This window comes from Euphorbia lathyris, chromosome 1 (assembly GCF_963576675.1).
Source record: "Euphorbia lathyris chromosome 1, ddEupLath1.1, whole genome shotgun sequence".
Lineage (NCBI taxonomy): Eukaryota > Viridiplantae > Streptophyta > Magnoliopsida > Malpighiales > Euphorbiaceae > Euphorbia > Euphorbia lathyris.
The window spans coordinates 123,421,522-123,493,610 of record NC_088910.1 but is presented as its reverse complement, the minus strand read 5'-3'; the positions used below and the strand labels follow the sequence as shown (position 1 = coordinate 123,493,610).

General features: G+C 36.2%; 3 protein-coding genes across 9 annotated transcripts; 2 read left to right on the top strand and 1 right to left on the bottom strand.

The window, feature by feature from the left end:
* The first annotated feature begins 38,076 nt into the window (after positions 1–38,076).
* LOC136210868 (meiotic recombination protein SPO11-2) lies at positions 38,077–44,582 on the top strand. 5 transcript variants are annotated; one of them, XM_066002293.1, is made up of 14 exons: positions 38,077–38,195; positions 38,359–38,430; positions 40,189–40,378; positions 41,464–41,645; positions 41,738–41,821; positions 41,906–42,035; positions 42,119–42,256; positions 42,341–42,429; positions 42,544–42,672; positions 42,753–42,847; positions 42,940–43,002; positions 43,082–43,158; positions 43,568–43,695; positions 44,205–44,582. In XM_066002293.1, the coding sequence occupies exons 4-14, from the start codon at positions 41,565–41,567 to the stop codon at positions 44,337–44,339; spliced, it is 1,149 nt and encodes a 382-aa protein (XP_065858365.1). In that variant the 5' UTR covers positions 38,077–38,195; positions 38,359–38,430; positions 40,189–40,378; positions 41,464–41,564; the 3' UTR covers positions 44,340–44,582. The 5 variants fall into 5 exon arrangements, with proteins under 5 accessions (XP_065858365.1, XP_065858366.1, XP_065858362.1 ...); XM_066002294.1 differs by having other exon boundaries at positions 43,568–43,711; XM_066002290.1 differs by having other exon boundaries at positions 42,119–42,429.
* A 3,659-nt stretch (positions 44,583–48,241) lies between these two features.
* On the top strand, positions 48,242–52,276 carry LOC136210867 (protein DMR6-LIKE OXYGENASE 2-like). Of its 3 annotated transcripts, none has more exons than XM_066002287.1 (6): positions 48,242–48,459; positions 48,651–48,741; positions 49,196–49,252; positions 49,881–50,111; positions 50,279–50,526; positions 51,506–52,276. In XM_066002287.1, exons 4-6 carry the CDS (start codon positions 49,887–49,889, stop codon positions 52,071–52,073), a joined length of 1,041 nt encoding a protein of 346 aa, XP_065858359.1. In that variant the 5' UTR covers positions 48,242–48,459; positions 48,651–48,741; positions 49,196–49,252; positions 49,881–49,886; the 3' UTR covers positions 52,074–52,276. The 3 variants fall into 3 exon arrangements, with proteins under 3 accessions (XP_065858359.1, XP_065858358.1, XP_065858357.1); XM_066002286.1 differs by having other exon boundaries at positions 49,838–50,111; XM_066002285.1 differs by having other exon boundaries at positions 49,793–50,111.
* A 6,016-nt stretch (positions 52,277–58,292) lies between these two features.
* On the bottom strand, positions 58,293–62,879 carry LOC136210866 (G-patch domain-containing protein 1). The gene is made up of 11 exons (XM_066002284.1): positions 62,706–62,879; positions 62,508–62,592; positions 62,074–62,150; positions 61,931–61,955; positions 61,752–61,845; positions 61,551–61,617; positions 61,236–61,326; positions 60,504–60,682; positions 59,789–60,121; positions 59,600–59,716; positions 58,293–58,601 (listed from the first exon to the last, which is right to left on the bottom strand). Exons 1-11 carry the CDS (start codon positions 62,781–62,783, stop codon positions 58,539–58,541), a joined length of 1,209 nt encoding a protein of 402 aa, XP_065858356.1. The 5' UTR covers positions 62,784–62,879; the 3' UTR covers positions 58,293–58,538.
* Positions 62,880–72,089: the final 9,210 nt, after the last annotated feature.

The window sequence follows — 72,089 nt, the reverse complement described above, 5'->3', positions numbered from 1 at the left end:
CGGGCGAAAAAGGACATCAAGGATACTCGGCAAGAATCGAGCGCATTCCGAGCGAAAACGCTCGACGAGCAGGGCCCCGTGGGCCATTTCTGCTCGCCGAGCAGGCCCCTGGAGGCCTGCTCGCCGAGCAGGCCGCCAGGCGCCTGCTCGGCGAGCAGGGGGCTGCTCGTCGCGAGCAGCCCGCCCTGCTCGGCGAGCAGACCTGCGGGAATTGGTCAAAAAGACCAATTACGCCCCCACGAAGCCACGATGGATCCCACGTCTTCCTACACCAATAAGGACACGAAAATAGGTCAAAAAGAGGGCCGAGCCGCGTCTATAAATAGGGTTTTTCCAATGTAAATTAGATATCTTTCAATTTTGTAAATTATCTTAGCTTTCCCCTTGTAATTCCTCTCCATCTCCTCCATCTTCTTCGACTTCCATTGAAGCTCCTTCAAAGCTTTTTCTCGAGGAATTATCAAGGTCCATCTTTAAGATTAAGTCGCCGGCTGCAGAGTAAACAGGTTCCCTGAAAGGGATTTTTGTATCTCCTTTTATCTTTCCTCGTTTGTACTCTTTGATACAGTTGCCGAACTTAGCTTATTGTATCTTGTGACATTTATCTTCGCCTTTAATAATAATTTAGCTCTTGTTTTGTTCTATGATTATTTGTCTAATCTCTGTCTTACACTTTATTCAATTGGTTTAACTCATTCAAAAGCCCCAAAATCTAGTAGGCACATATTGCGAGCTGAATCTGACCTAGTTAGAGCCTATGAGATTGACGACCTCTTAGTTGATTAAACGCCAATTTACTGAGCCTTAGACCTAGTTTCGGCCTTAGGGAATCACGCGCTAGGAACCTCAGGAGGGTAAGTAGGGTTAATCGCCTTGAATACAAGTGACTCAGATTAGGTTTTTATTCAATAGACCTAATAATCTATCTTCATTATTATCGTTCATACCATGTTCCTTCGGATAATTGCATTAGTGAAAGATCAATTAGGAGTAGTTTAACTTAATTAGGGGTAGAGTAACTTAATTAGGCGTAGAATAACTTAGTTAGAATCAGATAACTTAGCTAGGATTAGTATAATTCAACCTAGGAGTAGATCAACTTAAACAAACCAACTCAAAACCCCCTAAGCCTAGATAACATCTGAAACCGAGTAGCTCGATACTTGCAGAAATAAATCCTGTGGACGATAACCTGGACTTAACCAGAAATTTATTACTTGATAACGACGGGGTACACTTATCCCTTAGTGAGTCTTCATCCCAACTTAGGCGAGGACGCATCACCGAGTCAACTCAAAAAGATAGGTTAAGTGAAATCTGTATTTCTACTCTTAAGCTATCACCTTGCAAGGGTTTAGAGTCAAGTCTTCCACAAGCGATCCTTGGATGTATCTCCCATTAATCGGGAGTGATAAAGGCTCAATCCAATGTATAAGTACCCTGAAATTACTTCCTGTGACACCCAACCTTTGCAGTTCACACCCCAGAGTCATCTCTGTTAAGGATCGTGGGACCACAGGATCAAAGTCTCACATTCAGTAATTCAGGATGACCAATTAACATTCCTTTGAGTCTGAGGATTAGTTATACCTATTAATACCAATGAGATGAACAGTTGACAAGGATGAATCTACCCATCCTGTTATCTCAAATCGGATCCCCAATCCTAATAAACAACGTTTCATCGGATCTATGTAACTGTCCTAGGGGTGGGCAGAAAAACCGATCAAACTGTTACCCGAACCGAAAACTGGAAAACCGAACCGAAAAAATAGGTTAACCGAACCGATGGTTACGGTTTAGGTTTATGTAAATTGAATTTTTCGGTTTTCGATTTCGGTTTCGGATTTGAATATACAAAAACCGACAGTTTTCGGTTAACCGAACCTTTTATATTATTATATTATAATATATAATTTTTTTGAAAAATAAATAGTTGAAACCCTGAAGTTGTATCTCTTCCTGCTTTCATTTTTCATAAACAGTCGCCCACCCCCATTTTTCTTTCTCTGCTTTCTTTCAACCATCCCTATTCCCCATTCATTTTCTCTTCCGCCACCCAGCAGACAACAGCCAGCACCGATGATTGGGTTTCAGGGATAGGAAAAACACTCTGATGCTGATAATTTCTTCTCAGTCAAACAGAAATCTCTCTCTTGATTTCAAAGTTTCCCAGTTTAAGAAGATCTGATAAAGCTATAAACATGGAGGAGAGAATTCGTATGGTGCCAGTTATTGATGATTAACGCATATATAGGCATAGCCGGTTTCATCTCCGCATCTTATGAGATTTTACCTTATATCTTAGTATTTTGAATTGATTTGCTACCTGTTTTGCATTTCTGGATCTTCAATTTTGTGGGTTCTTGTTATACTTTCTCTAAAGTCTCTCTTCTTTTCTTTTCTCACTACTTCTGCTTCAGTTTTTCCCTTATTTGTATTTAGATTTCAAAGATTTGGTATCTTTACTGATGTATCTTTAATTTTAGGATTGGGTTTTGGTATTTTAGATCATGTTTTTCAATTATATTCAGGGATTGTTATTCTACCATTTGTTTGACCACTTGTTTGAGAAAGCATTGAAGCACTTGCAGTATAAAACAGAAGTAGTGTTTAAGAGGTTAATTAATTTGGAACATCTTGAATTACTTATAAGCTATAATGAGTGTTTATGATATTAATTTTGTAAAGTGGCTTTGATAAAAAAAAATTAATGGATCGGTTTTGGTTAACCATGTTGGTAAAAATTATGGTTAACCGCTTGTTTTTAGCTAATTATATAAAAATGGTTAAAAACCGGTAACCGAAAAACCTAACCGAAAATATTGGTTAACCGTTGATATGGTTAACCGATATTAATGGATCGGTTTCGGTTTAAGTAATTTAAAATCCGATAGTTTCGGTTCGGTTAAAAAATTACCCTGATGGACCGGTTAACCGAACCGTGCCCACCCCTAAACTGTCCATATATCTGTATATATGAAGCTTGTGAGATCAGCTTTCTGTCGGACAGAAGACATTGTTACATACAAGTCTCAACAGTGATATATCAATCCTAAACATATCACTTGACTTGGGGTGGTTTTAAGTTTATTAGTTTATTATAAAGTTTTGTCTCACTTCATGCTTGTATGAACACTTTATAATCACTTTAAACAAACTTACAGATTTCCTTTTATTAGACTTTATTTAATGCTTAAAAGGGATTGCCTTTATATAGTTATAAAACATATATCTCATTAAAACAAATGATATAAAGAACAATTCATTTACAATAAGTTTGTATCCTGCAACAATTGACTATAGGACACAAAACCCCAACATACTCACACTTGGACTAAAGCCAATTGTTTCTAAAACTTATCCCAGTAGAAGTTAAATGACGATCATATACTTTCTGGGTTAAAGGCTTTGTCAACGGATCTGCAATGTTGTCCTCTGTAGGTACTCTTTCTATTCTCACATCTCCTCTAGCCACAATCTCTCTTATGATGTGGTATCGCTTTAGGTAGTGCTTGGATGCATTATGAGACCGTGGTTCCTTTGCTTGCGCAATGGCTCCATTGTTATCACAGTACAGAGTAATGGGATTGACAATGTCAGGCACCACACCTAGTTCTATAATGAACTTTCTAATCCAAACTGCTTCCTTTGCTGCTTCCGCATCAGCGATGTACTCTGACTCGGTCGTAGAGAAAGCTACGCTTCCCTGCTTGGAACTTTTCCAACTGACCGCGCCCCCATTTAGGATAAACAGGTATCCTGATTGGGATTTAAAATCATTCTCATCTGTGAGATGACTAGCGTCTGAAAATCCTTGTATTTTCAGATCTCCTTCTCCGTACACTAGAAACATATCTTTAGTTCTTCTCAAGTACTTAAGAATGTTTTTTACGGAAATCCAATGCTCGTCTCCCGGATTCCCTTGGTAACGACTCGTTACAGATAACGCGAACGCTACGTCGGGTCTAGTGCATAGCATAGCATACATAATCGAACCGATCGCACTGGCGTACGAGACTACAGCCATGTGTCGTTTGTCATCATCAGTTTTAGGACATTGATGATTGTTTAACTTTACTCCATGTACCATGGGTAAGTTACCTCGTTTCGATTCAAGCATGCTAAACCGATTTAGCACCTTTTCAATGTATGTAGCCTGTGAAAGACCAAGCAGTCTACGCGATCTATCTCTGTAGATCTTTATACCAAGTATATAGGCTGCTTCACCAAGGTCTTTCATTGAGAAGTTACCGGATAACCATATTTTCACTGACTGTAATAGAGCAATGTCATTTCCCATTAACAGTATATCGTCCACATATAGTATGAGAAATGCTATAGAGCTCCCACTTGCTTTCTTGTAAATGCAAGCTTCTTCGCAATTTTGTTCGAAACCAAATTGTTTTATGGTTTCGTCAAAACGCTTGTTCCAGCTTCTAGATGCTTGCTTGAGTCCATAAATGGATCTCTGAAGTTTGCAAACTTTATTTGCATCCTTTTATATGAAACCTTCAGGTTGCATCATGTATACATCCTCAAGCAGGTTTCCGTTTAGGAAAGCTATTTTCACATCCATTTGCCAAATCTCATAATGAAAATGAGCGGCAATAGCAAGCATGATTCTGATTGATTTGGACATAGCAACAGGAGAGAAGGTTTCGTCATAATCAACACCTTGTTTCTGACGATATCCTTTCGCTACCAGCCTAGCCTTGTAGGTGCTAACCTTTCCATCCATGTCAGTCTTCTTTTTGAAGATCCACCTGCACCCAATGGGAATTATCCCTTCGGGTGGATCAACCAAAGTCCACACTTGGTTAGTATACATGGAATCCATTTCAGAATCCATGGCCTCAAGCCATGCTTTAGAATCTGGACTAGTAAGAGCCTCTTCGTAGTTTTCGGGTTCGTCGTCTAACACGGGAACCTCGTTATCATCTCCCACTAGAAAACCATATCTAACTGGGAGTTCACGAACTCTTCGTGATCTACGAATAGGTGCCACTGGAGTCTCATCTAATGGGACTTCTTCGGGTACCTCAACCGCTTCTGTTGTTTCAGTCGATGTTTCTTCCTCTTGAACTTCGTCGAGTTCAATCACGCTTCCCTTTTGTGTTTCTTCGAGAAACTCTTTCTCTAAGAAGGTTGCGTGCTTGGATACTATTACTTTCTGATCATCTGGATGATAGAAGTAATACCCTATGGTTTCCCTGGGATATCCAATGAAGAAACATTTATCAGATTTAGAATCTAGTTTGTCGGACGCTATGCGTTTGACATATGCTGAACAACCCCATACTCTCATAAATGAGAACACGGGTTTCCTACCAACGAACAATTCATATGGTGTGGAACTAGCGGATTTAGTTGGTACTCGTCTCAGGGTGAAGAGGGCAGTTTCTAAGGCATAGCCCCAGAACGTCTTTGGAAGTAAGGCCATGCTCATCATGGATCGTACCATATCTAATAGGGTACGGTTTCTCCTCTCGGATACACCATTGTGTTGTGGTGTATAGGGAGGTGTCCATTGTGAGCATATCCCACATTCAGTTAGATAATTCAGAAAATCATCAGAAAGATATTCGCCACCTCGATCGGATCGAAGCGTCTTTATTTTCTTTCCTAATTGATTTTCCATTTCATTCTTGAAGCATTTGAACTTGTCAAAAGCTTCTGATTTGTGCCTCATTAAGTAGATGTAACCATATCGGGTATGGTCATCTATGAAGCTTATGAAGAATCTGAATTCTCCTCTTACTTGGACTGATATAGGACCGCATAGATCTGAATGAATAAGTCCTAGAGTGTCTGATACACGCTCACCTTTATTGCTAAAGGGTGTCTTTGTCATTTTACCTTTTAAACATGATTCGCATGTTTCCAATGATTCAGGATCAATTGGATCTATAAGCCCATCTGAATGTAGCTTTAGCATGCGTCTCTAGTTTATATGACAATGCCACAAGTAAGTTGAATTATCTGGCTTATGTCTTTTGGTATCAATTGCGAAAAACAGAAATCAACACATAAATCCCATTTTGTGATATTCCTGAGAAATAGAAAATCGAATCTCTATAAAAATTGCAATGTTTGTTCTTTATAGAACATACCATATGTTGGAGTACCGGCTTTTCCCTTCTGGAGGGTAGCTCGGTACAAAGAACAATTTCTCTTCCAATGCCCACGTCACCACAATAGTGGCACTTTCTTTTGGGCTTCTTCACTTCCTTTCCCTTAACTTTAGTGGGCATGGCTTTCTTACCTTTCTTGGGATGTATAGGATTGGGAGAATTCCCTTTCCTCTTCTTTGATCCCTCTATTACAAGAGCCGGTATAGCCTTGTCTTTCTGAATATTGGGCTCAACTGACTTGAGCATATTTGCAAGCTCTTCAAGAGAGGTTTGCAAGTCATTCATCTGATAGTTCATGATGAACTATGAATAACTCTTTGGGAGGGATTGGAGAATTAAGTCTACACTTAGTTCGTTATCCATCGCGAATCCAATACTAGAAAGTTTGGTAATGTAGCCAATCATCTTGACACAATGTGTCATTACAGATGTGCCCTCTTGCATCTTGCAACGATATAGCAACTTGGATATCTCGTAGCGTTCGCACCTGGTCTGTTTCCCAAACAGTTCCTTTAGGTGCACGATGATGGAACAGGCATAGTTGCCTTTTTAATTCCGATGTCATCGATGCAAGTATGATGCATCCGGCATGATCGTCATCAGCCTTGTGCTTCTGGTAAGCATCGATTTCCTCGATGGGAGCATCATCTTAGGGATAGGGGGTATCGATGTATCAAATACATACCCTATTTTATCGAACTTCAAAACAATTTTGAGGTTGCGATACCAGTCGGTGAAGTTTGAACTATTCAACTTGTTATCGGTAAATGTATTTTGCAGATTGGTGTTAGTCATGATTTTAAGAGTGTTTAATTAAACTGAGAGTGAGAAAGAGTAAACGTATGTCATTCATTTGCTTTAAAGTATAACAATCTAAAATTATAGGCCTTTTAATTTATTTCAGATTGCTCCCACTATTTTGCCAAATTAATAGCCCTCCATATTAATTCGAAGAATTTCACAAATCCTTTAGTGAGCTAGGATCCTAACTCCTGAGATTTCGCCTTGAGTTTACTCAACAAGCTAGTCTCATTCATTAGGTAGATTCATATGATCAATCACATCTCTAATGTGATTCCTAGGTTATTGGGTTACTAACCACATTAGTAACTAATATGCTATTCATATTAATTCCAACCGTTTTGCCCATTAGTTTATGACAACATGAGTTTACTCATCCAATTATCATAATCTAATTTAAGTATTACCCCATATTCATGAAAAATGATTTTCGATAATTCAGGTGTTACCATAAGACCCCGAGCTTGAGTTTACTCAACAACCCAAAGGCCCCCAGTACTGCCGGCTGAATTATAATATTAGGGAGGGGCAACCGATTTTAATAACTTACTTATTTACTTAACTTTTTAATGAGGGATTTTATTTAAGTCTCATAATCTAACTTAGTCTTGATTTGCTTTAGCATACATCAGACATACATACATTCACATACATTGGCGTTATGGACACATCATCTAAATTATTCCGTCGAGCCAGAGACGGAATAAAAGGCCAAACCTAAGGAAATACTAACTATTACATATTTCTCTTTAGGTCCTCCGTCTTCTCCATGGCGCCTTGAAATTACATATTAATTTCTATACTACTATAAGAAAACTTCAATTGAATTGAAGGGAATCAGATGAGAGGAGAAATTACAATAGATAGTAGAAAGACAGGACGCGCAGGCCCTATTTCAAAAATACCAAAAGACTAAAAGAGGGTCCAAATATGTCCATAACTCCAAACATGCATAGACTCAATTAAATAAATTTAATTGGTTGATTACATAACCGGCTTATGTAATATTTAGGTTAATCACATTAACTCGTCAAATTAACTTTCATCCAATTTTACTTCTAATCGTTTTGTATCTTTATATTAATCCTTAGATTAATATAACCATATAAAACGTTGATTATGCTCGTCCCATTTATTTTGATTTTAATTCATTTAACACTTTGATTTACATATTTGTAAAAACAAACATTTAAACGAATTATTCATTCGATAATCAAAACAGAAAACTATTAATTTCTGAAACATATATATACATTTAACATAAAACGATTTTAAACCTATTTTAAAATCAAGTGGGTATCGGGCCGGGCCCGAGGGCGGGCTGCTGCCGATTGGCAGCAGCCCTTAGGGCACGCGGGGCGCCGCCGCCTTGCGGCAGCGGCGCCCCTGCGCCGCACGCGGCTGCTGCCGCGAGGCAGCGGCCAGTCGCACCGTGAGGCGCGACTCGGGCTGCTGTCATATTTTTTTTATATTAAATATTTATATATATATTTATATATATATATATATATCAGTTCTAAAACAATTTTAAAACGGTTTTCAGAAATAGGATAATCTACAATAGATTTCCGTTTTATCATTTAGAATTAATAAAACTAATTTTATCAACCTAACTATAAAACTAATAGATTTTGTTATAATGATTATCAACCGAAATAATTAGGAACATAAGCATAATCAGTTTTAATTAACAATTAATCAAAACTTTATTTATCTTTAGAATTAATTAACCAAACAATTTGTTAATTAATCCTAACCATAAATATTTATTCAATCCTATTGAAAACTTCTATATTTTCATATATGAAATAACGGATTTAACGATGGCTCTGATACCACTGTAGGAAATTAGGGCTAAGGTATAGCAGCGGAAATATAAAAATTTTAGCCTATTTCCTTTTAACCATAGGATCCGTTAATCGTTATTTCATATAAAGAGGGATAAGAAGGAATACCTTTCGATGAACAATCTACCGTTGTTAAAGAAGCGCCCACAATTCTTCTCTGAGGTTCCAACCGCAAAGTAGAATACGGTGAGGTTAAGATAAAATCAACCCTTATGAGATGCAACCAAAATAGATTGCCTCTAATTAACCAACACAATATCAAGGAGAAAGAGGGATGAATAAGATTAATCAATTGATGGAATGCCGTATGAATTCTTGTCCACGAACTTGGGGAATAGAATTCTTTTCTCTCTCTCTCTAAGCAATTTCGAAAATCACAAGTGGGGAGGCATAGGGCTTGGTCGAAATTCACTATAGGGAGGGGTATATATATTAGCTTGTATCTAAACCCTAGTTAGATAGGAATAGGTTACTTAATAGGAATCCAATTCGGAAAAGGATTCCTAATTATTATCTCACTATATATCTAATATATTTAGGATAATAATAAATAACCTAATTGGATAATAATAGGAGAATATTAATCTAATTAAAACTCCTAATTAAATTATCTCTTAATTAATTTAATTCATAATCCTAATCAAATTAGGATTAATGGAATAAAATCAATCCCTTACTAATACATACAAATTTCGGCCCCCTCCTTGTATTTGGGCCTTACTGGGCTCAATTGGGCTTCCATCTATTAATCACATCCATCTCTCTTTTGGTTCCAAGTCTTATGTGTGATCCATTAGGTCCTTACTACTTCTGGCCGTATGCAACCTATTAAATTAATTTCTTCAAGAATTATATTTAATCCCTTGCATAACGGAATGATGTACAGAGTATGTTATTGGCAAGTCTGTAATCATTCTCCCAGAGTCCGTTAAGAAGACAGGTTGATTCTATCGTTAACCCTTCCGTATTAGTTACGGTATAATACGATCCTTTATCAACTACATCCTTGAACTGAATCTTATGACTATGGGTAATGTCAAGTCATATATAGCGAGACGTTTGTTTTACTTGTTATTGGTCGAGTCAACTCAAAAAGATAGGTTAAGTGAAATCTGTATTTCTACTCTTAAGCTATCACCTTGCAAGGGTTTAGAGTCAAGTCTTCCACAAGCGATCCTTGGATGTATCTCCCATTAATCGGGAGTGATAAATGCTCAATCCAATGTATAACTACCCTGAAATTACTTCCTGTGACAACCAACCTTTGCAGTTCACACCCCAGAGTCATCTCTGTTAAGGATCGTGGGACCACATGATCAAAGTCTCACATTCAGTAATTCAGGATGACCAATTAACATTCCTTTGAGTCTGAGGATTAGTTATACCTATTAATACCAATGAGATGAACAGTTGACAAGGATGAATCTACCCATCCTGTTATCTCAAATCGGATCCCCAATCCTAATGAACAACGTTTCATCGGATCTATGTAACTGTCCAGATATCTGTATATATGAAGCTTGTGAGATCAGCTTTCTGTTGGACAGAAGACATTGTTACATACAAGTCTCAACAGTGATATATCAATCCTAAACATATCACTTGACTTGGGGTGGTTTTAAGTTTATTAGTTTATTATAAAGTTTTGTCTCGCTTCATGCTTGTATGAACACTTTATAATCACTTTAAACAAACTTACGGATTTCCTTTTATTAGACTTTATTTAGTGCTTAAAAGGGATTGCATTTATATAGTTATAAAACATATATCTCATTAAAACAAATGATATAAAGAACAATTCATTTACAATAAGTTTGTATCCTGCAACAATTGACTATAGGACACAAAACCCCAACATTGGAGTCTGTTACGCAGAGCGATTGCTACCACGGCTTTGGGATCTTGGATTCCTTTGAAAACCGAACTGTATAGTACCATAAATTGACCAGTATCCGAGTGTAGAACAGCTACCATTCCTCTTGAGTTCCCTGATGTAAAAATGGCGCCATCAACGTTGCATTTTACGCACAGAGAACCTGGTTTCTATCGTCATGTTGCTTCTAACAACTGCTTCTGACTCGTTCCCAAGCCCTGTTTTCTACAAAAAAATTCCAGTCATCGAAGAATCTGAACGTTGCACAGACCGCTTCGCCTGGATGGACTTTGGTATCGTGCCAGACCGCATTGTTTCGCTGCTGCCAAATCGTGTGGAGGACTAGCACTGCCTGTTCTGTTGGAGTTTAGTGTCCTAATGATAATTGTTTAAGGATATAAATACTAATGAATAAATTATTTATTTAGTCATTTGTTTAATTAGATATATAGCATAAATATAACTATATATAAAAGGCATTAATCTTTCATAAAGAAAGTCATCCTAAGTTTATTTAAGTAGTTATAAAGTGTTCATACAAGCATGAAGTGAGACTATACTTTATAATAGACCAATAAACTTAAAATCAACCCAGGTCAAGTAATATGTTATAGGGGTTGGCATATTACTGTTGAGACTTGCATGTAACAGTGTTTTCTGTTGAGACAGAGAATTGATCTCACAAGCTTTAGATATGAAGACATCTAGACAGTTACATGGATCCGGTGAAGGAGTTCATTAGAATTGGGACCCGACTTGAGATAACAGTATGGATTGATTTATCTAAGTGTCAATTGTTCATCTCATTGGTATTAGTAGGTATAACTAATCCTCAGACTCAAACATTCATTAATTAGTGATTCTGGATTATAGAGTGTGATACTTTGATTATGTGCGAGTACGATCCACTACAGGGGAGGCCCTGGGTATGTGAGAGCAGGGTTGGATATCACATAAAGTAATTACAGAATAGTTAATGTTAGATTGAGCATTCGTCACTCCTGATAAATGGAAGATATATCCATATGGCCGTTTGTGGTGAATTGACTGAAATCCTTGCAAGGTGATACAGTTAAGAGTAGAAATAGAAATTACACTTAACTTATCTTTCAGAGTACACCCTGTACAAGTAAAACAGACTCTTCGTTATATGTAACCTTGACACGTTCCATGGTTATAAGGAATTGACTAAAAGATATAGTTGATCAAGGATCGTATTATACTGCACCTAATACGGAAAGGTTAACGTCAGTCATCAACTTGACTTCTTATTTGCTCTGGGGGAATATCATAGGTTCTGCTAGTAACAGCTCGCAACGATATTCCATTATATACGTGTTGAAATTAATCAGGATGAATTAAATTTCAAAGGCTATATACGACTAGTAGCAATAAGGACCTAATGGGTCGCACATGGGACTTGGAACCAGAGGACGAAAGAGTAATTTAGTGGGACTATATATGGGCCAAAATTTAGTATGTAAATAGGGATAATTTAATTTGATTAATAATTATAATTAGATTATAGTTGTGAATTAAATTAAAAGATTATCTGATAATATTAATTAGAGGTTTTAATGTGATTATAACTCTAATTAATTATCCCTAACATAAATTAAATAACTAATTAGATTAGTGATATTATCTAAATATATTAGTTATGATTTAGATAATAATAAGTATTTATTTAATTATCTAATTAGTAATTCTATTCTGAATTGAATTCTGATTAATTAATTAACTAATACAACTAGGGTTAGGGTTAGAGAAGTCTATAAATAGACTCATTCCCTTGTAAATTTCAGCTAACACAATAAGGGTGGCTAGAGGAACCGTTCCGAAATCATCCCGGCTTAATTACTATCTTTTTTACTCTCTCTTTGATCTCGTGTCGATTCATTTAGAGGCAGTCATTGTGATTGCTATTATTAAGGTTGATTACTTACAATTCTTCTTTTCTGTGTTAATCAAATCGTTCGTGGCTCACAGATTAAATCTAAGAAGTTGTGGGCACTTCGTTTGTAACTGTAGATAGTTCGTCAGACAAGGTATTTCATTCTATCCCTCTTTGTATGAAATAACAATTAACAGATCTTGGAAAAGGGAAATAGATAAAATAGATAAAATTTTATTATTCTGTTGCGCCTATGCTTGTCTATTTTTCTTCATGTTCCACCTCTATTGTACCTGCATTCATACAAAAATAAAATAGTCAGTCAACGACATAAGCAAACTGAGCTCCTGGGGATTGGATTCCCACAGCTAACCAGCAATCTCGTGCATATAATCACACCCAACAAACAGGTGCCAGCTATATCCATGATCATGTTTGCACATCACACATTCAATAGGAACTGCAACATGTCGGGCTCACAGTAGTGACCTCATTGGCAAACAACAAGAGCCAAATTTACAAAGGAATTCGGAGGTAGATTTAGCTTCCATAGAATCGACCACCCATAAGTAGGATTTCTAGCATGAAGAGAAATCTTAAGAAGCTCATACCCATATTTCGAGCTATATATTCCATCTTTGGCATGAGACCATATTGATTCATCTTAAAGATGGCTAAACTGTATGAACATATTACAAATCGACTCAATCTCGGGACCATCCAGTAACGAGAAAACCTTATTCCTGTCCCACATCTTCCTCTCCTACTCTCATAGATTAGCCACCACAAGATTAGCCATAGTAGTAGAATATGGAGAATGAATATAACCATTATCAGCCTTTGTGAATCATGGGTCATGCCATACATGAATAGATCGACCATCCCTGATCCTCCATCTTATACCAAGCTTAATCACGATTATCAATGTCCACACGCTTCGCTAAACAAAGGTAGGATTGTTACCTAATTTGGAGGAAAGGAAAGCCTCCGAAGGAAAATATTTGATTTTGAAGATTTTACCAACTAGAGCGTGCAAACTAGATAACGGTTTCCATCCCTGCTTGCCTAGAAGAGACAAATTAAAATTGTGAAGATCTTGATACCCTAGACGACCTTGAATCTTAGGACAACACAACTTGGCCTAGTCAAACCAATTTTGCCATTATCTTTTGTTCCCCACCTGAACAAATTCATCATCTTCTAGAGATCATCACATATGGACCGAGGTAAGGAAGGTGCTCATACAGAATCTCGGTAAGACCTGAGCTACAGACTTTAGAAGAACATCATTGCCAGTTGCAGACAAAAACCGAAAACCCCAACTCCCAAACCGATTCCTTAACCTATCGATGAGAAAAAAATGTTCCGTTTTGATTTTCCAATAAGTGAAGGAAGCCCCAAATATCGCTTTGTATCTAGTAGAGAATGAACCAGCAGCAAATTACTCACGGTCAGGCGTAATTCTGGTTTAACGTTGGAGCTAAAGTAAATGTCAAACTTACATGGAATAATAGTCTGCCCAAAACTTCTTCATACCGCTTTAAAATCTCAATCACAGCCTTCGTTTCAATCAATAGTGCTTCAAAAAAATAGAAAGCTATCATTTAAAAAAAACTCAAAAAGTGAGTTGATACCTAACTACTCCTCTTACTATAGGACGCTTATCTAGCCAGTATTTAGACCCGACTCTATCCAAAATTTTCTTGTTCACCCCAGTATTTCCTACTTGTCCGACTGTTGCTGAGTAATTTTAATGCGGACGATTTACCCTCTTTTGCAATCAGTTTCGCTACAGCAGGTGCAGCTCTAGCTAATTGTCCACCTTTTCTAAGTGTGATTTCTATATTATGTATGGTCGTGGCTAAAGACATATCGGTTGAAGTATATTCTTCTTTTTTATCAATCGTATTGTTTATGATATTAAAGATTATTTTGACTTAATTCATTTTTTGGTTATTGCATATATTAATTTTTTTTATATTAATTTTTTTTATTTATTTCTCTTTTTCCGTTTTTCTCTATTTTTCTTTTACCCCGTTTAATTTCCGTGTTTTTTTTTCATTTTATTTAATTTTTTTCATTATTTCCTTTTTTCCCGTTTCTCGAACTCTATGTATGATGAATTTTAATAGAAAAAATTCGAGGTCAAAAGGCCAAAACGAGTTAAGCAAAAATAATAAAAAAGAAAAGTGAGGCAAAAATGGCATACCAACTTGCAAGACTATGATGCACCAGCTCTTTCATCACAAGAATAAAATAATAATATTATAATTGATATTAATTACGTAAAAATTAGGGAACCTTAAATTAAATATTTTCATAAAAATGTAAATATATAGATGGGGACCATGCAACGCAATGCAAGTCGGCCACTCCCTTATTATGAATTATATGATCTCATCTTGTTACACATATCATATATATCTAAATAAACTAATAATTACTATATTTATATATAAAAATACACATTCCTCACCAAACTAGCTCTAATATTGGCAAAAAGCATCCTGAGGCCCCTGGTCTTTCATTGTTTGGTGCATTAAGCCATCGATCTTTTATTTAGACACATTGAGCCCCTGATCTTTCACTATTGGGTGCATTAAGCCCTTGATCTTTCATTTAGACACATTGAGCCCTTAATCTTTCATATATATGTGTATTAGGTCCTTCCATAAATCAATTAATATATAGGTTTATTAAGGGCATGTTTGGTGTGAATAAAAGGGTAAATAATTTATTAGTCCCCTGGTTTTTACCTAACACACTGTTTAGTCCTCCTATTTTGAAAAACACATTTTAAGGTCTCTATCTTTTGCCAATATTAACCCTTTGGTCATTTTATCTAATTTTTTTAGACTTATAACCGTTATATTTTAGCATAAATAGACATATATAAAATAAAAGAGTAACATGGTCAACTTGTATTGTACTATGGTTGTCCTAAAAGCTAAGATATGTTAGGTTAAAAATAAAAAAAAATAGATAAAAGGACCACAGGGTTAATATTGGTAAAAGATAGGGATCTTAAAATGTGTTTTTCAAAATAAGGGGACTAAACAGTGCGTTAGATAAAAACTAGGGGACTAATAAATTATTTACCCTTGATAAAATTACCCTTCTTATTTCCACAAAATGTGCTTCAATTTTAACATTATTTTTATTTTTAGAACATAATTATCGAAAAAGAAGGTTTTATTGTGTTCAATAAATTTTTTATTTTTTATTTAAATTATTTTTATTAATTTGTATAATATATTTTTTATTTTAGAATTTGTTATTTTTAGAACATCATTTGTTGTCACACCAAACATGCCCTTAATAAACCTATATATTAATTGATTTATGGAAGGACATAATACACCCATATATGAAAGATCAATGGCTCAATGTGTCTAAATGAAAGATCGAGGGCTTAATACACCAAATGGTGAAAGATCAGGGGCTCAATGTGTCTAAATAAAAGATCGAGGGCTTAATGCACCAAACAATGAAAGATCAGGGGCCTCAGGATGCTTTTTGCCTCTAATATTCTACCCACGACATATGCATGCATGTTTTATCCATTCCGTGTAGCTAGAGCCACTAACAATTCAGTCTTCGGTTGGATAAAAATTCGACCGCACGGTTCGATTTATTGAATTCAAGCTCAGGCTCGTCAAAAGCGTAAGTAGATCAAAACTCGGTTCGACTCGATTATAGTCCTAATTCTGTATATATAGACACATTAATTAAAAAATTTATTAAAATGTCTTAAATATAATATTATTATATTACTAAAATATTTTTTTAAAATTTGAAAGGAGAATGTCCAAATTTAACTTAACGTATGAAATGATATAAAATTAATCCTAAAGTTTCTAATCTAAGTAAGATAAATTTTATCGTAGGTTATATCTTTACTTATGCGGCCTTCTTGATTGCCTTTATAATAGGTAAATTTGGTTAATTCTTTTTGTGCTCTATCCGAGAATATATTTTTTTTCGATAGCGTAAGGTGATTCTTTCTATTTCTATATTTAGGATCCGACTTATTTCAGCGATGCTATTAGGAAGTGTAAAATTATGGTAAGAAAAAGTTTGATTCAACAGGAGAATAAGAGGTAAAAATTGGAGCAAAAATATCATTTGATTCGTCGATTCTAAAAAAAAAAGAAATAAGCAAAGTTCTGTCCTTGAGATGTGGATCATCCAAGGCACATTAGAATGTCGTACTTCTCATGTTCGAACCGGGGTTTAAAATCAAACTTCTCCTTAGGAGAATACATGGGGCGATTCAGGTGAGCTCCAACTTTCTATTCACCCGTAGGATCCGGGCGGTCCGGGGGGATCACCATGGCTCCTCTCATCTAGAGAATCCATAAATCCCTTATCAATGTATCTCGAGCACAGGTTTAGGTTCGGCTTTAATGGGAACATAAAATGGAGCACATAATAACGTATCTTCACAGACCAAGAACTACAAGATCGCCTCTTTCATTATGGGGCAACGGAGGGATCATACCATTCGAACCATTTTCTCATACTTTTTCCGGGGGTATGGAGAAAGCTGCAACCAATAGGATTTTCCTAAACATCCCTTCGCGAAAGGAAGGAGGTTAAATTCTTTTTCCTTTCCGCAGGGATCAGGATATTGGACCTAGCCGTAAGAAGAATGCTTAGTTGATAAATAAGTCACTTCTTGGTCTTCGACCCCCTCAGTCACTACGAGCGCCCCAAATCAGTGCAATGGGATGTGTCTATTTATATATCTCTTGACTCGGAATGAGAGCAAGTTTGAAAAAGGATCTTAGAGTGTCTAAGGTGGGGCTAGGAGGGTCTCTTAACGCCTTCTTCTTTCTTTTCATCGGAGTTATTTCAAAACGACTTGTCATGGTAAGAAAGAAGGGAAGAACAAACACATTTAGAGAGCGCAGTACAACGGGAAATTGTACGCCGCGTTCGGGAAGGATGAATAGCTCCGGAAAAGGAATCTATTGATTCTATCCCAATTGGTTGGACCGTAGATGTGATGATTTACTTCATAGGTGAGGTCTCTAGTTCAAGTCCAGGATGGTCCAGCTACGCCAAAGAAAAGAATATAAGAAGCATCTAACTCCATCGTGCATGCTCCACTTGACCCGGGGATATAGTTCAGTTGGTAGAGTTCCACTCCTGCAATTGGGTCATTGCGATTACGAGTTGAATGTCTAATTGTCCAAACCGTAATAATAGTATCTTGTATCTAAACCGGTGGCTCACTTTTTTTAAATAATGGGGAAGAGGACAGAAACATGCCACTAAAAGATTCTACTGAGACAAAGATTGACCGTCAAGAATGTAAAGGAGGTAAGATGGGCAATTGGTCAGATCGTATCGTGTGTGTGTGTGTATCAAGTTTGAAAGGATTGAAAGCAATTGATTTTGGATTTATGAAGTGTATATAAACCACGCGGAATGATAGAGATTTTCTACACTGGGAAGTAAATAACATTTTAAATAAATATTAATATATACAGATTTTCTATTTCAAAAACTGAAATATCATTTCTTAAAACTTGTCTTGATTTTTCAACATTTTAAAATACTTCAAATGCCCCTCTGAGATATTTCAAATTAATTAACACAAATATATAATCACATATTTCGTTTCTAATTTTCGGAAATATTAAGGTGAAGCGAATGTTTTAAGGGTAAATTACAAAAATAGATCAAATGGGTGACCTATTTACATATTTAACCCATTTACTCAACCTACTACATATCTAGACTGATTTTGTATGACTTTCCCATAATACCCCTAGCCTTCCAACTTCCTCCTTACGCGAACGTTCTCTCCCCTCTTCTCCTTGGGTGAGCGAAACGGTTGTTGGCTCCTCCACTAATGATTTCAAGACTTTTGATCTTCCTATCTTCCTTTAAATTGCACGAAATCTACACAATTTCTTCAAATCACAATGTATTTCTCTTTTTTCTCTCTTCATCTCTTGATTCTGCAACTTCCTAATCCTAGAAAACGAAGTCATGGTTCTTCATCTTCCTGTTCCTGCTCGTTACTTGGTTTCTTTCTTCTTGTTACCATCAAAGAAATGGTTATTCTACGTTATTTCCATCGTTTTTCCTAGTTTATCATATTGTTATTGTCGCTTTTAAGGGTGAAAGACGCGAAAAATGTAAGTATCTGCTGTTTTTTCTGCGTTTTTCCATGAAATCACTTCGCGTAGTCGATGATTTCGCGAAGATCTGTGAAGAGAAAGAGCCTGAAACGTGTCGATCTACTTCGCAAATCGATTAGTTCGTGAAGTCTGCAAGTAGAAAAGTTCATGATTTCACTCGCAGACTTCGCGAAAGCATGATATGCGACGTAGATCGTCACGTTTCAGACCTTGCATACCTCGCGAAAACATCGATTAGCGAAGTAAAATCATCTCTTTCCCTGCACATTTACATTCACATTCACATGTTTCGCTAATCCTCATTCCGCGAAGCCAAAATCGTCTTTTTTCCTGCCTAACACGATTAATTTTTCTTGAAGGTGGTTGATTACATAACATCCATTTCTAGAAGGCGGCGTCCTCGCATGCAGGGGAGATGACTTTCCTTCCTGTATAGGGAGAAATTTCCCTCAACATTGGCACATTCACTTTGAAATGACTGGTTTGGAGAGATTGTGCCAATCTTGGTGTGCACCGTGGGACACATCCATCCCAAAAGGTCTGGACTTCCATTTCTCATCTCAAAAGGTCTGGACTTCCTGTAGAGAGAGAAATTTTCGTTCAGATTAGTCGAGTTCACTTTGAAGTGATTTGTTAGGAGTTTATTGTGGCAATCTTGTTATAAATTTTGATAATGTTATGATTTTAATGTTGTTATTGTGGCAATCTTGTTGTAAATTTTGATAATGTTATGATTTTAATATTAGAATCCGTTGTTGTTTGGCATTTTTTGTTATATACCACTTCGCGAATTAGCTTCAAAACACATCCAAGCTTCGCATATGCTAATTAAATTCATCAACTACACCAAACATTAGCTTCGCAGGCTTCGCATTAGATCGAATCTGCGAAGTCAGACGGGAGGGAGACAGACGCGCGTAAATATTGATGGTATTATGGAAAAGTTACATAAAAACAGTCTAGATATGTAGTAGGCTGAGTAAATGGGTTAAATATGTAAATGAACCTCACATTTGACCTAGTTTTGTAATTTTCCTATGTTTTAAAGGTTCAACTCAGACTTTTTCTTTTTAATACAATAATTGGGGTTTCTAAATGTCAAAGGATCGTCTTCTTTACTTTAATTAATTCGCATTAATTAAGTTAATAACATCAAATTTTTTTAACTAACAAAAATTGATTTATTAAATCATTTAAAACAAATATATACATCTACAATCTTTAAATTTCTATTAAATTATTTAAAAGTGTCTGTGAGCCTTTTAATTATATTTATACGGACAATTAGTCTGATTATTCACTTCGACAATTGTTAGTCTTTTCAGGTGAGGTAGATGCTATGCTTACTTTGTTTTTGACAAAGTAAGCATTACTTTGTGTGTTTTCATCATTGGATTAATTTTACACTCCATCATCCAATTGTGAAAAACACCAAATAATGGTTACTTTGTAAAAAACAAAGTAACCATAGAAGATACCTTCAGGTGAATCTTCTCTAAATAATTTATTACCTACATTAGGTATTGAACTCGAGATCTTTGTCTTAAGCAATTTGAGACTTTTAATCACTTAAATTAACCTTAATTTATATATACGTCTATTTTTAATAATATAAATTGTAGACACCAATTAATATTGATTTGAGTACTTAGAGATATCGAGTTCGAATATTAGTGTAAACACAAAATTTTAATTGGAAAGTAATTAATCTAAAAGATGTTGACGAGTCCCGTACCAAATAATCGGATAAATTATTGAAAAGAAATAGAAATTGTAGACAATGAAAAATATTTTTCCTTACTTTAAGTTTATTAATTCTTTATTAGTTTCTCTAGCTCTCTTATGAGAATTCTGTAAGTTCTGTTAATTGGTAAAAGATTACAGGATGTCATTAAAAAAAACAAACAGTTGTGACAAAAGTCATAATTCGACCTAATACTTGTCGAAAACAGTAATAAATTTGCCTAATTTTTGGCACGTCGGTGACTAATAATCAAATTTTCGTACAAGAATAATCAAATAAATATCAGTTTTTTTATAAAAAAAGTTAACAATTATATTTTTGTGAGATAAGGTACAAGTTTAATTGGTTTATTGAGTAGCAATAGATTTGCCCCCATTTACAACATAGACCCCATTTACAATAAAGATCTCGTTTGGTACGCTGTAATGGACGTCGTAATGGAATGATCATTACAATGGAGGTTCATTACCATGTTTGGTTAGTAATATCATTTTTGTCGTAATGGAATCACCATTACATCATTCAATTTTTCTTCACAAATTTATGTAATGGGCATTACAACCAAAATAGTCATGAATCGTCATTACAATTAGCCCTTGTATTTTTATTACTAACGGCGAAATACGAAAAAAACATGAAAACATAAAAACCGAAAAAATGCGAAAATGTGAAAAAACCGAAAACGAGAAAAAAATGCAAAAAATGAAAAACATGAAAACGAGAAAAAATATGAAAAACACGGAAATGGTAAAACGAGAAAAAATGTGAAAAAACGAAAAAACGAGAAATAAAATGCAAAAAACGAAAAAACATGAAAACAAGAAAAAATATGAAAAACACGAAAATGGTAAAACGAGAAAAAACACGAAAAAATGTGAAATGAAAAAACGGAAAAAAATAAAAATGAGAAAAACAACGAAAAATAAAAAAAAATTGAAGAAAACATGAAAATCTGAAAAATGCAAAAAAAAAAATGAAAATTATATTTAATTAATATAAATATACATATTGTAATGATAATTGCATTTTATGGATTTTATTAAAATTTGCCAACCAAACATGGTAATGTAATCATGATTCCATTACATTACATTACACATTTAATTACATTACAACTTTGATTACATTATATTGCATTATAACGTACCAAACGGACCCATATAGTGTAATCTTAAATCTGACGTTTACTAGGCGGTGCCATTCAATTCTCGTTATTAAGATCAATTTTTTTTTCATGTGTAATTTCATGTTCTTACTAATCTCCGAAATTGCACACTTCTATTAATGTAAAACTCAATTTTCGTTAATGGGATATGAAATTGCATCGTCTGGTAAGTGTTAGGTTTAAAATTATATTGTTTTGGATGTATAGTCTAAATTTAATGTTCCTGAATAACTATATGACTAATTTAATTTGCAACTTATCCATATTATTGTTAAGAGAGAAGTTGTAAAATAAGCTTTCGAGGCAACATGTTGTGTTGTGTTATTGTTATTAATAGACGGTGATTATAATAAAAAAAAACAATGTGTGTTATTTTAAAAAAATAAAACGACCAAAGTCGGGATATGCGATTCTAATATTAGAGAAGAAAATATTTTATAGTTGAACAAGTTTTCTTTTTAAATATATTTTAGGGGTGTTTGTTTACCTACTTTTCACATTTGTCTTTTCTGATGAGGGCATCTTGCTCTACGTGGAGCATATCATAGAACACGCGGGGCGTGGATCCGTGGACCACCGATAAAAGGGGAAGACACGCGGAAGGGAGGTCACTAAGCACACCACGCAGAGCGTATTAGCCAGTGCGCGGAGCGTGGAGGATACTACTCCGGAGGACAGCTCAAGAGCTCATGCACGCGGGGCGTGCCTCTTCATACTCGGGGCGCAGATCAGGCATCCGGATAAGTTACACCCAGGAGGTCATAACACCAGGGACGCCACGCGTGAACTTCATCAACGAGATGCGTCAAGTCCAGGAGCTTGACTACGCGGGGCGTAGCAAGTCCCACGTGGGGCGTGTGGCGCTTGGAGTAAACTTCTTCACCAAGTTCTTCATGCTTGGGACCACTCCTTATTTATAATACTACCACTCCCTAATTACCACTCTACCACTCCTATATTTACACCTATGCCACCTCCTTATTATTATCCCATTTTACCCTTAACCTTACTCTTTAATTAATTAGGTTAATCTACCCTTTATGTAAATTGACAATTAGGTTTTGAGGTGATATAAATTCATCTCTTTCTCTTTGTAATAGTTAACTTTTTATCAATCAATATTATATCTTCTTCCTTGTGAAGTTTGTTAAGGTTTTCACCTTCAACAATGGGGATTTCACTATTCCTATGGATTTAGTCCATGAAACTTGGGATTCACTCCTTCTAGTTTAGCTAGAGAAGTTGGTATTCTTTGTAAGTTTATGATTAAAACTTTCAGATAAAACCGATCTGTATCAGTTGGTATCAGAGCCGATCGTTTTCCTTGAACGGAGACTTCTTTCGACTATGGTTCAACCAAGCTTATCCCAAAGAAATGAAGAAATCATCAAAACGTTGGAGAGACTCGACGCCCTCGTGAGAAGGCAACATGCGAGTTATAAGGAGGAGTTTCGGATGATAAACGAGATAACAAGGAAGTTTGTGGCATCTTTAGAGAGTCGCAAGCAAGGACACCGAAACGATTCCCAACCAATCCTAGAGGTCCCTCCTAAAGATCCATCACCAATCGTTTCTCCATCATACATTGTAAAGGTAAATCCTAAACTTCCAATCTCTAATGTTGAAGTTATGGATAGTCCTATTGCTAGGGAGGAATTGGATGTTGTTTATGATGTTGAAGTGGATTTAGATTCTCATTGTGGATTTGTTGATAATGTTGTTATGAATGGGAATGTGAGTTCATGTATGGATGAGGAGGAAGGAGTGTTGGTAGGTGAGGATGTTGGGGAAGCCCATGTAGCAAGTAATGCTCCCCAAGTGTTTGATAAAATGCCTCTTAAGCATACTCTTATTTGTAAGTTTGAGGAAAGTGAAGGCATTATTCTTGAGGAAGGGGAGAGTGACTATGGGCTTATTAATCTCTGTGAGGAGCATGATGAAATTAGTTTATGTGTAGAGGTTGATGGCTATGGTGATGGGAGAGATGTTGGTGGTTCAACCATGTTGGGTGATTGCATGTCTTTAGAGTCAAGCGGCTTAACACGTGGGTTAGTCGGCTTGAACGATAGAGAGAAGCCACTAGGAACGATAGGTCATGGGAGAGAACGGATCGAGGACGGAGAGGGAAGTGAAATTTTGTATGGTCAATAAGAAGATGAGCTACGAAAGGAGATTGATGGAGAAGGAAACTTCGAAATTGAGCTAGTTAACGAAGATGAACTTGACTATTATGAGCGAGAGTTCCGGAAGGGAATGGAGGAAAGTGGTGATGTGGGACCAATGTCCGAAGATGGGAAGTATGTGTCCTTCAACGGACAACCACGGGGCATTCTACCTTTGAAGAAGATACCACGTGGCATTGCATGGGATCCCGGAGGTCGCATGCTATGTCTTCCTCATAGTCGCTTGAGTTTCAAGGAAACGGATAAAGAGTACTTGGTGACGCCTCTAGGAAGAAATGAGATTCCTAGTGTTGAAACACCTTTCCACAGAATTTTGATTTGACAAAATTCATTAAGTGAAATTAAATATTCTACAACACACTAAGTTTAAATGCTTTGATTTATTGTTACTAATGTGTTTGTTCAATGTTGAGTTTATAATTGTTATAAGACATAAAGATCATAAGGCCCAAGCCCTATATGGAAGTCAAAGCCCAAGTCAAACAAGCCCAAGATCACTCAGCCCGCGTATGTCAAAACGCTGCCGTTGAGTATTGAAACGGAGCTCACTAATGAAGGATCGAGAAGATCCACGTAGACAACTTCGGTATGAAGCTGCTGAGCTGTCTCGACAAAACATACAAGACAGCCACTGACCACAAAGCAACTTCCAGACCAAGTATTTCCTCTGTTGGTAAAGAACAGAAGACGCAGGAAGCTGTCTGTTTGACATTACCCGATTTGGAGGAACATACTGCCACACTGACCGAAGAACAGAAGATGCTGGAATATGATTGGCTAAAAGAACTGCTGAACAGACTGAGTGAAAGCGACATGAAGCCGTTTCCCTCCAACGGTTATTTCGAACTTCGAAATAACCAAAAGCTCTCACAGCTCTCTATAAATAGAGCATTCAGAATCCACATTCAATAGAGAACTTTGAGCAAAAGCCGTTACGCTGACCAAACGTGTACAAAAAGTTCTCCATCAAAAGCAAAGAAAATTCTTACACCACAAGCTTATTCATTTGTGTAAAAGTCTAGAGTGATTGATCCTCAATCATCTAAGGTGTTCTAGCAATTGTTGTTTAGGACAAATCTTAATCATTTCTAGGAATAGAAAGGAGAGGCTGAGTACTCGGTTTTAAGTACTCAGCGGAGAGATTAGGATTGAGTAGAAGTATAGAGGAAGGTACTCTTGTCATACTCAATTGCTGATATTGTAAAAGGTTTGAGGCTCTACCTTTAAAGAGCTCAGTAGAGGATTTGAAATCTCGGAAGTGTTCCGGGGACAGGACGTAGGCTTGGAAGAAGCCGAACCTGGATAAATCTGCTGAGTGAAGTATTTCTAAACCTTAACTCCTTATTTATATTGCTTGCTTAAAACAAACTAAAACTGACCAAGTAAAAGAGGTCAAGCTGAGTTGTGCGCTGTCAACGAATTAGTTCAGGAATAGACTCCAAGTGCTATTTCCTGACCTAAACAACGAAACTGACCTAGTCACTAGTTGACTAAGCCAGTGTCTTGTCGATTGATCAGCGCCGCTGTCATATAATCTTTTCTTAAGAAAAAGAAATTTGCCCTAATCAATTAAAAAGGTCAAATAGTTCCTAACCCCCCCCCCCCCCCTTTGGAACTATATTTGCAACCTTACAAGGGACCAACAAGTGGTATCAGAGCTTAAAAGCTCATTACTAAAGGTCTAACAACCTTGAGTTGATCCATACCATGGGTGAAAACAGCACTCAGTTTCTCCCTGGAAACCAGACAACTCAAATATTACCTGAGGGGCTGTCCATTACTAGGCCTCCCCTATTCTTCGGGTCAAACTATACCTTTTGGAAGAATAGGATGAAGAACTTCATTCAAGCTACAAACATGAGTGCCTGGCTATTTATAGTCCAAGGCCCGTTTGTACCTGTGAAAGTTGTTGCTGGCTAGTCAGTTGTTAAAGCTAAGGTTGAATGGACAGAGGATGATCTCAAGAAGCTTCAAAACCATGCTTCGGCTATCAATATGCTTCACTGTGCGCTCGATGCTACAGAATATAACAAAATCTCAGGTTGTGAGTCGGCACAAGAGATCTGGAAGAAGCTGGAAGTCACCTACGAGGGAACAAACAAAGTAAAAGAATCCAAGGTGAATCAGCAGATGAGACTGTACGAGCTGTTCGAGATGAACAATGATGAGGGCATTTCAGACATGAACGCAAGGTTCACCAACATCATTAATGAGCTCAAGAGACTTGGGAAAATCTTCACTGAGGAAGAACAAGTCAAAAAGATACTCAGGAGTCTTCCAAAAGACTGGCAAGTAAAGAAGACAGCAGTTGAGGAAGCTCAGGATTTAACCACCTACAAATATGACGAACTCATCGGTTCATTGCTGACCCATGAGATATCCATGAAAAACTTTGAGGTGAAGGAAAAATCTGATGACAAGAAGCAGAAGTCACTTGTCATGAAGGCTGACTCCACTGACGGGAGTTCAACTGATGATGAGGAGATGGCCATGTTCACAAGAAAGATGAAGAGGCTGTTCAGGAAGAACGACAAATATTCTAAAAAGCCTTACAAAAAGTTTGATAAGTATAAGGCTGACTCAAGCGACATCAAATACAGAAAGGACAGCTCAAAGCCCATTACATGCTTTGAGTGCCATCAAGATGGCCATATTAAGTCAAACTGCCCCACGCTGAGGAAAGACAAGAAAAGTGGGAAGAAGGCAATGGTGGCTACTTGGAGTGACAGTGATGAATCTTCATCAACAGAAACTGAGGCCACCGAGTCAGCGAAGATATGCTTTATGGCTGACGAACTTGCTGAGCCATGCATTTCTAAGCATGCTGACCAATCTGATGAGTCAGATAATGAAGAGCAATCTAATGAGGTAATCTCACTCTCTCAACTCAGAAATGAAATGGGTAACGCCCTGAGTGATCTCTATACACTTGTTAAAAAGTGTAACAGGAAGATTAAAGCACTCAGTCGGCGCTATGATGAAGTAGAAGAGGTCAAACTGAGTGACCTCAGATATCTTCTTCAAGACAACTCAGTTTTGCATGAAAATATGAAAACCATTCATGAGTCTGTCTCTGAAGTCCAGTCAGTTTCAAAGAAACTGAGGAAGGATGTCACAACCATTCAGAACCAATTAAAGGTTCCAAACAAAAACAATTTTCCGCTGAGAACTCAGTATCAAGGTACACAGTACCAAGGTACTCAGCAGAGACGAAATCCCCAACGAAGAGTCCAATGTGACTTTTGTGGGAAGTTATGACACACTACTAAAGTGTGCTGGCACGCTCAGCACTGGGGTGCTGACAAGTCAGTAAAAAATCCTAAACAGAAGGTCAGTTGTGACTTCTGTGGAAAGAATGGCCATACTGTCCATGTATGTCGCCATAAAATAAAATATGATGCTATACCTGTTGCACCTAACAAGTCAGGACCCAAAAAGAATTGGGTACCTAAAAGTAACTAGTTACAATGCAGGTAAGCCTGAGATGTGCCGAGAAGTCAAAGATGTGGTATATTGACAGCGCATGCTCAAGGCATATGACGGGTGATGAAACTCAGTTCATCACGTTTGAACGTAAACGAGGAGGGAGTGTAAGTTTTGGAGACAATAAGAAGGGTAAGATAGTAGGCTCAGGAATCATCGGAGGTAACCCTACTATTGAATCTGTCTCCCTAGTCAGCGGACTCAAATATAACTTACTCAGCGTAGCTCAGCTATGTGACAATGGGAGAAAAGTTATATTTGATGCTACTGGATGTAAAATACATGAGGGAAAAACGAATAAGTTAATTTTAACTGCCCCTCAGATAGATAATGTCTTCATGCTGAACCTAGAAAAGAAGTTTTCTAAAACTGTATGCTTAGTCACAAAGGAATAAAATTCCTGGCTATGGCACAGGAGACTTGGTCATGTAAGCATGGACCTCCTGGCCAAATTAGCAAGAAAGCAATTGGTTGAGGGACTGCCTGAACTTAAATTTCAAAAAGACCAACTATGCCACGCTTGCCAAGCTGGAAAACAAACCAAACAATCTTTTCATAGTAAAAACATTGTCTCAACTAAACGTCCGTTAGAGTTACTACACTTGGATCTCTTTGGTCCAGTCCAGCCGCTGAGTCTGGGTGGAAGAAGATTTTCCTTGGTCATTGCAGATGACTTCTCTCGGTATACGTAGGTTATCTTGCTAACCAGCAAGGATGAGACCTTTGAGACATTTTCAAACTTGGTTAGAAAAATTGAAAATGAGAAAGACCTAAAATTAGCTCATATCCGTAGTGATAACGGTGGAGAATTCAAAAACCAAAAGTTTGTTGAATTCTGTGAAGCCAGCGGCATTGACCACAACTTCTCTGCTCCTAGAACGCCTCAGCAAAATGGGGTTGTTGAAAGGAAGAACAGAACTCTGGTTGAGATTGCCAGGACAATGCTGGATGAGCATAGGCTTCCAAAGTATTTTTGGGGAGAAGCTGTTAACACAGCATGCTATATTCTGAATAGGGCTCTAGTTAGACCTATACTTAAGAAAAACCCCTATGAACTTTGGAAAGGACGAAAGCCCAACATTGGATACTTTCGTGCCTTTGGCTGTAGATGTTTTATTTTAAATACCAAAGATAGCTTAGCCAAATTTGATTCAAAAGCTGATGAGGCTATCTTTCTAGGCTACTCAACAAACAGCAAAGCATACAGAGTTTTTAATAAGAGAACTCAAGTATTAGAAGAATCTATACATGTGCAATTCGATGAAACTGACCCTGCAGGAAGATACCAGCCGCTGATAGAAGATGAACCAAACTCAGCAACTACTGATCAAGAACCAGCTATTGAGTCCTTCACAAAACGGCTGACCAAGAGTAAGAGTGAACCTAAAATTACTTTCACTGACCAATCTACTTCTGCAGAGAATGTTGAAACACGAGTAGAACAAGACATGAATCTACCCAATGAGATAAGAGTCCCAAGAGGTCATTCAGAAAATGCAATTCTTGACTCAGCTGGAAATACGCTGATGACAAGGAATCAACTAAGGAAGTATCTCGGCAATGTAGCTTTCGTCTCAGTTCAGGAGCCGAAGAACTTTGCCGAAGCTGAGCATGGCGAATTCTGGATGAATGCCATGCAAGAGGAACTCGACCAATTCAGGAGGAATAATGTATGGGAGCTAGTGCCACATCCAAGAAGCCAAAAGACCATTGGAACAAGATGGGTCTTCAGGAACAAGCTGGATGAACAAGGAAACGTAGTCAGAAACAAGGCAAGACTTGTAGCTCAGGGCTACAGTCAGCAAGAAGGTATTGACTATGGTGAGACCTTTGCCCCAGTGGCAAGGCTAGAAGCAATTAGGATTTTATGTGCATATGCATCTTATATGAATTTTAAACTATTTCAAATGGATGTTAAAAGTGCATTTCTTAATGGAGTAATAAACGAGGAGGTCTATGTCAATCAGCCTTCAGGGTTTGAGGATTCTAAGTTCCCAAACCACGTTTACAAACTCAAAAAGGCTCTGTATGGTCTCAAGCAAGCACCACGTGCTTGGTATGAGAGGCTGACCAACTTCTTACTGACTAGAAATTATGTCAGAGGTCAAGCTGATACAACCTTATTCATTAAGAGAAAGGGTAAAGATACCCTGCTGGCACAAATATATGTAGATGACATCATATTTGGTGCTACTAATGAATCTATGTGCAAGGAATTTAGCAAGCAAATGCAGACTGAATTCGAAATGTCAATGATGGGAGAACTCAACTTTTTCCTTGGACTTCAAATTAAACAAGGAAAGAATGGCATATTCATCAGTCAAGCTAAATATGCCAAGGAGATATTGAAGAAATATGAACTAGAACATTGTAAGCCAATATCCACTCCTATGGGCACTGACATTGTCCTCTGTGCTGATGAGAATGGTAAGTCAGTAGACAGCAAGTTGTACCGAGGTATGATTGGCTCTTTACTTTACTTAACAGCAAGTAGGCCGGACATTCAGTTCTCAGTATGTTATTGTGCTAGATATCAGGCTAACCCTAAGGAATCCCATTACATAGCTGTAAAAAGGATCCTTAGATATTTGCAAAGCTCAGTAAATGCAGGTTTGTGGTATCCAAATACTCATGACTTTACACTCATTGGATACACTGACGCTGAGCTCGAAAGAAAAAGCACCTCTGGAGGATGCCATTTCCTAGGAAGCTGTCTTGTATCTTGGTTCAGCAAGAAGCAGGCGTCAGTAGCCCTGTCCACAACTGAAGCTGAGTACATTGCTGCTGGAAGTTGTGTTGCTCAAGTCCTATGGATTAAGCAACAGCTTGAAGATTATGGTGTTCAAACAAAGACAATTGAAGTTAAATGCGACAACAAAAGTGCAATTAACCTCTCAAAGAACCCAATCCAGCACAGCAGGATGAAGCATGTCAGCATAAGACATCACTTCATCAGAGATCATGTACTCAAGGAAGAAATCAAGCTGACTTATGTACCAACCGATGAGCAGCTCGCTGATATCTTTACAAAGCCTCTAGCACGAGAGCAATTCAGCATACTGAGAGAAGCCATTGGTATGTTTAATCCACTGTCTTAAATTCCTAAGTAAAAATGTGATATGATGCATGCTGAATGAATGTTAACATGCTGAGTGTTTTAAAGAGTATCTGTCAAAATCACATGCCCAGAAATAAATGCACACTGTGTGAGTTATCTCATGCCGAGTAACTAACCTCTATAACTATCCGTTGAACAAAACTGACTACTCAGAATATGAAATGTTTATATCAACAAACGCTGAGTGAAAGTAATTATTAGCATTCAATGCAAACGCACGCGTCATGACACCTGTACAACGTGCGCCGAATACGTCTTAAAAGTGTCATAAATGTCAGGGTTTCTGCCGATTGGACAACCCAAGGGCAAAATCGACCTAAATTCAAACGGAAACCTAAGTTAAAAAAAAATCTATAAATAGTGGGTATTTCCCCACTACCTTCTCTCTACGCGTACTGAACTTTAGAAAGCTTCAGAATTTCCTTAAGCACGTACGAACTTCAGAACCTCCCAAGATGACAAAACCCTCTTTCAACGTCTCCGGTGCTGTTCGTTCCAAGAACACCACCGATGAACCATCTAACAGTAATCCATCAACTCAGCCTTCACCATCCAAAGCTGTTGGTAAAGAACAAGCCACTCAACCTTAGGGAAAACCAGCTAAACCTAGGCAGTACATTCGAGTATTCGAGAATGTACGAGAATGGAAAGTAGAACCTTCACGATGGGTTTCTCAGACCTTCATCGACTCAGAACAACCGTTCTGTGATTGGATAAAGAACAACGGCTGGACCGAGCTATTCTCCCTGCGTTTTCCCACCTACCCTGACTTGGTTATGGAATTCTACCATAACCTCAAAGCTGACGTAAAAGACCATGACTACTTAGTCACCGAAGTCAGAGGAAAAACCATCTTCATCAACCCAACGTACTTGGGATCCCTACTCAGTCTCAAAACTGAAGGTGCTGAGTTAAGAAAAACTGGTGACCAGGAGGACATCTACTATGATGAAACCTTCTGTAAGCCTGCTGGGTACATTGGAGAAGTATCCAGTTCATCCATGGGTCAGCATTAGAAGATGGCCCACTTCCTGCTGGTTCAACTGATCTACCAGAAGATCCACTGCACCAGCTCAGCGTCTCACTTCGAGATGTGCTTTATCTGGCACATGCTGACCTACAAACCAATAAACATGCCAGTGTTTCTCATAGCTGGGTTTCTACGTAGTACCAACAATCTTCGACTCGGCTCATTGATCACTAAGATCCTAGTTGATCACCACGTTGACCTTCAAGGAGAAACTTGTGTTAAGGGATCGGAGATCACTGCCGCTTCACTACGTGCTCTCAAATTCAATCAGCCCTTAAAGAAGGGAAAGTTCGTTGAGCTGCCTGAAGATCAAGTCGAAGAAGAACTACCTGCTGAGGTGATTGTTCCAGCAAAAGGCAAAAGAACAAAAGCTCCTGCTATCAGAAAAAGGAAGCCTACTGGCACCCCATCTAAGGAAACTGAGCCTCAATCCAAAAAATCCAAATCTGCTGCTGAGTCAAACTTAGAGACTACTCAGTCAGCTGAAAAGCACTGCAAGCAAGATGAGCCTGCAACTGAGGGTACAGCTGGTGCTCCTCCGAAGAAGCAAACGACTTCTACCCTTTCACCCATTCATGCTCTTCCACTTGACTTCATTGTCACGTCGGACTCACATTATGCTCAGCATTGTGCTGAAGAAACTGAGCAACATGAAAATGAGGTGGACCTAGACGAACACTTCGTCGCTCAGCTGGAGGAAGAGCTTGAGAACGACGATACTGAGGATGAAGGGAATGCACAGGAGCAAGCGGAGGAAGCTGACTCTGAAAGGACAGCCGGTGAAAATGCTCCAGCTGATCAAGCTACTACTGAGTCAGTCGATGGAGTTGAACAACATCAAGAACAAACTGACCAGCAACCTGCCGATCAGAACATACAAGGCTCTCCATCTCAAGCTGATGAGAATCAAGCTAATCTTCCTCATGTACAAAAGCCCAGAAGAAGAAGACTGGTAAAGGCCAGCATCCTAGACCAACCAGTCAGCGCACCGGTACATAATCCTTCCAAGGTAAAGATGACCTTCTTTAGGAAGCCAGTTCCTTCTGCACCAACTCCTCAGCCTTCCCAGGCCTTAGAAAAACAAGCCTCTGTTTCTACACAGGAACATGCCGAACAACCTAACCCTGTAAATCCAACAATCCACACCGAGCAAACTCAAAAAGAAAACATATCACCCATCAGCTCTGAACCTATCCAACCTGACCATTCCACTGAAGCTGACCCTGCTCACCAAACATCTGGACAACAAACACTTGAGCAGAACCCAACACTAACTCCAGTCCCTGACCCAGCAACCTCTTCTTTACCTGGTCAAACTGATATCTCTCTGGCCACAACAAATGTCACTGAGTCCAGTCAAAGAATCATTGACTCAGTGCAGGCCCTGATTCACGACATTCAACACTCAACTCCTCCTGCTGCTGCCATTTCTCCAATTGAGTCTACTCAGCCTTCTCAAGTAACTCAACTTCTCAATGAAGTTAAGGAACTTAAAGATCTGCTAAGTCTTCTCCTATCTTCGCAAGCACAACATGCTAGGCAGGATTCGATAGCTAAACTGGCTGAGATCTAGCTGACCACTGTTCAATGCCTCACTACTTTATCTACCCAGATCCAGAACCTGTCAGCTGTGAATCCCAATCTCGCCACATCTTCTGAGTTAAAGATGTTGTTTGCTCAGCTTCACACTGAACAGAACAAGACAAATGCTCAGCTTGCCAACACATCTCAATGCTCAATGGAGCAACTAAGTGAAGCAGTTCGTCTACTCAACCTTCACAAAGAGGAAATGGACACCGCTCAGCTCAAACAGGATGCGCTCCTGACCACTTCCCAGAAATTTTTTGACCATGTCAGACATACGAATCTTCAGCGCGAGCACTACGACACTTCACTTCTCAAAACTTTCCATAACTCTTTTGCTGCGCTGACAGACATAATTACATGGCTGGGAAAAGGACAAGCCTATGTACTCAGTATGCTCAGTGCTGCTGACATCCGTATTAGTCCTGAGGTCCTAAGCAACGGTGCTCCTATTTTTGATGGGTTAGACGAAAGTGTTGATCGCTTGAAGACCTTCTCTGCTGAGCTATCTAGAGCTGTTCTTTTGGACTCCTTCAAGTTGCCTCCACCTGGTGCTGGCAAAACGGGGGAGAAGAAAGATCAGCGAAGAACTCAAGCTGAAGGCAGTCAGCAAAAGAAGAAGAAATAGATAGCGCATTTAAACATAGTCTATACTTAGTTATTTCCTTCTTCTTATGTATGCTGACTATTCTATGTTATCTAATATAATACTTGCATTATCAATCCAACTTGTGTTACTTATCCTACCATGCTAAGTATTATGAATGCATCTTCTAAGTACAAATTAAACTTAGTAAATGAGTAGAATACCTATTAAATGCATGCTGCGTAGAAATTAATGGTTGAACCTGTCTAAACTAAACCATTGAACAAAGAAATTACTCAGCGCTCTGTCATTACTTCCACTGAATACTGAGTAAAATAGAATATGTCCCATAAGCTGACCTATACCTGAAAACTGATCTTAGACTTATTCAATTAAACCTTAGAATGTTTAGAATAAAACTAAGTCAGTAGCTCAGCCCTGACGGGGGAGTTCACTTAATCAAAAAGGTCAACTATCATGGGGGAGCTCAATACTGAGTTCCTTGCTGATTAGTTTTGCCAACATCAAAATGGGGGATTTGTTGAAACACCTTTCCACAGAATTTTGATTTGACAAAATTCATTAAGTGAAATTAAATATTCTACAACACACTAAGTTTAAATGCTTTGATTTATTGTTACTAATGTGTTTGTTCAATGTTGAGTTTATAATTGTTATAAGACATAAAGGTCATAAGGCCCAAGCCCTATATGGAAGTCAAAGCCCAAGTCAAACAAGCCCAAGATCACTCAGCCCGCGTATGTCAAAACGCTGCCGTTGAGTATTGAAACGGAGCTCACCAATGAAGGATCGAGAAGATCCACGTAGACAACTTCGGTATGAAGCTGCTGAACTGTCTCGACAAAACGTACAAGACAGCCGCTAACCACAAAGCAACTTCCAGACCAAGTATTTCCTTTGTTGGTAAAGAACAGAAGATGCAGGAAGCTGTCTGTTTGACATTACCCGATTTGGAGGAACATACTGCCACACTGACCGAAGAACAGAAGATGCTGGAATCTGATTGGCTAAGAGAACTGCTAAACAGACTGAGTGAAAGCGACATGAAGCCATTTCCCTCCAACGGTTATTTTGAAATTCGAAATAACCAGAAGCTCTCACAGCTCTCTATAAATAGAGCATTCATAATCCACATTCAAAAATCCGTTACGCTGACCAAACGTGTACAAAAAGTTCTCCATCAAAAGCAAAGCAAATTCTTACACCACAAGCTTATTCATTTGTGTAAAAGTCTAGAGTGATTGATCTTCGGAGAGATTAGGATTGAGTAGAAGTATAGAGGAAGGTACTCTTGTCATACTCAATTGCTGATATTGTAAAAGGTTTGAGGCTCTACCTTTAAAGAGCTCAGTAGAGGATTTGAAATCTCGGAAGTGTTCCGGGGACAGGACATAGGCTTGGAAGAAGCCGAACCTGGATAAATCTGCTGAGTGAAGTATTTCTAAACCTTAACTCCTTATTTATATTGCTTGCTTAAAACAAACTAAAACTGACCAAGTAAAAGAGGTCAAGCTGAGTTGTGCGCTGTCAACGAATTAGTTCAGGAATAGACTCCAAGTGCTATTTCCTGACCTAAGCAACGAAACTGACCTAGTCACTAGTTGACTAAGCCAGTGTCTTGTCGATTGATCAGCGCCGCTGTCATATAATCTTTTCTTAAGAAAAAGAAATTTGCCCTAATCAATTAAAAAGGTCAAATAGTTCCTAACCCCCCCCCCCCCCCTTTGGAACTATATTTGCAACCTTACAAGGGACCAACACCTAGCACATGCACATTAGGAATGAACCAAGCCTCCCACTTGGTAAATTCGGAACTTGTTATTTTGCTCTTGATCGAGATGCATGTGTTGGGATATATCTTGTGTTTGTTGAGGGCACGTCAACCCTATGAGGAGTCAATGAGAAGTGATTCCATGGTGAAGAGAGTGAGCTTCATAGAGTATTTGGTGAATGGGAATGGTCGTCCGGGTGATGTAGAGAAAATGGGAGGAACTCAAGCATGGCGGGATAGTGACCAAGTTAGTGAAGAGGCGACTCAAGAAGCCGCGAGATTGTTAGCCCAAGACATAGAAGGAATCGATATGAGTGTTCTTGGGATCACTACGAAGTGGGTTGACAAGTGTCGTCGGGACATCCCATTTGATGTCGGCTATGAGCGGAATGAAGTTGCGATCAATGTTCCTGTTCGTGAAGTGGAGAAAAGGGGAATCCGAGGTTGGTCGGTTCGGCATGTCGTGGGAGTGTGGAGGAGCTTCCAAGACATTGTGGCGGATTGGTTTGATCAACTTCGTCGAGATATTCCATTCGATGTCTGTCGGATATTGAGGCGAGCATTACGAGGGATGAGCACCGGGGTCAAGACACAAGTTGAGGTGTGGGGAGAGTTCATAAAGAAAAGGAGAAACCAACAACATGTGGGGTGGATAGCACCTACCAAGCACCATTCTTATTCTATAGTTGAGTTGGGGACCAACTCTTTTGAAGAAGAGGAGTATGATGAGGGCATCTTGCTCTACGCGGAGCATAGCATAGAACACGCGGGGCGTGGATCTGGGGACCACCGAGAAAAGGGGAAGACACGCGGAAAGGAGGTCATTAAGCACTCCACGCGGAGCGTATTAGCCAGTGCGCGGAGCATGGAGGATACTACTCCGGAGGACAGCTCAAGAGCTCATGCACACGGGGCGTGCCTCTTCATACTCGGGGCGCAGATCAGGCATCCGGACAAGTTACACCCAGGAGGTCAATTACGCGGGGCGTAACACCAGGGATGCCACACGTGAACTTCATCAACGAGATGCGTCAAGTCCAGGAGCTTGACTACGCGGGGCGTAGCAAGTCCCACGCGGGGCGTGTGGCGCTTGGAGTAAACTTCTTCACCAAGTTCTTCATGCTTGGGACCACTCCTTATTTACAATACTGCTACTCCCTAATTACCACTCTACCACTCCTATATTTACACCTATGCCACCTCCTTATTATTATCCCATTTTACCCTTAACCTTACTCTTTAATTAATTAGGTTAATCTACCCTTCATGTAAATTGACAATTAGGTTTTGAGGTGATATAAAATTCATCTCTTTCTCTTTGTAATAGTTAACTTTTTATCAATCAATATTATATCTTCTTCCTTGTGAAGTTTGTTAAGGTTTTCACCTTCAACAATGGAGATTTCACTATTCCTATGGATTTAGTCCATGAAACTTGGGATTCACTCCTTCTAGTTTAGCTAGAGAAGTTGGTATTTTTTGTAAGTTTACGATTAAAACTTTCAGATAAAACCGATCTGTATCATTTTCACTTTAAAAGGCAACGTTTTAGGTGTTTGGTTAGATAGCTTTTGTTTGTCTTTTACTGCTGAAACATAGTTTTTTACAATTGGAAAAGAAGTCTTTTCCAAAGGCAATCAGCAAACAGGAACAACAAACAGTAAGTAATCAAATAGACCTTTAATCTATTTTGTGAATTATATAATAACATTCTAAGGCACGTGCAACATATTTTCTGCATTTATTTTACTTTTTTACAACTGAATGATTAATTGATTACATTTTATACAAGTTTAGGGGGTTAGTTGAATATTTTGTGCAAGTTTATGGACTATCAAAACACTTTGAAAGTTTAGGAGCAATCAAATTTTTTAGACAAATTCAGAAAACAAATGATGTATTAAGATTATTTTTAATATATAATTACTATTAAATTTATATATATATAATAATTATTAGCGACATAGTTTTAAATAATTGAAATTTTAATCATTATTATATTGTAATTTATAATAATTGAAATAAATTTGGATTGGTTTAATACGTTACCAGCTCCCTGAACTTGTCCAAAATAGTAGATTGGATCTCTAAACTTTGCAAGTGTCTCATCAACTTCCTAAACTTGCTTATTTCGTATCACCAGCTCTCTAAACTTTGCAAGTGTCTCACCAGCTCCCTATACATTATAGGCAAGAATACTAATTAATTGTATTATAATAAATAAGAAAATAGAGCTAAATAAAAAAATAACATATAAAGTTAATAGGAGAAGAATATAACATGGTTAATTTAATTGTGACGTATATTTGTAAACGTTAAGGTTAAATTCGTATTATTTTATAAACGTTAAGCCTATATTGCTGTTATTTTGTACGTGAGGCATAAATTGATGCTATATTGTAAACGTTAAGCCTAAATTGATATTATGTTGTAAACGTTAAGTCTATATTGGTGTTATTTTGAACGTTGAGCCTAAATTGGTACTTTTCCAAAAAACTTAGACCTATTTTGGTATCTTATCCTTAATTTTTTTTATTGATTTGAAGTAATATAAAACTTAAGAACTTTTATGTAAATAAATGAAATCTAAGGTATCATAATGCTAACAGTATTATAGTTCATGGACTATGAATATAAATTTTAACTAAAAATAGAATTCAAAAGTTCAATTGCTTATTAACATAATCAACAGTCAGTGAATCAGTGGACTTGCAACAACTCCCGCCTCTCCCCTTCACTTCAATTTCAATAATCGAATCGCGACTCCTCTCCATCTCTTCATCAGTTTCATGCTTTCAATTTCGATCCTGTAAGTTCGAATTCCTGTAAATGTTTATTTCGTTCCTCTTTGATTGTTGTTGATTAGTTCCAGTAGAGTTGATTATTTAGATCTTCATATATGTTAGCATTTTGTAATTTCTTGCTTGTATTGATTTCTAGGTTTTGCTAATTTCTAAATTTCAATGCTGCAGTCCCTCTCTCTGGTCCTCTCCGTCACTGCTCGGCTTCTCTCTCACTCTATCTCGGTTCCTTGCTGCTCACTGGTTTGTCTCCCTTCGTTAATTTGTAATAATTATTTAAATAATTAGATAACTAGACCTTGCTTGGAATATTTTATCGAAGTTTCATGAATATATGTTGATAAGTTAAGCAGTAGAATTTTTCATGATCCTTAGAAGAAATGCAAAGAATTTTGTCGCAGCACAGAACGCCAGTTCATTCATTTCCTGCGTTGCAGATGTTTGTACAGGGCTTTTTTTTATTGAGTGTTGGTTTTTTTTTGTCACTCTTCTAATGATAATAAACAATTGATTAGGGTGATACTTGCCCTTTTGTCAATCAAAAAATTCATTGATGAGTCTAACATGTGTTTATTTCTAAAATATTTTTGTTGAATTCTTCTGGAGGACACAAGTTAGGGCAAAACTAATTCAGTATACTTGCAACGCAATAGCTATTTAGCAGAAAATCAGTTGTAGCAGTACCAAGGATTCTGATATGCTAACACTTCTATTCTTCCCGGTCCTCTCATACAACGGAAAGGTCCTCTCAATGCCTGAAAGCCCACATGGGATATAGACCGATTCTCTTTAGGGACAACAAGTGCCATTTGTTATATAGTTATTAGCTCAAGTACTGTCAAAACAATGTTAAATTAAAAAACGGCACTCTGCTGCCTCTTTCCTAAATAAAATACTGATACCCTCTGCCTTTGTTGCATGAGTCCAATGGCATTATGATAGAAAATGGGACCTCAATTGAGGTAACTTGTCTCTTTTAGTGACAAGTTATTTTTGTGGCTTTCGTACAATCTCTTTGATTATGATCCATAGCTAAACACCATCATCATTGAATCTTGGAAGGAAAGGCGTTAGTTATATGTGGCAATGAATCGTGCTCGAGAGAAACTATTTACTTTGTATGTTACAGTGGATTCAAATTGGCAGGTTTAATTTCAATAATCATTTTTGTTAATTTTTTGTTTTACTGCCACTTTCAAGTAAAAAAAATGTCTTTTCAAATGCTTCAACCTTCGCGGTTTTTCAATGAGATTCCGAATCACCTTCGATGCATCGCTTGTTTTACACAATTACACTTGTATTGAACTTGCAACTTAGGGCTGATATGTCTAGTTTTACTATAGAATCTTACAGTTGTTATCATCATATGGAAAAATAAATTATTGTTATTACTATCTTCAATCTTGTTTTTAACAGAGGGGTTGATTATAGAAAATTCAGTATTAGGCTCATGGATGAAGTTGAACAAAGAAAAATTCCCAAATAATCTGAATAAAATGGTCAAATAAATTGGTAATCTTAGTAAATGCAACATTGGGACATTCACTTGTACCGGAGCAGCTTCTTTTAGAATTAACCATTTCAACAGACAGTGCTTAAGTACCTCCAATTCTTGTACAACTTCTGTGCATCCATGTTGTGGAAAAAAGAAACAAGGCAACGAAGCATCACTTTTTAATTATTTAGTTATTTAAATCAATTTATCATAAGTTTGGTTTTAGTAGATAGGATTTGATGGCTATAGTTCTTGTAGAACTCTGCCGCATTCTTCCAGTTGTTGGGATTTGGTGTTTTTAGATGATTGAGCAGCTGCTATTTTGGGTTTTCTTAGATATGTTAATTCCTCTGCTATATTCATATAGATATTCTCTGAACATACACATAAAGTAGTTACACAACTGAGTGATAATGATGTGGTTTCTTGCTCATTAGTGTTGTTCAAACTATATTTGTTGCATCAATTGCTGATTACTGTTGTGCAAACTCTATCCAAATAAGCAGATTACTTGCTTCTCAAAGAGAAATTTAACAACAACCTCCAGATTAGCATTTTTTGTTGGCCACAACTGAAAGTGAGCTTCAAATATTACCATTATGGAAGGCATGGTAGCTAATTTTGCCTCGTGTTAGGCTCAACTCTTGTTACCCTCATTGATCTTACATACCTTGTTTCGGTCTGTTTCTCCAAGAGGTATATGTTCTCTTCTACCCTTTTCTTTAGTACCAAATTTGATGGTTGCACGACCTGGGTCTTTCTCGAAGTAATTTCTTTTCTTTTCCAAGTATGGTAGATATAATTTAGTGCCAAATTATTGGGTTCGTGCATTGTTTAACATTTAATGTTTCAGTCCGGTGCATCAGATATTGAATGTTTGTTGTTTCCGGTAAGTGTCTGTGTCAATTTTATGAAATACTACGATTATGAACTGAGCTTGCTAGTCTTTAATTTGTTGTAATATCCTCTATTACATACAACCCCACTGACGTTAAGTTGGTTTGTTTATTTGTTCAAGTTATTGCTGCAATTGATAGCAAAATCTTTGTGCATAATTCCTTCCCTGCTTAGGCCTTCTATCGGCTTATTCACCTTTTTCCCTAGCCCTTTTTTCTTCTCTGGCTAATCTCCCCCTCCTTACTGAAAAGCCCCTTGATCTATCTTTATTGTTCGAATAGGATGTGTTAAGCACCAGCCAGCCTATTCTTTTCACCTCCAAGTCTTACCTCGGCTTCACATACTCTTTCTACTCGGTAGCACCCCTTTTATTAGGTGCATTTGCATGACATGGTTGGATTCAATGGTTATATTTCTGTTATATATATATATATATATATATATATATATATATATATATATATATATATATATATATATATCTTTTACTGTTTATGGTTTATATATACATAATTTATTTGTAAAAAAAAAGGCGGTCCGGTGCACTACACGTCCCCGCTAAGCGAAGGTCCGGGGAGGGGTCCCACCATAAGGGTGTACTGGGGCAAGCCTTCCCCTGCCAATTTATTTGGCAAGAGGCCGCTCCTAAGACTCGAACCCGTGACCTCTCGGTCACACGACAACAACGTTACCGTTGCGCCACCGGGGAGGGGTCCCACCATAAGGGTGTACTGGGGCAAGCCTTCCGAAATAGACACAGGAATGTAATGCATATTACATTGCTTAATAATTTTTTGGCATGCATCCAAACATGATAATGTAATGAGTATTACATTATATTACAATTTTGATTCCATTAGTTCATTGATTACATTGTATTACAGTACCAAACGCCACCAAAGGTTATAAGTATTCAAAATACAAAAGAAAATCCCTTGCATCCCTCTTCGAGTCGGTGAATGAATTCAAGAATCAAAAGTGAATAATGGAAGATCCCAGAACATCGTCGCTGAAATTCTTCTCCGATCAGCAGCTCTGCTATGCTGATATCCTCACTCCCATTGAGGTAACCTTTCCGAACTCTTCGTCATTTGCTCAAGTGAAATCACATGTACAAGCTCTTCATTCATGTGCTTTCCCTTTGGAATGATTCATAAGGTTCGAGCCAGAATCGAAGTTGCAGTGCTCAATTTTCTGCGGATCTTGACTTCTCCTGATCCAGCAATATCAGATCTTCCTCTGGTATCATTTACATCACATTTTTGGGGGTTTTTTTTCCCAAATCAAGCAGAATATTAGTTCAATTGAATGTGTGAAATGAAACAGATCAAAAGAAAGTCGAGTAACAGCAGAATAAGTCGAGGATTGTTGACCGATCTTTCCTGGGTATTTTTGTCTCACTCGTCCAGTACAAGGTCTCTAATGAAAACAAATGCAGCTAAAGCATTTGTTCGAGGTACTGATCAAAACTCTCTCTCTTGCATCTTGTTCTTCTTCCATTAACATGACCTGAAATCTAATTATTTTCTGTTGATGTAGTGTGGAAGGTAATGGAGGAGTGCTTTCAGAATCTGGTTCAAGAAAAGAGAGTTACGCAGAGGGAGCTCTTTTACAGACTGCTTTGTACTTCGCCGGAGTATTTCTCATCTCAGCTGCAGGTTAACCGGACAATCCAAGGTCTATTTCCTGTTTTCTCCCCTTGTTTGTTCATATTCTTTATTGATAGGATACAAAGTCACGGTGTCTTCATCTGGACCACAGATGTTGTATCCTTGCTTCGGTGCAGCCGCTATAGCCTTGGAATCATGGCATCTAGCAGAGGACTTCTTGCTGGGCGCTTGTTGCTTCAGGCACCTAATTTAACTTAATCAAGTTTAGCAATCATTTCAGAGGACTTGTCGATGCAATTTACCTCTGCATTGCCTCATTCCTGGTTTGATTTTACTGTGGAAAATGTGACACAGGAGCCAAACCAAGATGCCTTAGACTGTACTGAATGTGGATCTTCTGGTTATGCCATTTCTGGTGACTTGAATTTGCTAGACAAATTGCTTATGAAGACAGATGCACGGTACATCATTGTGGTAGAGAAGGTACTAGTCACATCTCCTTTCATGAACATAAATACGTCAATCCAATTTCCCAAATTACGGCATCCCTCTTGGCTTTGCAGCATGCCATATTCCAGCGGTTGGCGGAGGATCGTATTTTCAATCAGATCCCAAGTATTCTCATCACAGCTAAGGGGTATCCTGATATAGCCACAAGGTACATCATAAACATTTGATAGCTGCTAAGAATTTAGCTTGAGCTGCCCATTGATGGCTTTGATATATCTCTATATTTCTAATCCAACGTAGGTTTCTTCTTCACCGAATGAGCCGCTCATTCCCAGAATTACCAATTTTAGGACTGGTTGACTGGTATGATGACCTATTCTAGTCGGTCAACTAGCCATTTGTTAGCACAACACAAGTGAATGATCCCTTCTAAATTTTGAAGGAATCCAGCTGGGTTAGCTATACTATGCACCTTCAAGTTTGGAAGCATAGGGATGGGCCTGGAGGCATATAGATATGGTATTTTCTTGCCAGTGTCATTTTTGGATTTTGTCTCCTTGACTACAACTGAAAACATTTACTAACACTTTCTTTATTGGCTTAATATATGATTACACACTTCAACTTGGCACTTTTTACCGTTTTACACCCTGTACTTCAACTTGGACCTATCACACACAACTTAAGTTATCAATATTGGACCTCCAGCACCCTCTTATTTACTGACTCGGCAGACTCTAAAGGGGAGCAACTTCATGCCATGTCAATTTTGAAGTTTGCCAAATAGAAAATAAGGGTATCGGAAATCCAAAATTTGACAAGTTTAGGCGAGTAATAGCTCCAGGTAGAAGTGCAGAATGCCAAACAAAAGAAGTGTCAAATTTTGGTGTGAAATAATATATGAAGCCTTCTTTCTTTCTTTGTGCAGCATGCAATGTCAAATGGCTTGGAGTAAGAGGGGATGATCTACAGCTTATACCTGAAGAATCACTAGTACCCCTCAAGCCTCGGGACTTGCAGATTGCTAAAAGCTTGATGTCCTCAGAAATTATGCCGGTAGAGTTTCTGATGGGTAAATTGCAACGACGGTTATTGAAGTTTGAGGTCTATTTTATAAAAGTTATTGAACTTCATATTCTTTCGATTAAGTCACTGAACTTTCCTTTTTTATTTCAATAAAGTCACTTCAGTCAATTCAGACCGAAAAAGTCATGGAGTAATGATGTGATAGCCATGTGGCAGAAAAAAAAAATGCATATCATGTTTACTTAATCCAACTGCTTGAACTATTGTGGCAGCCAAAAAATGTAATTTTTTTTTGTTGTTGTTGTCATTTGGTTGTCATATCATAAGTAAAAACAAGTTTTCTCTAACGTGCCTCTCATGTCGTTATTCTAGTGACTTTTGATGTTTAAATTTATGGAATGACTTGATTGAAGTAAAAAGGAAAGTTCATTGGCTTCAGTGACCATCGACGCCGTTTACCCAATCTCTGATCTTAATCACAAATTTTCTATATTGGAAGAAAAACTGCATACTGAATGGCTAATACTTGTATTTGACAGGAGAGTCACAAGGATGAACTAGCTTTAATGGTTGAAAGTGGCAAAAGGGCAGAAATTGAGGCTTTGTTCTTCCATGGATATGATTATCTTGGAAAATACATAGCAAAGAAGATTGTGCAAGCTAGCTACATCTAACAGTTGCTGTACGTTATTGACATGTTATATATAGGACTCAGTTTAGTAAATAGAGGTTTGAGGTGAAATTATAGTTTTAGACTAATTGTAGAGTTTGAGTAGTCAAAACTTCTAGTAGTGTGTGAGATAGCATTTTGGACTCAAACAGCTAATTTAGAAAAAGTTTGTGTTAGAAGTTTTTCAGTTAGATAATTGAAACATTTATAATAAAACACTTGCTTGTTTCTAACTACTACCTTTAATTGTCTTGCCTATTAAATATGAAAATGAAAAATATTATCATTATCAATATTGTTGTTTGAAAATTTGATCAAATTGAAATCAATTGAATTGAGATTTAAAGAAGATGAGGTTGTTTTTGGACATTCTTGAGAGATTTAATTTTAATAGACTGTATCGGTTCATTAATATTTTATAGTCTTCATGTTACTAAATTTTAGAGTATTATTTTGTTCACTTGAATATAAATTAGTATTTATATTAAACTACTAATTTTTTTAACTTTTATATATTAATAAGGACCTTAGGATCTGATGACATATTAAATATTAATTTATTGTAAAAAAAATTGTTTATAATCATATTGATAAACATATAAATATTTATTCATTTCTACAAAATTATATTTGTCAATTAAAAAATCACTATTTAAATGTGAATTATTAAAAAAGAAAATAATAACTCTAAAAAAAATAGACAGAATAGAAATATATTTATATTTATTATTTCATACGGCTACTAAATTTTACGAAATATAGGTTATGCATTACCATACATGTTTACACAATGTAAATAAATACCTTGAAGATGAAGAGGATGAGGTTGAGAACCTTCCAAATGTTGTAAATGTTGTAATGACTTTAATCTTTTGCTATTATGAATTGTGGTTATTAAAAAGTTAATAATTTTTTTTATAGAAATTGGGACGAGACAGAACTTGAGCGAGGTGAGCACCCATGGTCCAAGAACTGTCAAACCCGTAATATATAAATAAACGAAAAAATGAATGTTTGAACAAGAGAAGATGAAGGAGAACAAACAAAAGAAGCGGGAAGGAGAAAAGATAGAAAAAGTCAAGAGAAACCTATTATATGTTAGCATTTATTTATGTAAAGATTATAGATATTAGGTAATTAGATGTGATTTACTAGTACTTAATTAGATATGATTTAGTACTTAATTATTTATCGTATTTTAGAAATATTAATTATTATTTTTTTTATGAGAATGTATATATCTTCATTAAATACGAAAAGAACAAGTACAACAAGAAACGGGAAAGGTATAAAACCTTACAAAATCCACAATGGGACGAAAATGACTACAAATAGCATAAAAAGCCATAAAATGTACAAAATTCACAAAAAAAACAATAAAACATATACTTCATCAAAATCCAAATCCGCAGAAAAAAATATTAATTATTATTATTATTATTATTATTATTATTATTTTAGTATGTCGTGTTGTTCAAGCACAATATATAGAACTTGCAAATACCTCATATTTTCTTTGTTTGATAATCTATCTAGCCACTTAAATTAAAATAATAAGCATTTATTTAATTCAAATATGTCCCACAAGTCATATTAATTAAGTTAAATTTACTTATTTTTATAAATCAAATAAACATTATTAGAAAATCATTTGACTTCCTTTCCTGTTTCTACAAAAAAAAAAAAAATCATTTGACATTTGTAAGATAAGATTAATGATTTTGATATATTAAGAATAAAATTACCAATATGGATTAAGAAATAAATATTACCGTTATATGGGACAGTTATATAACCAACCGGGGTTTTTTTTTTTTGTTTTTTTTTTTTTTGTAATTTAACACTATTTGACTTTGTCAATGTGTTCAACAAAGCCAAACATGTCACCATTAATCAAATTCTTTAATTTATTAATGGTGCAAAATCCTACTCTATTTTATAATAATAGTAATAAATAAAATACAAGTTCTTTTTACTATACGTGAAAAAGGCAAATTATTAGAAGCATCCGGTTCTTCATATCAAATGGAAAACTTTCCATACATATTTTGACACGTGTAATATGGACCCACATATATTATAAGCAGGGCCGGTCCTGGGCCTAGACCAGGAGTGCCGTGGCCTAGGGCCCAAGGCTGTAAGGGGGCCCAAAAAAATTATTAGTCTACGTTATGTATATAAAATGGTAAAAAATAATTTATAACAACTTGTATAAATGTCTTAGTGGTAAGACTTGCAACCTTCATCTTAAAGCTTCTGTGTTTGAATCCCCACAAAAGCATATTTTTTTTAGATATAATGTTGGAAAAGCAATTTTTTTTTTCAAAAACCAAAATTATACGAATTCATTTTTAAAACCTCATTTAAACTCATTTACAATTATATCAAATAATACTTTAAGTTATGTTATATATAATACTTTGAGTTATGTTAAACAAATAAAATCATTATTTTTAATATATTTTCAAGATTAAGGTTTATAAATTAAGAGTCTAAAATATATTTAGTAAAGTTTAGAATTTATGAATTGAAGTCTAAATTTTTTTTACTTAAAGTAAAAAATCATACTCTGTTTCTTATATAAGAAAAATAATGACATATTGAAAGTAATTTTGATGATATGATTTAATTGTGAAACATGCAATAAAAAAAATTATTGGCAAATTTTTTAACAAATAGGTTAGTTTTTTTTTTATCCAAAATGAGTTAAATGTCTCATATGAAAATACTCCAAGGGGCAAATATTATCAAATAATACCTTATTAGCCAAACGATAAATTTTGAATACTACATGGATCAAATAGGAGTTTAATACATAATTTAAAGAAATTATAAAACATTTTTTTTATTTTGGATAAACATTGTATTTAGTGAACGTAATAAAACATATCGTCTAATTACTAATAAAATACTTTTCTATTTATCATATATTGAAAGTGAACTCGTAAAATGTGATTTTCAGAAGATATATTTATTGATGACGATAGTAATAGTAGAATAGTGATTTAAATGGAAAAAAATTGTTATTTGAAAAACGATTTTTGAAATTTTTTGTTACGTACAATTTTTTTTCATAGGGGCCTTTATTCCTTAATTTGCCTAGGGTCCATGAATTGTCAGGACCGGCCCTGATTATAAGAGGCTCCACTATTTTAATTATTACGTGGAGTCACACTATACGTGTCCAAATATGAATTGAGGGTCCTCCGAGTGACATGGAAGACACAGTGCTTAATATAAGAACTCGTGAAAAAGACATAAATTAATTAGTTTTTTAAGTTCAAACATGTCACTATTAATCACATCCTAACACCAGAACTCTCCATGTGATAGATGTTACTAAAAGAAAAGTACGCTCTAACAACACTATTTTAGCTAGGGGTGTGCATCGGTACAAAACCGAACCGAAAAATCGAATACCGAAATGATCAAAATAATTAACACCGATACCGAACCGAATAATAGGTAAAACCGAACTGAAATATGCGGTTCGGTTCGGTTTAAACCGAACGAACCGAATTAAGTTAAAAATAACAAATAAAATCACTATATTTTCTCATCAAATTTACCTCAACAACAACAAAAATTGAAATATTTCCCAAAATATATCTATATTGAGTTATTATCTCAACAATAATAAACAAATTAAACTTGTATAATCAAATATATGTCAAACCAAACCGAACTGAATACCGAAATACACTTAAAATTAAAATCGATGCCGAACCAAAATGTTAAAAAACCGAACCAAAAAACTGAATTCACTTAGTTCAGTTCGGTATGCGGTTTAACCCAAACCGATGCACACCCTAATTTTAGCTGCACGTGTCTCGTGGGCTTAACAAAAAAACAAGCCCAACATAGAAAAGGAAAAAGAAAATACAGAGAAAGATTGTTCTCAACTCGCGTTGCTTCCCTCGTTCCAGGTCTAAGCTTGCGTCTCCTTTCTTTCCCCCTCTCTCGGTGCGCTCGTTCTATGTCTAGCCCTGCTTCTCCTTTCTTCCCTTTCTCTCCGTTCTATCGTCCAAAACAGGCTGGCCGTATGGAGTATATCGATGGGGAAATCAAATCCCAATTACAGATCCGATCCCGAGGTGATAATCACTCCGGGTCACTACGGCCAGGTAATCTTTTCATCTCTACCTCCTTTTTATATTTCGTTGCCTTGAGCTAATAGATGTGATTCAAGTGATTATTGTCTTCTGTCTGCTTGCTTGATGTCCTGCTAGAAATAGTTCTTAAGTTTCGATACCTTGTTTTTCTCCACTGTATGTGCACTTTATAAAATTTTAGTTTCTGAATCTACTATTAACAGGCTGGCCGTATGGAGTATATCGATGGTGAAATCAAATCCCAATTACAGATCCGATCCCGAGGTCACAATCACCCCGGGTCACTACGGCCAGGTAATCTTTTCATCTCTACCTCCTTTTTATATTTCGTTGCCTTGAGCTAATAGATGTGATTCAAGTGAAGATTGTCTTCTGTCTGCTTGCTTGATGTCCTGCTAGAAATAGTTCTTTAAGTTTCGATACCTTGTTTTTCTCCACTGTATGTGCACTTTATAAAATTTTAGTTTCTGAATCTACTATTAACAACCACTTTAAAACATCATTCGTCTTTCGTGCTTGAGGTCAAGTGCACTTTTGAGGGACGAGGAGATTTGTAATGTATATCAGAAAAGGTAGAACCTCAGCAGATTAGATTTGCTTTTGAATTTTGAGTTAGCTGCTCTGTTTTCAAATTTTCAATATGCTGAGGTTTTTTTTTCATGAAATCCTGTTCTTTGATATATCCGATGAATGAAGTGTTATGTATTTTTGATGATGATTCTTTTAATACAATTTTGTTGTACTGCAGATAGCAGACCAAAGCTAGTTCCTGGATCCCCTGAAGGATACTCTGGAGTCTTTCCTTGTGAGTTTGTAATGCATTGCTTTTGAGTAACTTAACTTTTGGACTGTCAGGCCACATTGATCCTAACTTAATCACCATTCTTTAAGTTTAAACATGTTACCATTAATCAAATTCCAACACCAGACTCTGGCATGTCACCATTAATCAAATGTCACCATACAGACCCTAGCATATCACAGGTGTTTAGGTTTACAACACCAGACTTTGGCATGTCACAGGTGTCCTAAGTTTACAACACCAGACTCTGGCATGTGTTTCTAGGTTTACAGGTGTCCAGGTTTATAACAGGTGTCCAGGTTTATAACACCAGGCTCTGGCATGTGTTTCTAGGTTTACAGGTGTCCAGGTTTATAATGCCAGATGTGTTTCTAGATTTATAGGTGTCCATTTGTATAACAGGTGTCCAGATTTATAACAGGTGTCCAGATTTATAACAGGTGTCTAGGTTTATAACACCAGACTCTGGCATGTGGAATACACCTGATGTCATCTTCTCTGTCTTAAATTGATATGTGACATGTGATTTCTTCTCTATCTTAGATCATCTTCTTAATATTTGCAATGAGTTTTTCTGCTATAAATTAGAAACGTATGATGAGGGGTTGAAGCAATCAATTGGTGAAAGCAGACTAAAATGGCTTCCAGCAAAAACCTCCTACTCGCCGACCTTGCTTCTTCTGGACTTAAACATGTTCCTTCCAACTACATCCGTCCTATCTCCGACCGTCCAAATCTCGACGACGTTCAACTATCCGACGACTCCATTTCATTGATTGATCTCCAACACTTTCACGGTCCTGATCACTGTCTTCTTGTTGACAGCATCGGCAAAGCTTGTCTGCATGATGGCTTCTTTCAGGTTTTCTCCGTTTCTTTATCAGTTCAGTTTTCTTCTGCACTTATGTGTAGTTCAATTGCAGCGAGATATGGTCATGAATTAAAATGAATGAGGCTTAGACTATATTTTTTATTTCAAATTGTGCATTGACAAGATAATGATATTAGTAGACTGATTTTGATTTTCAGGTGAAGAACCATGGAATATCGGAGGAAACGATTAATAGCATAATGAACACGGCAAGGAACTTCTTTAACCTGCCAGAAAGTGAGAGGTTGAAGAGTTATTCTGACGATCCAACTAAAACCACCAGACTTTCAACGAGTTTCAATGTCAAAACTGAAAAGGTCGCCAACTGGAGAGACTTCTTGCGACTCCATTGTTATCCTCTCGAGGATTACATTCATGAATGGCCTTCCAACCCTCCACAATTCAGGTACCTCAATAAAGCATTTCAGGCCCTTCAACTTTTTGGTTTTTACACGTTTAACCCATGAAATTTTTAATTCCACATATTAAGCCTGACTATTTGTAGTTCAATAAGAGAGGCAATTTTGGATTATTGTATGAAACATTGTTATGTTATATATATGTTGGAACATATGCATAAAATGATAATTCGTGTTATGTGTTATGTTAGTCAAGTTGTCCCTCTATATATTATTGTATTAGGGTTTGACTATTTCATTAGTACTTGTCAACGGTATATAAAGTTAGAATCAAATTACCAATTTGATCCTGCCTTATTCGGAAATATATAAGGAGATTCAGGAGTTCAATATCAAATGGAACTCTACATACACTTGTCAATAAGTTTACTGAGAGTTCCATTTGACATGAAATTCTATAAGGCGTCTTTTCTCTTTCTTTCACTTGTTACCCTCCCCAATTTGTAAAGATATGTAGACATTTCCAGTATCAAAAGCTTGTTCATAAAGGTCTAATCACTTCAAGTTTGATAACAACAAATTTGTAAAAGTGCTTAAAGTGACTTAATCAATTCATTTAAGTCCTAACTAGTAGAACAAATGAAAATTTAGGCAAGTGAAGCGTGAATGACTAAAGTTCAAGTTCTATTGATCACGGTTAAATAAGTTTAAAAGGCTAATAAGTCATCATTTGAAAGAGTTGTATACAAGTAGAGCCAATAAAAATGGTTGTGTCAATTTGGTAACCAGGTACTCAATCTTATCTTCAGTTCACAAACTAAAGCCACAATTAACCTAGGGTTTCATGTGATGATGGCACGTCAATCCAATTTAATAACGTGTCATTATCTCAGTGGTCCAAGACCAGTTGGTCCTGGACATAGGACTGAAGGGATTTTATGTGTAAAATTTGCAAAGTTGAAACAATTAGAATGATTTATTCCTTTTCATATACGTATTTTACATTTATGTATGGAAATGTGACAGGACAACCGTAGCTGAATACAGCACAAGGGTGAGAGAGCTGGTCCTTTGTTTGCTGGGACTTATATCAGAAAGCTTAGGCTTGGATAAAGATTATATAAACCAATCACTAAGCAAACATGGACAACATATGGCAATGAACTATTATCCACCATGTCCAGAGCCAGATCTTACTTTTGGACTGCCAGGCCACACTGATCCTAACTTAATCACTGTTCTTCTTCAAGACCATGTCCCCGGACTGCAAGTTCTCCGCAATCATAAATGGATTGCTGTTAATCCCATTCCTAACACCTTCATTGTCAACATTGGAGATCAAATGGAGGTAATTAGTAATGGAAAATACAAGAGTGTGCTTCATAGAGCAGTTGTGAATTCTCAAGAAGGAAGAATCTCAATTCCAACATTTTATTGCCCTTCTTCTGATGCTGTTATTCGACCTGCTCCGGCTTTGATCGACGATCATCATCCGGCGGTCTATAGAGATTTCACATATGCTGAATACTATCAGAAATTCTGGAACAAAGAACTTGCAGAAGGATGCCGCTTGGACCTTTTCAAGATTCCTTGATTGGGGAAAGATGAGTTTACGGTAGGGGAATGTGATGTTTTTCGTAGCAAAAGAGATTGTGTGTTTTTCTTAAACATAATCTCTTTTTGTGGGTTAGAAGAAAACTAGGAAAGTTCAGATCTTGGTAGGTGAAAGTATTCAAGAAGTTTGTTTCTTTTTTTGTATATACATGTTAAAGTAATAAAACGTCTGTTTCTTTAAAATACTTTGCAGTTTCTTTCATTATTTTTTTGACAAAATTGATTTTTCTTGCAATTATTTTAGATAGTTGTTAATATTGTCACTTTTTTTTTTCAAACAAGAGGAATTCATTAAAAACTGATATTTAAAAGGGAGAGGACGATCTATCCATTTTCTCCATAATCTGTGTAGAAATGACAATGTGATTTGCTATCTTCTGACAAAAGAAACTGAATACTTAACAATATCTTGAGTAAGGGAATTACTGTAACTAATAATAAAACCAAATAGGGAGCCGATGGCGCGATTCTTCTAGAGTGCTGGTAGAGAATATACTACAAACAAGGGGTAATATGGAAATCACACGAAATATGATTTGAGGCGAAATGTGATTTGAGGCACATTTAGAGTTAGTTATAGACAAGAGTGTTTTAGTTAATATATATATAGAGCGGAATATGAGTCTTATCCCTCAAATCTTATATCCAATAGGGTGGTGGTATAAAGAGGTGGGATAAGCTCGTGCTATTTTAATAGAATGGAAAATAGTAAAATGTATTATTTTATCCCTATTTATATTCTACATACCAAACATTAAATAATAATTCTCGACTATCATATTTTTATTTTTATCCCAACCATTTATCTTTATCATTATCCTTGTCCCAATAGAATACCAAACGTCGGGTTTTTGTTAAGTAGTTTAACCTTGTGTTTATACAATATTAATTCCAATAATGTTAAATTCTACATGTACCTTACTTTAGTTTCATAGATTATCGCTCATCCCGTCATTTTCCGTTCCATTTATTAGCTTTATCAAGTCTATTAACTATTTTTGTTTTTGTAGCTATTGCCAAAAATTCATATTCATCTAAAAAATCATTTTGTTTGATAACCTTATGCGTAAATTACTTTGCCTTATTTTCTTTAGCAAATGAGCATTTTAATCTGTTTTTACCCTTTCGAATTGTATCTCAGTTCTATACGTTATGCCCAGTGGCGAATCCAGGATTTGAGGGAGCGGAGGGCAAAATTCTACGTAAAAAAATGTAATATTATTCAATTTTTTGTGACGAAAAATACAAAATCATTCAATTGTCATGCATTATTTTCATGATTTTTTTTTGATAAAAAACGTAAATTATAATGTTTCCGACTCGTAATCATCCATTTCCGGGATTCTCGGGTTGTTACGCATCAAATATCCCTAACGTTTTGGGTCAGGTGCAATTTTACCCCTAACATCTAAAATGGTGCAATTTTACCTCTAATGTTTGTAGCCAATAGCAATTTTATCCCTAACGTTGCTAAATTGGATCAATTTCAGACACTATTATAAAATACAGTCATTTTTTTCTTTATTTTGCACCAATTTTACCTCTAACGTTGATAAATTGGATCAATTTCAAACACTATTATTCATGACCGAAAAGACAGTTTGATGAATTATTTCTCAAATTGACCCAATTTATCAACGTTAGGGGTAAAATTGCTCTTGGCTTCCAATATTAGGGATAAAATTGTATCATTTTAGACGTTAGGGATAAAATTGCTCCTGACCCAAAACATTAGGGGTATTTTTGCACTTTAACCCTTAATTTTGGATTTTAAAAAAAAAATTAATGGAATGAAGGGGGGCAAATGCCCCCTTTGACCCCCCTACATCCGCCCCTTGGTTATACCTAACATTTTCATTTTAAGCTTTGGTTTTGCCTTTTTAGTTATTCGAATTTGTTATTTTTTTTAGATAATTCAAATAATTTTAAGTGGTCAATTTTAGCGTCTTCTAATATAAAGTACATATATTTTTTTTTTCTTATTCTACACCAGTTGCACATATCTGTTAGTTCTAAAAAAGAGATTTCATATTTTTCTGTGATATAATAATAATATTGAAAATCAATATTTATAAATTCGGCGAAATATTTGAATTTTTTTTTTATCCTAACTCATACAATAGACTATTTTTTTTTTTTTTAAATTTCACGTCTAATTATATATTTGTGATCTGTTACTAATGATATAATACACATGTGAAGTGTAGATGACAATATTCATGACCAAGATGACACTTTGATGAATTATTTCTCAAATTGACCCAACTTGTTAATGTTAGGGGTAAAAGTGTTCTTGACAATATTGATGAGCAAGAGGACACAATGAATTATTTCTCAAATTGACCCAACTTATTAATATTAGGGGTAAAAATGCTTTTGACCCCAATATTAAAAGGTATAATTACACCATTTTAATATAGTCCATATCGATGGTGAAATCAAATCCCAATTACAGTCACTCTGGGAACAGCTAGGTAATTTTTTCATCTCTACCTCATTTTTATATTTCGTTGCCTTGAGCTAATATTGTGATAGCTCCAACACAACCATATACTGGATCTCTTACTCGATTTTCGACTTCGTAGGCTAGTGAATTCACTGCATCTTCTCTCAGTTATCAACTAATAATTTTATATTCAACGTTTATTTTTAGTATTTATCAAACAGTTATCAAATAAAGTTGACTTGACTGATAAAGGATCTCAAGTCGTTTAAGTTAAATATCGATGGCATATGCATAAAGCTTAATTGGAAAATGATGTATTTAAAGGGTGTCTGGCGAACCTTAAACCGAAAAATCGAACAAACTATATATAAAAAAAAGTATTTATCAAATCGTTACATTATTAAAACTTCCGGTAATATTCACCGTTTATTTAATTTTCAATTTTATTAAACAGAAAATTTGTTTGCCGTGACTGCGGAGCGGTGCTTATGGCAGCAAGTGATTCATCCAGTACACAGGAGAAAGCTTGATCAAACACCTACTTGGGACTGTTGCTAGTGTTTGTGTTTTTATGATTCTTATCCTATTCACTTGGAAAAGGGTATTCATAAACTTGGAACGTTATGTGCGCTTTTCTTTTCTTTTTTTTTTCAATATTTATGTTTTCAGTTTGAAGCTTTTGAAATCCTTCACTCCTTTATGCTGTAATTGTTCGTTAGTGCTGAAATTTTCAATTAAATGGAAAAGACTTGTCTTTATCTCAATTTAATCTTTGATAAATAAGAGATTAATTAGTACTCCAACGTAAATTCCCATTATATATAAATCATTTTAATAAATAATTCTTTTTCCAAAATATAAATCATTTTAGTTGTCCAAGAATTTGTAATCTGATTTTTTTATTCCTAACATTGAATTTTTGTCAAAAAATGTATTTTTTAAAATTTATTCAGCAACTATTACATGAGAGAGAATTTTTTTTAAGTTAACCAATATAAATTCATTAATTTAAATTTATAGCTTTACTTATATAATGGTACAGATAGAATACTATTTATTCTAATTTTCTCTATTCAGTTTGGTTTCAACATTATCTCAGTTTCAATTAGGATAGCTTACATCTAAAAGTTGTTCATGCAAAATATGTAACTGACATGTTAGAGATAAACAAACTCAACAGCAACCGCCCCAGATCATAGTTCAGAAGTTTCTGATAATGTTTTTTTTATCAATTTTGTTTGAAGATGAAGAATTTAGAATTTAGTTGGTTGAAGTGAAAACAGTGGGCTTGCGTGATTTTCAAATCAATTACATGTTTCAAAGGTTGTAAAAAACGTTAGATCCTAGTCAGACGGACAAAACCCTCAAAGATTAATCGGAAACTAATCAGAAATTAATCGAATTTTTATTTTTATATTTATTAATCAACAAATTGTTATATAAATTCAATTAAAATATGTATTATACTATCTAAAAATAATAATACAAAATTATTTAATATAGAAAAACACATATATTTGTAATATATATTTTTAAAAATTAGTAAATATTAATATTTCAACATCATTAAAACAACTCAAAAGTGAATTATAATATAGAAAAAAAATCATAATAAAAAATACTTTTGTTCAAGGGTGCCCAAGCGGCTAAAAATCGCTTAGGGACCACAAAAATGTCTAGAGGAACTAATCGGAAAAAATCGCGACAGATTCTCGATTTCGAACACCTAGGCGTGTTTCAGAGGCAGGTCTGGACAAAAATTGTCAATCAGCACCCTTCATTCAAGGCAATATTTTCCATATTGGATTCGAACAAGACCAGCTTTATTTAGTTCAAGATTCATTAAATTGTTTAGGTTAAGAATTTAGAGTTCAATGAGATATGTTGTTCTAGTTAAAATATTTAAGTGCTGGTAACAATGAATTCTTTAGTATGTAGAGTCTAATTCTTTAGTAATTCTCAAAATCAGCCATGTGTAGGGCAGAATGAGGTGCTTAAGGAGTTTGAGGTAGCAAGTATTTATAAATCAATTGAGACTGTGAAGTTCGTTTGGCACATTGGTGAAGATGCTCTGACCAATCGCTAGGTTTTTCTCGTCCAGTTCTGATGATTTGAAGTCGGCAGAAAGAATGCGAAATTGGAGGTTAGATTAGGAATTATATTGAGATTTATTTGCATTTTCCTGAAGAATATCCAAAATGGAAAACCCGGATGAAGCGAAAGTGTTCGCTGTGGGAAAGGGACTTGTGATGGCTAGAGAGAATAAGTTGATAGACTCTTGAAGTAGAATACACTTCTGTCTGCACTCTATCTCAAGATTCATCAACTTCCCTCTCTGCTTCATTCGAGTTTTCCACTTCGAATGCTTTCTTCATGAAACCACAAATAAACCTCCCGGCATTATTCCTAATCCAACCCCCATTTCTGCACCCAATCACTCACTCAGACGATGGGATCCGGAAGAGAAAAATCTAGCGATTAATCAGAGCATCCTCATCAATGTGCCAAAATTTACCAAACGAGCTCCATGCCTTGACTTAGCTGTTTGCTACTACCTCCTCAACTTTGTTGTTTACTTGAAGCTCCTTAAGCTACTCTTCTTCCCTACGCATGACTAATTTTGAAAATTACAAAAGAATTAAACTACGTACTATAGAATTCATTCCTACCAGCACTTAAATCGCTAAACTAGAACAATTTAATGAATCTCGAACTAATTCACAGAGAAATAAAACTAGCCTTTATCCAGGATGGAAGATATCACCTTGAATGAGCAGACACCGATTGACAATGTTTATCCAAACCTGCCCCTGAAACACGTAGTTACCAATTAAATTCCACCGTTTGAAGGTTGCATTATAAAATGAATTGATTTGAAAATCACATAAGCCCACAATTGTTCATCTCCGAAACTAGATTCTTCTTCCTCACCTCAAAAAATGGAGTTCTTTCTCAAATATTAGAAAATGATGTTTTAACCTTCTCCATAGTCCTAGCACTTGAAGTAGCAGTATCCATGATTTTGTTTTCATATTGATTCCTACTCTAATATGATAAGAAAATAGAAGATGATGTTTTAACCTTCTCCATAGACCTAGACTTGAGTAGCAGTATTGATGATATTTTTTCATGTTAACTCCTACTCTAATATGATAAAGCAATTTCTTAACTGTAGATATCGTCGAAATACCACTTTTTAACTTCAAAACCTTAAAAACTCATGCTCATAAAATTATGCCCAGGCACACCTCCAACAAGGCAGTAGACTCACAACTCACAAAGGCGTGCATCTCTTGAACAGAACCTGTCTTTTTGTTCTCGAGCAACAAGCCTAAAGGCTAGCACCTTTTACGTCTGAGGTGCGCTTTTGATAACTATTGGGTCAGATACAATAAAATAATCAACTATTGAGTTAATAGAGAAAAGGAATAAAGTATAAATTTAGCCCTAAGGTTATTAGAGAAGAGCGGATTTAACTTCTACATACGGTGCGATCTTAAGCCTGACATTTACTAGAAGATGTAATTTCAACCCGCATTAACGAAAAATATTTTTTTTTCTTTTACGATCTCATGTTGTGACCACCGTCCAACCTCCAGTGTTCACGCTCACCGAATAAGACTTAAAAGTGTACATTTTTATTAATGAAAAAAACTTATCTTTTGATAACAAGACTTGAAATTGCATGATCTAATAAATATTAGGCTTGAATATGCTCTAACCCAATAACCCATATCTTATCCCATAGAAAAATGATTTGAAGAATATTCCTCGTTATTCAAGCATCAACTCTTACAAAATTGTTATGGTGATAATGACCATCTGATACAAATCGTTTATACCCTCAATGAATTTTACAAAACCAAACAATACACATGTAGGCAGATTCAAAAAATAAAATAAAAAAACTACAACTAATACATGAACCACTAGATGCATGATGTAGATATGATTATAAAAAATCGTATGAGCAACTGAATCCTACCAAAATTTTCAGCCTCACCTCCTGCAATTGAGAGAGACTCTTTTTCCCTCAATACAGAACTTCTGACTACCTTCCAGCTGCAAACACAACAAAAAGAAAATGTCATCATACACATAAATAGGACTGTCAACAGCACAGAGATTCCCAGTGCCGCTGCGGATCCACCCTGACAGGAAATCCCTGAAAATGTTTTCCAGAGGACAGGGATGAGGAAATTTTTAAAACAAAAAAAAAAATTCCTGCATGGGGTCCTAGAGCCTTGGCGCAGGGCACGAAAGCGTGCCTAACGCATTAAAAAAAATCAAAATACAATAAATACTTAATCATAACAATATTATTAACCATAAATGCCAACATGCGATAAACCCCATATTCTAAAGTTCAATGTTCAACTAAATGGTAAATCCTAAGTTGACTGGTAGCTACTTCTCATCAAACATTCATCAATCATCAATCATCACTCTCCTCATCTCCAACATCATCAAATTCTTCTTCAAGGATCTGATCTTCTTCATCCTTAGCATACTCATCAACTACATCAGTTTCCCATTGTGAATCTATGTCTCTTCAAAGTCTTTTTTTTAGCCACAAGATGTGACTAATCCAATGTGGAGATTAAAACCCTAGAACAATCCTCAAAAAAGCCATATGACATATAGGCGTGCCTCTTATAACCACAACCAGGCACAAAGACACGCCTTGCCATCGACTTGGCAACAGCGCACGCCTTTGGGGGTGCTAAGGCACTCGGCCTGGTGCCTTATGCGTCTGGAGCCTTAGGCGCGCCTTTAACAACTATGCCCTGAAATATTAGGGGACAGGGACAAGGGAACCATTCCTTGTCCCCGACCAACCCTACACATAAAGGTCAGATAGTCCACAGATGAAGGGAGAGATGAGAGAGGATTGTGATTCGAAAATCTATGAATACTATCCATGCAATAGAGAGAAAATTACTTAACATGCCTAATGAATCGACAGCCCAAATTACTTGAAAATAACTAAGTCCTGGAATAAAGAAAGAGAAAATAAAAACATTTACAAAATGCTACCAATGGTAGCTGTATTTTCATACCTTTTGTTTCAAGAAAGCAATAGCATCTCTTTTCGAAGAGAAATTGGAAAAAACAGAAGAGGAATGTTCTTCAATAAGAACTTTCAGCTTTTTTAGCTTCATTGACTCTCCAGGGACCTGAAGTGATAATCAATTTATGTGAGAAAAACCATAATAGTTATACAAAGCTAGCAATGTGGTATGCCATACCTGACGTAGGAGCTGTCTACACAGCTTTTTTAACTTCAACTTTTGGTCATCAGATTTTTCAATTTCTGGAGAATCATCAAGTTTTCGTTTTCCCAAGGAACCCAAATCAGCAGTCTTCTTAGTATCAGCATTCTTTTCGACATTACTTGTTGCCGGAATGTCATCTTCTTCTTCCGATGAACCAAAATCACCAGTATCTGTATCACAGTCGGCGGAATCATCATCATCACCACTATCACTAAAAGATGTCTTTTTTCCCTGAAACCGAACACCAGCAATTTTTTTTGGTCGATCTTTAATACCCAATCCTTGCTTTCCAGCAGTGGCTTTATCCTGGAAAATATTGAAGCAGGAGAATAGTTTTAATAGATTATCAAATCCAGCAATTTCCACCTACCTCTATAACGCTATGCCTAACATGCACCGGTCAAAATGAATTCTTTTCGTGAAGCATGAATTGCAACAGATGAATACAATTTAAGGTTTCAGAGTAATCAGTCAGCATCATTTTGGAAATGTCAATGAAATTAACAGGAAAAATCAATAGAGAATGCAATAAGAGAATGGGAAACATCTCTCTTCGAATAATATTTGCAGAATTGACAGCATAAAAATAAAAAATTCAATTAAAAAAACATGGCAGAGTGGAGAAATGAGAGGGGAAGCATGTTTTTTAGAAGTCGGTTATGGGGAAAAGAGTTGGAAAGACACATACTTGCACAAGTTTGTACAGGTTCTCTTGATCTTCTTCATGGAATGCAGTCCTTTTATTAGGATTTTCAGCATTTCCGGTTCCGCTTGATTTCTTTTTCTTTCGTGATCCAAGGAAACCTCCAGAGACAAATCCAGATTTAAAACCCCACCAGTCTGGAGAAATATCTTTAGTTTTGCATCCTGTGACAAATAAATTGAAGCACTTCTTACGCAATGAACTTATATAATCTTCTCGAGTCCACAGAAAAAAGGAAACAGTAGATTGATAAGCCAAGGAAATCAAAAAGAATGTTTCTGGCAAACCTGGTTTGCCGAGAATAAATAATCGTAAGCATTTTATATAAACTGATTTGTTCAATCACCAAGACGAACTGAATAATTAACCTAAATATTTAAAAACTAAAGCCAACACCAAGTAGCAAAGAACACAGAAGTTCGTGCACAGCCAGTTCTCTTATTAATGTATCCAACACATGCCAAAAACAAAGACATCTTCGTCGTCTAAACAAGCAAGAAGGGTAATTTAGTCAAGCAAGAATAACCTCCTTCCATCAACAATACATTAGCATCAGGGCTTTTAAAGTCACAGGCAGTAAAAGTATAACAAGATTTAGACTTTAGAGCCAGAATATTACTTTTACTAGAAAAAGTTAAATTACTCGAGATGATTAACTGGATTGTTTCAAACGAGGTCACTAAATATATCAGCTGTGTCTTAAGACTTGAACTTTACCTCCAGAATAAATAACTTCAGTCTCAAATGCCTCTGCAGACTGGGGTTCACTTTCTACATCTGGTTGGGATGATGAGTCATCTCTTTTGACCTGCAGCAAAAATTAAGCAGTGGTGAAATCAAATAAATATAAATTCCATTTTAAATCCAAAAATTTCAACCTAACAAAAATAAATTTTGACAAGCATATTCAGAATTCAATTGGAAATGGATACTAAAATCCATACCTCATAGACTGCACTTCAGCTACTAAGTCATGTTTAGGACATAAGGAACACATAACACACGGGAATTCCCAAAAGTTTTAAAACTTACCAAAATTCCCTCAAGATCCTTTGAAGAATATGCTTGAACAAGCTTCCCTCTCTCTCTCCTTTTATATCTGATGAACATTTAGACATGAGATAATATGGCATTAAACAAACAATTGCACCAGAACAAGTGATCCACAACCATTAACTACAGAATTCTGAAACTGATAGATAGATGCAAAAAGACAGAGTTAACAGCACCGACCTTCCCTGTGGTCGAGTTGGCTTGGGAATGGACTCCTGGTGATCACTAGACGCGCCAATCTCTGTTTGATCTTGTGTAGTCTTCTTCTCAACAGCTATCATACAAAGAAACCATAGTTGTAAGACAAAATTTAATAAATTAAATATCTAACCTACTATTATCTATGGTCAGTGCCTTACCTTCATCAGTCGGTTGTGCTGCTTGCTGTCAATTGAACAAAAAAAATGGAGGCAGGAAGAGGTTAGAAGTCAAATTGCTCGATAAGACATTCAACATATTAGAGTTGCACAAATGAAAGTTGAATAACTAACAGGCAGCATACCACTCTCAATCTTTTAAGAATACTATCAAACTGAGTAGTATCAAATGCCCAATTGTTTGGCTTCTCCAAACCAACACCTGTTTGAAATTTCGGAAACATAAGAGATGAAAATTTAATAGTGATAAACAAAAAAGTGAAAAGTACATCATACACGAGTCCATATACCAATATATAAACATTTGCGTGTGCAAAATATATACTAGCTGGTGTACAAACTCTTCCCCAAACTTGTTCACTCAATAATCACATTCACTTCAACGCCTCATCACATTAACTAGAAACATATCAATGATATCATACAAAACTTGAAACTGAAACACATTTTCTACGGTTGGTGATTTTCTCATCAAACGAGTACATGATGATCTATAGATTAAAGAAATAGATACCGTAATAGAATATACAAGTTAAAAAAATAGCTAAAATTCAATTACCAATAGTGTCCTGTTTGTTCTTAACTTTAACGTGTCCCTTGATCCCCTGCTTGTCTTTCCCTAGCCCCTCCCCTTCCTCCCATCCCTACAGATAGAAAATCAACAACAAAAATCCTCATCAATAAAGGAAAAGGAGCTAGCTCTTGTTAGCAAATAGACGCACATCTATAACATATACGCTCAGATATATGTAATTACCATTTGTTTCATGAGACGGAAAGCAGCGGATGCTCTTGCGACGCCGACATAGCAAACAGGGGCTTCAGGTGCGGCCATGATCGCCGCTTTTGTTTCTTCCTCTGCTTATTTGTTTCGCCGGCGAATTATAGCTGTTTCTTTTCACAAAATGAAGGAATGGAGAAGAAAATTGTAATGGTGACTGCAAAAGAGGCTAAAAACCTAGAGGGGGAGGAGGAGGAAAGTTACGGTGCATTCTAAGGGTTTTTGCGTTCGCTGGGGATGCAGCTGATAAGCGGTTAGGATTTGATCTGGTGATTAAACTGCTTGAGATTTGCGGGTCACAACAATCTCATGTCAATTTTGCGGTTCAGATTCTTAACTGAAAGAAACGACTTAGTTTTAATACATAGAGAATGAAATCCGTTTTCATTAAATATGGGGATAAGGTTTACCCTTTAAATAGACATCGAAGAGCAATAATACTCTTAAGCTTTAAAATAGTACAATTAAGGTCCTATTATTAATATATTGGTTCAATTTTATCCATATTAACAGACTTTTATTCACACTGTTAAAATTTCTATTTAGATAGTCTACCATGCTATCCGTTCAAATCTATTAATCAATTCCTTCCATCCCTTTCTCTTCATCTCTAGATTTCACTTCGATTCTTTTTCTTTTTCATATAGTCCATCTCGATTTCATCCGAAAAGTCGACTTCCATTTGTGTTTCTAAAGGTGATTGTTGTGCTATGGAAATAGTTGGGTTTTATTATTTACCGTCCCTAAATTATTTATTACCGCCCTCATGGGACAATTTTGCTCTTGGCATAAATTTTTTTTCAAAATTGGAAAAAAAAATTGAGAGAAAATTCAAAATTTGGCCTAAACGGATGTGGTATGCCGCATCCATTTAGGCCAAATTTTGAAATATGCAAAATCGTAAAATTTTTAGTGAAGAAAAATATTAAATCATTCAATTTTTTGTGATGAAAAATGAAAAATTCTCCTATTTTTTGTGACGAAAAATGCAAAATCATCATGAAAAATATGTATTATTTTCATGAGTTCTTTGATAAAAAAAATGTAAATCTTAATGTTTCCGACTCGTAATCATCCATTTTCGGGGTTCAGATTGTCACACATCAATTATTCTCATAATTTCAATTATTGTTGTTCGAGTTTATGATTTTGGAGAGAAAATTTTCAATTTTTGATCAAAATTATGAGAAGGGCAAAAAAGTCCAAAAGAGACGGTGATAATTAATTTGGGAGGAGTATTTAGCAGTTCACAAATAGTTTGTCATTGGGGGTTTCAAGAGCATTAGTTTTGTTTTTTTATCTCTTTCAATGAGTTTTTTTATTGATATTCAGATTACTATGTAGATGATCTGATAGACTTGATAGGATCTTGTATTTTTTTCCCGAGAGACTTATAATCCACCATTTTTAATAGATCACCAGCGAATCAAAGTGAAATTAAACAAAAACGAAGTGAAATAAACTATTTTGCGGTTCTTGGATTTTTTCATTAAAATATTTGGGCGAGGATTTTAGATTTGGAAATTCATGATTTTACACTTGGTCACAGACTTATAGTAGTTGAATCTCCATGGAAGTATACAAGAAAGAAGAAGCAGGCCATAAAAGATGAAAGGGATGAGGATACAACTGTCATTTGATTAATTGAAATGAGTGAAACCTTATGAGTTGGCAGACGGAAATTAACTAGGTAAAAAAGGATCTATTAAAATGGGTAAAATTGAACCAATATATCAACCATAGGACCTTAATTATACCATTTTAAACCTTAGGGATATTATTGCTCTTCAATATCTACCTTAAGGGTATTTTTGAACCTTATCCCTTAAATATAAGATTAGTTATACTTATGTTGCTGAATTGATAACTACTCAACCTATCTATAAATTTCTTTAAATAAAAAAACATCTACCTATGAATTATAAACTTCAAATACCCACATTATTGATGGATTAATTTATCAAATTAGAATATAAATTATCTATGGCTATATCACAAGCATGGTGTTTGAAGTTTATAGTTGATATGTCATCATCTGAGATGAGCTTTCTCGAGTCTTTTCAATGCTTGACATAAGATTGAAAAAGGGATCAAGAAGGGGTTGGGACAAGTTGATTCCAAAAATCATTTTCTTCTATACATTTTGAAATGTTCTTACTCTCTTTTAAGCTTGCAAAGCATTCACGTACAAAAAGAAAAGTTTTTGGACAATTCTCATAAAAGTTCTCCAAGATCCATTCAATACTTGAGGACTACCTAGTGTCGATTCCCTCTTATAAAAAGTTTTGAACTATTCTAACTCCATTCAAAATGAATAGTTTGATCTATTTACAATGGTCCTCATATCTCGATCCAAACCTCATGTTATGGCTTTAATCACTTCCTCTAAGTTAAACATGACCATAATTATAATTTGATATCCAATTGTATTTTGGCATTTGTTTGTCTTTTGACATAGTCTATAACATACCTGGAATTTTATACCTATTTGTTTAAACCCGAAAGAACAAAATTATAATCTAGTATGACTTCTCCAAAAGAAACTAAGTAGTTTCTTTAACCATGTCTCGTGCTAGACCCAAAAATTTCTTATTTCTCGAAAGGGATTTCACCTCTTCTATTAACAAGGGAAAATGAAATGAAATCTAAAGTCGGGACGACTCTTGATTCAAAGAGATCATTTTGGCATCTTTTGTTCAAGTCATGTCATATTAAAAGTGAGCTTTCAATTTGCTATAATCTATGTCAAAAGAGTAGGGTTTCATGTCTTTTAGTATAATATGTACTATGCCCGAAGTCTCCATTTACTCAAAAGAGCTTTTACTTCTTAGTAATGGAGGTCAATGTTTGTACAACCTATATAAACGAAATGAGCATGCCATTTAAAGTAGCGGGAGTCATACTTGAAGCGAGAGAAAACCCTAGTAGAGATTTCAACTCGACCCTAAGGGTACTTTCAAATTAAATTTTAAAGGGCATCGACATGTCTAGGATGACCTGTATTATATCCAAGTTTTGAAAATCAGTATAGGGAGGCTTAAAACACCAAATGTTGAAATAGGTGAATTATAGAGGCTGGATTGGTATAGTTTATCCTAAACAAGACCCTAACTATTAAGATAGCTTATGTCATAACTTATGGTCCTATGTGACCTAAAAACTGATACGGTCTATCCTGAAGGCGAACTAAGGCCAATCTTGTATGATGATTGATTGGCATTGGTTTGAGAGTTATGCATGCCCTTCATTTCGCGCATCTTATGTTGATGCAAAACGAACCAAAACCAAAAATCCTAGGAAAGACTTTAACCGATATGTGTATGGGGAGGAATAAAGGTGGAAGAAAAAATGTTGTGATACATGTTATTTTTTTATTGTCACTAACAGTTTGTTTGTTTTGCTTTCTTTTATTTTAGCACACATCATTAAAGCATGCATTGTAAAACTCATTTCATGCATTATCTGTATACTAAACCTCAGTATTGTAACAAACATCCTCTAGACGAAACTTGTTTTAGACAAAATCCCAAAACTAATGGCACCTCAAAAGACTTGAATTACTTGATGATGAGTTTTGAATTCGCAGTAAAGAGAGAGAGAGAAGGAGATTGAAGAGAGTGAGTGATTGATGCAAAAAAAAAAAATCAACGTAGAAGCATTTGAAGGTGTTTCTTTTTTCAATTTATAGAATGAAACAAAGAGTTAAAGAGATTTTGAATGGAGAACCGTTAGATTGCAGTTATTATGGTGTTTGGGATTCACGTAACTGTGTTAGGCGGTGTTTAGAGTTGTACTTATTATGGCCTAGCTTCATTAGTCACTTCTAGTTATTCGTTCGAGTCTCTTCATCTGTCTCGAGAGTAAGTACGGCTTATTTCCTACCGCGTGTCATACTGTTCTGGTTTTGGAGGTCTGATATAGATATGCTAGTGTGTATGGATCAGAGGTCTCATGTATTTCACATAGGCATGCATATTACTTCAGAGGTCTGATATTTTTTACACATAGAGTATACACTTAGAAATTATTGAAGTGGATTACACATACCGATAGATTCTCTTAGAGCACAGAACTGTTCTCTTGCAAGAGGCTTTATGAGATGTCTGCCAGTTGATCTTCTGATGGTACATAAATCAACTTGATTTCTCATTTGAGAATATGATCTCTGATAAAATGATGTCTTATGCTGACATGTTTCATTCTGCTATGCTGGATGGGATTTTTGGAGAGATCTATAGCACTTTTATTATCACACATGACATCGATGGTCTTGGTTCTGACTCCAAAATCTTCCAGTTGTTGCTTTATCCAGAGGACTTGAGCAACACAGCTTCCAACATCAATGTATTCTGCTTCTATGGTGGACAAAGCCATTGATGATTGTTTCTTACTGAACCGTGAGGCAATGCACCTTCCAAGAAAATGACATCATTTGGAAGTGCTTTTTCATTCTAGTTTATCTCGTCCATAATCAACATCAGTGTATCCCAGTAGTGTGAAATCAGAGGTACTGGGATACCAGAGCCCTGCATTCACAGAACCTTGCAAATATCTAAGAATTCTTTTCACAACTATGTGATGAGATTCGTTAAGGTTAGACTGATATCTGGCACAATAACATACTGCAAATTTTATGTCAGGTCAGATAGAGTAGAGATCCAATCATACCTTTGTACAGTTTGTTGTCTATTGGCTTACCTGCCTCATTTGTCGAGAGTATAGTATTTGTGCTCATGGGAGTGGAAATTGATTTGCATTGTTCCATGTCATACTTCTTTAGTATCTCTTTCGCATACTTGGTTTGACTTATGAATATTCCATTTTTCCCTTGCTTGATTTGGAGTCCAAGAAAGAAACTGAGTTCTCCCATCATGGACATTTTAAACTCATCTTATATCTGTTTGCTAAATTCTACACATAGAGACTCATCAGTAGTACCGAAAATAATATCATCTACATAGACTTGTGCCAGTAGGATATTGTTATCTTTCTTCTAAATGAATAAGGTTGTATCAGACTTGCCTCTAACAAAGTTCTTAGTTAGTAGAAAGTTTGTTAGACGCTCATACCAAACACGTGGTGCCTGTTTTAAGCCATACAGAGCCTTCTTAAGTTTGTAAACATGATTTGGAAATTCAGAGTCTTCAAATCCAGGAGGCTGATTCACATACACTTCTTCATTTATTATTCCATTTAGAAAAGCACTTTTCACATCCATTTGAAATAATTTAAAGTTCATATAGCTAGCATATGCATAGAGGATACGTATAGCTTCTAACCTTGCTACTGGAGCAAATGTTTCTCCATAGTCGATACCTTCTTGTTGACTGTATCCTTGAGCTACAAGCCTTGCCTTATTTCTGATCACGTTTCCATTCTCATCTAGTTTGTTCCAAAAGACCCATCTGGTTCCGACAGTCTTTTTATTTTTCGGATGAGGGACCAGATCCCATACATCATTTCTTCTGAACTGATCCAGTTCTTCTTACATAGCTATCATCCAGTACTCGTCATTTTCAGCTTTCGGAAATGACTTAGTTTTAATCGTTGATACAAATGCAACATTGCTCAGTAGCTCCTCGGTTGACCTCTAGTTTTTACTGGGTTCTGAACGGAGTCTATAATACTTCCTTCAAAGTGTCCTCTGGGAATTCTCACTTATTTAGGGAGGGAATTCTCGTCAGTTGGATGTGTTTCAACAATTATTTCTACAGGTAGAGTATCGTCAACGAAGATAATTTCAGATTCAGTTTTACCTTCGGAGGCTCTGACTTAGAGTGATTCAGATGTTTGATGGTTTTCTGTTGATGTTGAGATTTTTTTTTCTTCTGGAACACTGCAAGACTTCTCTGCAGGGTTAGTTTTATCAAATTCAACATGTACAGATTCTTCCAATACATGAGTTCTTTTATTAGAAATTTTATATGCTTTGTTGTTTGTTGAATAGCCAAGAAAACGGCTTCATCAGTGATACGTCCCAAATATATAGTGTTTTCAATGTAGTTTAACCCCATTTTATATGCGTGTTTAGCCTCTATTGCTCAGTTTATGGTACGTTTTGGTACGTTTCATTTATTTATCGTTTAACGAGTGTTTTGAGTTGTTTCAGGGGTAAATGCACGAGAAACGAAGCAAAACAGAGACAATCGGGATATTCCACCACCTGCTCGGTGAGCAGGCAATGGGGTGCTCGGCGAGCACCTTGGGCAATCGCAATCTCACCTCGACAGGCACTCCTGCTCGGCGAGTAGTGACTCGAGATGCATTTGGGCCAGAACTCGTGGGCCGCCCGACCCGAATCAGCTTGTAACGCTCTAATTCGACCAGAATACCTAAAACGAACATGGAGGCAAAGTCGTGCAATATAAATAGGGACAAAAAACTGTATTGAAGAAATTATTCATTATTCAGGTAGTCCATTGAGTAGCTCAGTTTTAGATTAGGTTTAATATTGTTTTTCCAGCTTCTTAGATTAGGTTTAATTATGTAATTTCGTTTATCACAATTGACGAGAGAAGATCTTCATCTTCTAATTTATAATCGAAATCGACGGAATGGGTTTTGGATTTCTATCTCTTCCCCTATTTATCTTTTGCTTTTATAAATTGTCGTTGATGTTTTCCATTATTCATATATTCCTATTGCTTGGATTAGTTTGTCTATGAACTGATCCCCATCCAATCCGGGATGGGGATGGAATTGATTGTATGAATATGTATGATTAGGGAACTAGGGCCTTTGATTGATCAGATTATGCATGCTTAATGCCTAGATAATGTTAGGAATAGGATTTATGCTAGAATGAGAATCGATGATGATCAACTAGTCTGTTTAATGTAAATAAAGTGCTTAATGCCTATGAACCTGACTTAGCTAGGATTATAAATAGACGAGAACCTGACCACGAAATCGTCTATGCTGAACCTGTGTAGATCTGACCTCGCTAGAGACCACTAGGAGTGCGGCTTCGTGGCTGGGCTACGGCTTTAGCCTTAGTTGCTAAAGAACCTAATGCTTTGCATGACCTAGGGTATATGCCTAATCAAGCCGTCACCCGAATGCATGTGAATATGTTAGATAAATCCCGTACACATTTGTCTCTCTCATTAGCGTAATTACCGTCAATCACTGGTAATACATAAATCCGAATTCCTTGAACCCATACATAGGATTTAATCAAAGCATTCCTCATCTTAGATTGTGCCAACCATTGATTCACCTTCTGCCCTGTTAATTGTGCGCTTTACTTTACTATGTTTTAGCCTTCAATTCATTTAGTTAAGTATCGAAAACCCAAATCATTATTCAACCCTCTAAACAATTAGATCACTCTAGGTAGATTTACTAATTATAACAAATAGTCTTTGTGGTTCGATCTCGTGCTTAGCATAATATTACTTGTTGCGATATGATACACTTGTCCTATTAAATGCTATATATTTTACGAGCATCAATCAGCCTTTGGATCAAATTTAGCAAGATTGTCTTTAGTGTTTAGTATAAAACATTTACAACCAAAAGCTCTGAAATATCCTATCTTGGGTTTTCGACCTTTCCATAATTCATAGAGAGTTTTCTTCAGAATAGGTCTGACTGGAGCTCTATTAATGATATAGCAAACAGTGTTGACAGCTTCTCCCCAGAAGTACTTTGGAAGTTTGTTCTCGCTAAGCATTGTTTTGGCCATTTCTACCAGAGTTCTATTTTTCCTTTCAACTACCCCATTTTGTTGGGGAGTTCTAGGAGCAGAGAAGTTATGATCGATGCCTCTAGTTTCACATAATTCCCCAAACTGTTGATTTTGGAATTCTCCACTGTTATCACTTCTGATGTGAGCAATTTTTAGATCCTTCTCATTCTCGATTTTCTTACAGAGTCCTGAAAATAACTCAAAAGTTTCATCTTTGCTGGTGAGCAAGATGACCCAAGTATATCTAGAAAAATCATCTACAACTACTAATGAAAATCTTCGTCCTCCTAGACTCAGAGGTTGAACTGGTCCGAAGAGATCCAGATGTAGCAGTTCTAGAGGACGTTTGGTTGAAACTAGATTTTTGCTTTTAAAAGATTTTCTGGTTTGTTTCCCTGATTGACAAGCGTTGCATAAATGATCTTTTTCAAATTTGAGTGTCAACAAGTTGCTTTCTTGCTAATTTGGCTAGAAGGTCCATGCTTACATGACCAAGTCTTCTGTGCCATAGCTAGGAACTTTCTTCCTTTGTTACTAAGCATATATCCTTTGAAAACTTATTTTTTAGATTTAGCATGAAAACATTTTCTACTCTAGGAGAAGTAAGTATGAGAGCATTAGTCTTACTATCTAATATTTGACATCCAGAGGAGTCGAAAGTTACTCTTCTGCCTTTATCGCAGAGTTGAGCCACACTCAAAAGGTTGTACTTCAAACCTCTAACTAGAGAGACTTCTTCAATAATAGGATTGGTTCCGATGGATCCAGAGCCTACTATTATTCCTTTCATGTCATCTCCGAAACTTACAGTTTTGCCTCGTTTTCGTTTCAATGTGATGAATTGAGTTTCATCACCTGTCATGTGCCTAGAGCATGCGTTGTCAATGTACCACATTTTTTACTTCTGAGCACATTTCAGGCTTACCTGTAGGACAATTAATGATTTTTACGTACCCAAATCCTTTTAGGTCCTCTGGGGTTAGTTTTAACAAGTCTAATATATTCTTCCTCAAAATGATCATTCTTGTGCCAACAATCCTTGGTGAAGTGACCAAGTTTTCCACATAAGTCACACTGGACTCTTTTTCATGGATTCCAACCATTCCTACTGAAGGAGTTGCCTCTAGAGTAATGATGGACATGATTGTGATTTTTATTTGACAGATGGTTCTGGATTGAAGTCACATCCTTTCGAAGGCATGAGGACTCTTTCTGAACCTTTGTGACAAACTTATGCATGGTTTTTAAATTTTCATCCTGCCTAGTGTTGTCTTGCAGAAGATGTCGGATGTTTCCGAGTTTTACTTCTTCTATCTCTTCACATATTCTACCAAGAGCTCTAATCTTTTTTATTGCATTTTTTAACTAGTGTATAAACATCACATAGAGCATTTGCCATTTCAGTTCAGAAGAGGGGGAGAGAATTTACCTCATGATTTTGTTGTTCATTTTCAGAAGTATTGGAAACTTCCACTTCCTCTGCTATTGACTGAACCTATGTTTCATCTGCCATGAAGCATATGTTTGCAGTTTCATTATCATCCTTTTCAGAGGCAGGGGATTCATGATTGTCACTCCATGTTGCAACTATAGCCTTCTTATTGTATTTCTTTTCCTTTTTGAGTGTCGGACAGTTGGATTTGATATGTCCTGGTTGATGGCACTTAAAA

Excerpts from the sequence above, each read along its gene's own strand:
- LOC136210867 (XM_066002287.1), top strand. The coding sequence starts at position 49,887 with ATGGCTTCCAGCAAAAACCTCCTACTCGCCGACCTTGCTTCTTCTGGA. Across the intron at positions 50,112-50,278 it reads TGCATGATGGCTTCTTTCAG|GTGAAGAACCATGGAATATC; the intron begins GTTTTCTCCGTT and ends TTTGATTTTCAG. Across the intron at positions 50,527-51,505 it reads TCCAACCCTCCACAATTCAG|GACAACCGTAGCTGAATACA; the intron begins GTACCTCAATAA and ends GAAATGTGACAG.
- LOC136210866 (XM_066002284.1), bottom strand. The coding sequence starts at position 62,783 with ATGGCCGCACCTGAAGCCCCTGTTTGCTATGTCGGCGTCGCAAGAGCA. Across the intron at positions 62,151-62,507 it reads GAACAAACAGGACACTATTG|GTGTTGGTTTGGAGAAGCCA; the intron begins GTAATTGAATTT and ends AATTTCAAACAG. Across the intron at positions 60,683-61,235 it reads TGAAGTTATTTATTCTGGAG|GATGCAAAACTAAAGATATT; the intron begins GTAAAGTTCAAG and ends TATTTGTCACAG.
- LOC136210868 (XM_066002292.1), top strand. The coding sequence starts at position 41,565 with ATGGAAGATCCCAGAACATCGTCGCTGAAATTCTTCTCCGATCAGCAG. Across the intron at positions 41,646-41,737 it reads ATATCCTCACTCCCATTGAG|GTTCGAGCCAGAATCGAAGT; the intron begins GTAACCTTTCCG and ends ATGATTCATAAG. Across the intron at positions 42,848-42,939 it reads TATCCTGATATAGCCACAAG|GTTTCTTCTTCACCGAATGA; the intron begins GTACATCATAAA and ends AATCCAACGTAG.